Genomic DNA, 72,089 nt, shown 5'->3' on the forward strand with positions numbered 1-72,089 from the left:
CACTAAACTATAAAAACTAATTGGTGACAAGTACAAAAACTTCCTAAAATGAAATTGGTAATTGTCTATGCAATAAGTCTAGCTATCAATCTCCTGGAACCTGAAAGAAACTGAGAGTCATGCAGATATCAAAATGAAGAAGAGGGTAAAATGACATTCTGTTTCTTTTAGAAGGAACAAATATGACAAGAAAAACTCACAACACTATAAAATAGGAAATATTTCACTGACAAATATTATACACAAATGGCTTTGGATTAAATATTATGGTGGCCACTAAGATAGGCAGCAGAGTCAATATATCTGGGTTGGAGTCTCAGCTCTGCCACTTTGTGCTGAGTAATTTAAGCACATTTCTTAATCTCTCTGTGCCACAGTTTTCTCATCTGCAAAATGGAGCTACCTATTCTAAAACACTGTTTTGAGGATTACATGGGCTAACAGTGCAAAAAGTTTAAATAATCTGGCAAACATAAAGTTTATAATCAATGATTAACTGCTCTTATTATTATATTTTAAACTTCATGCATTATAGAGTAAACTTCTATCAGGAAGACAGTTTGACAGTGGCTGAGGCGAGCAGGAATGAACAGATACTCATGGGAAAACCTAAGTAGTGGTGAAGAACTAAGAGAAAAACAGGTTATAAAGGAATTTACTAGGGAGGTACTCCAAAAATTATTTACTGCTTTATCTGGTATATGAAACTATCCCAAAGCAGCAAGAATGAACTGCTGCCTTTAGTTTTTCACTCAACCTGTGCTTCTGTTTCCTCTAACCATTTGTACATTAGTTGTATTCCCTTTGTCTGTATTCATGCTTTTTTATTTTTCCTTAAAATTAAGTATGCTGGGGAGACTATGACTCCAATTGAGGCTACTGAGAAAAGATGCACAGATAAGAATAAAGTAAAGACATCCACTCCACTGGTTTTTTCTATCTTGTGCTCAGCCTCCCTTAGTGATACTCAAGAGAGAAAAGACCCTCTTGTGCGAGATGAGAGAGGAACATTTTTAGTCTTCTCCAGAAAATCACCAAAGTCTAAGATAGAGTTGACTTCAGCTGCGTCTCCCAGTTCAGCCTGATTCCTGGTACCAAGGGTTCAGGTCAGCATTTTCACTAAATAGCTGAGAGCTGCCACCCCCACCCCACATCCCCCACCAATCTCTTTTTTCTGGAAGGCCACATACCCTGTGTGGTTCTTCTCAGAGAAAGCAAAGGGAGAAAGTAAACAAAGAAACAGCGAAAACAAAGACAACATGTTGCTAGGCATGCCAGGGGAATATTTCCAGAGATCTTTTATTCTGGGCCTCTGTCTTTTACTTGTTGCCTAGCCACCAGCCTGTAGAGATTCTTTTATTTTGATATTACATTTTGACCTTTATGTTACAGCCTCTTTAGTTATACAGAAACTTAGTTGTCAGAATCTAGCATTCCTTAGGCCCTACCCTGTGCTTGTTACTTTATGATCAAGGACAAAGGCATTTATGCTGCTGGCTGATATCTCTGCTGTGTGTACCTGTCACCACTGACATTCACCTTTCTAACTGTCAACACTTGAAAAGCAATATGTCAATATTGAGGGTCATCTTCTTTCACAGATTAAGTCTCCAAGGTATGTTGAAAAACACCAATCTTTCTCCACTGTCTTTGTCTATCAGTTCAGCATAGCTCTATAACAGCAAGGTACAAAAGAAATTTGTTAGAACATAACTTATCCTTACATAGGTTCATAAATGCTACAGATCAAATTAAAATTTAAAAAAAAGGGAAGTCACACAAATAAGAGACAGATACAATATAGTTCCCTTAACTGAGTATAATTTTCCCATCCAATACCATTGTATATATATATAATTTCCTATGCCAGTGAAAAATACCAAAGACAGAGCTTTTCCTAGTGATCTTGCACTCTTCGGTGATGCTTAGATAGTCCACTGTCCTAGGGAGTGCCTCTGATCCACTCCATTCCCACATATGAAAGAGTTGTGGTCCTTTTTGTCATCTTCCCTGTAGCACAAATGTAGTTGGGCACCTTGGGTTGTCAATTTCTACATTCTTCTTTGTTGATGCATAATAAATATCACTTGCTTATTTTCCTTTGGAACTAATAAATCACAAACATGCAGAATATCTAAAATATGATGGGTTCTTGGTATGTAAGTATTCTTTTCCAGTGTTGGAAGATCGGTAAGATAGCAAAATTTTTATAACACAAAAATATGGAATGTTTTGATCACTTGGAAAATTTGTCCCTGCCCAACATTCTGGGCACCTACTCTCTAATTATTATTTCTTTATTAACCACTTTCAACTGATTGTCAGAAATACAGTACAAATCAATGGCAGAATGACTGTGTTGTAACATGAACCTGAATATTGTATAAGATGCTAAATTTTGTTAAATCGTTGTGTCCTGAAATTATCTGACATTGACTTCCTCCTTCTAAACCAAGCTCTGATTCTTTTTTTCAGGAACCTACACAACCCTCATGTCCAAAAGGGATTCCTATTAGACTATTCTTATTAAATGCCAAGTGCCTGGCATACTAACTATTGCTAAACTGGGAAAAACTTTGACTGCAGCTATCTGTTCAACTAGGCTTTGAAAGGAATGGAGTTCTCTCTTTCAAGAGTTCTTATTCTTTCTAATGGAATTCAATAAATAATCCTCAAATAACCCTAGAAACCATCATACAACTATGAGGGACCAAGCTTTTGGATGAGGCCTAAGATATGGAAGGTACGCTGAGAGACAAAAAAAATTTTTTAAAAAAGAAAAAACATTAGTTCTTGATGGTCATTGAGCACCTGTCATATGGTACCTGGAGCACATCATCTATGTCCAGGTATGTGTGCTAATAAATTTCCTTGTGGTTCACAGTTTTGACTTGGGAATATCTGGCATTTCAAGCAAAAACCTGTAACTTCATTCATTGAAAGTTACAGGGAAGAATTATTGGAATCAGAAACAAAAACACTGACAAATTGGCATATAGAAGAATGAGACCAGTTACCAATTGCAAATGAGAAAATTTCCTAGGACAAGGATGTTTTATGTTCTGTAAAAGAGAATATTTGGATGTCAGAAAACCAAGAGAGACTTTAAGAAGACCAGATGAATCACTAGAGTATTGTTTTCAAGTATGTATCTCTTTCTGATCAGGCTGTGTCAGAGAAATGAAAAGGTGTCCCATCTGCCTTAAATAATTTTACTGGAAAAATTTGCCTCTTTCCAAAACAAAACACCTTGTTTATTCTAAAATTAGTACATATTGTCAGTGAATGTTATTAGTAACTGAATAGACAAAATTATTTTATAATATTTGTTTTCATCTTTCAATATAAATTTCCAAAATATTATTCCTTATTTGAAATGGATTGAATTTTAGTTGATTTTTTTCTGTAACAATGGTTATCATATGCAAAACACTTTTTGTGTATAATTTATCATGATTATTTCCAGTTTCAGATAGGAAAGAAATTATAAAGGGAATTAATATTTCTCTCTCAAAAGAAGTAACACAGTATTATGCCATAGATTAAATACGTACAATAAGCCAAATCACATATTTTACAATATCATTCTAAAGTCTTAGCAGATATAACATAGCATGGTTACAAAATGATTCAAATTATGGTTAAGAACCAGTGTTTTTAAAAAGACTTCCTTTTTTGAATACAGATTTTCTTCCAAACATTTTTTTCCCTTAACATTATAATCAATCATAAACATTTCTAAGTGACCAACATTTGGTAGGCACTAGAGATTCAAAGAAATATGAGTTATGAACCCTTCCCACAAAAAGATTTTTCTAGTTGTGTAAAAAACACTGGATATAATATTAAAGGAAGACAGCTAAGGGCCAAAGAAGAGCCAGAGAAAGCAAGTACTGTGGATCCTCTGTGGTTCCTGTGGACCAAGCTGGTACTTCCCAGGCATCAGAGAGATTGTAACCTGTCTGCATTCTTGAGCTTGTTGTCCAAAGTGTGACCGTGGATCAGAGGCAACGATATCACCCAGAGTATGTTAGAAATACAGACTCACAGGCCCTGCCGTCTATCTACTAAATCACAGTCTTCATCAACAAAATCCCCAGGTGATTCACATGCACAGTGAAGTTTGAGAAATACGTTAAAGGTATGAAGGAATGAAATATTTTAATCCTATTTTTCCATTTTTTTCCCCTGAATTGGTTATTTCTAAGGCTTTGATGCCAGCCTTACTTTATGCACAGGTTTCTTATTTACTTTGCAAAAAATATTTGAAGCAATATTAATGTTCCATGTGCAGGATGACTCTGCAGGATGGGCCCCCCACAACCGTTATATCAGAGTGGGAGGGCCTCTGCCCAGAACTCCCATTCCAAGGGGCCATCCGTGGATTTCCTCTTCATTATCGCCCATTTGACTGCAAGGATGCATGCGAAAGAAGAGGGATCACTAATGGGAGTCCTGGCTTCTAATCTTGGTTTTGGCACCAAATGGCAGTATGAGCTCAATCACATAATTATTCCAGGTAATATTTTCTTATCTATAAAGGATACTGAATATTCACTGTCTTCGTTCAGCTCTGAAACTTAGCAATTTGATTTCAAATTACCATACATTAGAAGATAAGAGCAATGAGACTAACACTACTTAGACTTCTGTGTAATTTTTCAAAGAAAAGTAAGTTGAAGAATTGGTATTGTGTGTGGAGTATGCATGAAAGCAGATTGTGGTTGGGTTAAAAACAAGAAAATACTGAGATTCCTCAGTACTATGTCGTTACTTACAAGAACATTTGCTTACTTTAAAATGTAAAACAGATTTTTTTACCTTCAACAGCCAACTTTGAAATATTGTACATATTCCTTATATAAGCTAAATATTGTTGGTATGACTCATAAAGAACACTAATTAACTCAACCTTGTCTTATATACTTATTTCCTTATTTCCCTTTATGACCCAGTTTCCTCAAACTTTCTTTTCTTATATTTAAAGTTGTGTTACTTTAAAGACTAGTTGCTTCCTATCAAATGTCTTGCCTTCAAAAATTCATAAAGTAAGTGATTATTGAGTGTCTCTTAGGGGCAGTACAATACTGATCCCCATGGGATAGTCAAAGAAATAAAACAAGTCCATGATGTTAATATTTTCAAGTAACTGAACTGTGTAATTAAGGTTACGAATTCAGACATTGTTTATTGAGGAAAGCCTTGACCACATATTAGGCACTGTACATGGTAGGTATGGCCCCATGCATGACCTCATTTAATCTTCATGACAGTGCTGTGAAGTAGATATTGTTATTTCTGTTCAACAGAGGAAATATCTGAGATTTGGAGAACTAAGTCATTTACTAAAGGCTACTCAGCAACTTTACAATGCCCAGTGCGTCATACTCATGCTGTAGTAGAAGAGCTTTTCTGACCTTGAAAAGTATATTGAAATAAGAAAATACTTGAGTACTCAAAAAAGAAGAGAAAAAAAAGAAAGAACAAGCTACTGTAGTTGTCCAGCAAATAGGTAATAAAAGCTTGAGCCATGGCTTTGAGTTACTGGGTGAATTGTGTGGCCCCTGAAAAGAAACATTGAAGTCCTAACTGCCAATACCTCAAAATATAACTTTATTAGAAACAGAGTTTTGCAGATGCAATTAATGAAAATAAGGTCGTACTGGAGTAGGGTGGGCCCCTAATGCAATTTAAGTAATGTCCTTATAAGAAGATGAGCATGTGAACAGAGACAGGGAGGGCACCATGCAACCTCAAAAGCAGAGACTGGAGTGATGCATCCACACCCAGAGAATGATAAAGATTGTCAGCAAACCACCAGAAGCAAGGAAGACTCAGGGAAGGATTCCTCCACAGGTTTCAGAGAGAGCATGTCCCTGCCAACACCTTGGTTTAGGGCTTCCAGCCTCCAGAACTGCGAGACAATAAATGTCTGGTATTTTAAGTCCTGTAGCTTGTGTTACTGTATTACAGCCACCCTAGGGAACTAATAACAACAATAGAACATGGAAATAAGAATAGCAAAGAAGGCATACAAACGACACTGAAAACAAACTAAACACAACAAAAACTGGAGAAAATGCAGGGAGTCAATAACTGTACAAAGGTGAGCCAAAAAAGATTCAGAAGTTTTAAACTTGGGAGACCCCAGAATATAGTGCTCCTTTAAAATCTGAGAGTTAAGAGATTTTTAGGCTTGAGTAAAGAATAGAAACAAAGTGGAGAGTCTGTGGATAACAACAGTAGGCGACAGATCTTAAGGAAAGTCAATAATTCATAAAACAATTAAGTTGTGCCCCCAAAATGATGGGAATATTTGTTAAATATATATATATATATATATATATATATATATATATATATATATATATATATATATAATCAGAATGATAGCTATAGCATATTGAATGCTTTTGTGTTTAAAGCACTTTATAGGTGCTGTTACTAATCCTCACAGCAGCACCATAACGTGTTAAAGATGAGGAACTCTCCACCAGAACTCTTACCTTCTACATAAGAACTGAAGCCAAGAATTAGATGCTTAGCGGCATTCCCTAGTCCCTCTTGCGGATAGGTATGATCTCATAAGATGTTGACTTGTTCTCACCAGGAGAATGTGAGCAGAATAGTGCATACAACATACAGGCTGAGCACTGAAGTAGCAGATACACTCCTTTGATGCATGTGAGCTCTAAGACTGTAGAGCACGCGTTAGCAGACGATTGCCCATTCACCAAGTCTTCCCTGTTGCCTGTTTTGAAAAGAGTTTTTTGTAACACAACCATGCTTATTCATTTACATATCATCTATAGCTGCTTTGTGTTACAACGGCAGAGTTGAGCTGCAACAGAGATATTATGGCTTGCAAAGCCTAAAATATTTACTAGCTGGCCATTTACAGAGAAAGTTGACCAAGCACTGCCCTAGCAAATAACAAAGTAAAATCTGGAAAGAGCCTGCATCCCCAGAGCACTGAGAAGAGAGTTGCCTCCAGTCTGAACACAAAGTTCCTGAACTATTAGATGAACCCAGAAAAAAAAAACCTATTATATTCAATATATTAAATTTCAGAGTTTATTTGTAACAACAGTTTATCCTCTTCTTACTAATACACCATTTACAGATCGAAAAACAAAATGAAGTCAGAGAAGTTATTTCTTCTAAATTCAGAGTGATAGATCACCTTTGGGTGGTGAGTTTGTAGGTGATTTTTATTTTCCTCTTTGCAGTCTCACATATTTTTTCAGTTTTATAGAGATACAATTCATATTCCAACCAGTTTTTCCTTTAAAGTACACAGTCAATAGTTTTTAGTATTTCCAGAGTTGTGCAACCATCACCATTATCTTATTTTAGAGCATTTCCAGCACTCCAAAACAAATCCTATCAGCAGTGACTATTCCCTACTCCTCCCATCAGCTGGGAACTAATTTTCAGTGCTATTCATAATGGAGCAATGATGAATTTACCTCTGCTGGCCATTTTATATAAATGGAATCATACAATATGGTCTTTTGTGACTGGCTTCCTTCACTTAGCATAACGATTTCAAGGTTCATCCACAGTGCAGCATATATCAATACTTCATTCCTTTTTGTTGATGAAAAGTAATGTTACATTGTATAGTTATCACATTTTGTTCATCCATTAATGGACTGTGTTGTTTCTACTTTTTATTTTAAGAATAATGTTGCTATGAACATTTGTATACAAGTTTCTGTGTAAACATATTTTCATTTCTCTTGGGTTATGCTTAAGAGTGGAATAGCTTGATTACATGATAACTTCATGTTTAATATTTAAACTGCCAAACTGTTTTCCAAAGTAGCTGTGCCATTTTATAATCATACAAGCAATGTCTGAGGATTTTACTGTCTCCACATCCTTTTCAACACTTGTTTTTGTCTGTCATTTTAATTTTAGCTATTCTTGTGGGTGTATTGTGGTATCTCATCATAGTTTTGATTTGCATTTACCTAATGACTAATGATGTCGAATATCTTTTTATTTGTTTATTGGCCATTTATATCTCTTCTTTAGAAAAATGTCTATTCAAATCCATTGCACATTTTAAATTTGAGCTATTTATTTGTCTTTTTATTATTGAGTTGTAAGGGTTCTTTATATATTCTGGACACAAGTCCCCTTATCAGTTATACAATTTGTAAAATATTTTCTGAGATTCTGTAGATTTTTTCACTTTTTGATGGTGTCCTTTGATTTTTAATTTTGATAAAGCTCAATTTATCTATTTTTTCTTTTGTCACTTGTGCTTTTGGTATCATATTCAAGAAACCATTGTCTCATCCATGCCCATGAAGATTTACATACCTATGCTTTCTTATAAAAGCTTTATAGTTTTAGGTCTAACACCTAAGCTTATTTTCAATTTTGACTTAAGTTTTGGTTATGCTGTGATGTCGGGTATAACTTACTCCTATGCATGTGGAGGTCCAGTGTCCCAGCACCATTTGCTGAAAAGACTTGATGCATTTTTCAACTTTCAATTGATATCTTTTAGTCTTATGATTGACAACACTAAATGTCATAAAAACTATACCAAACATTTTTCAAAATTAAATTTAAATATTAGTGGGAAGATAATGGAATATCACAGAGATTGAAGGCAGGAAACTGATTCAAGGAAAATAGGGAAGGCTAAGCTGTTGTAGGCAAAATAGAAGTCAAAGAACTTAAAGAGGCACACCTTAAGGAGAGTATTTTTCAAAGGCTGTATTTGTTTCATTTAAAGAGCAAGTATATGGATAATGTGGAGATAAAAGCAGTGAACATGGACTATGCTTTCAAGACATTTGGTGATGACAGAGATTCAGAGTTTAAAGGAAAAGAAGAGGAAGAAAAAGATTCTTATAGAGCAACATATTTTTTGGAAGAATAGTCTTACAGTATAAAGGAATGTGAATTTTTTTAAAAATTGGAGTTACCAGTTAGGAAAAGATTGAGGCTGCAGGAAAAAGAGGGAATAATTGATGGAAAAAAGGTATAAGGGAAGAGTCAGAAGGGCACAGGCTTTGGAGTAGAGCTGTGGTCTGTATGTGTTGGATGTGAGAAAGCGAAAGAAGGAAGACTGAGTGATGAGGTGAGAAACTGAAAAGGGCAGAAGGGAAGGGAAAGTAAGGGAAGAAGAAATGCAGTAAGAAGGATGGGGCAAAGGCAAAAGGGACAAGCTCTTTGAAGATACACAGAATCCTCTTTCCCTGACAGGGCATTCTGGAGTGATCACTGGATCCAAGTTTATACACTTGATAAGCCGTTGTTTGCTGATTCACCTGTGTATAAGGGATAACAAATTGGAGATGTCCCAGATATGTTATTTTGCTTATATACTCTGAGTGAATCAAAATAAACAAAAAAATATGACTCCTCTGAAAAATCAAGACATACAGCAAATCCTGAGCCTGCACTGAGGAATGGCAACAATCACTAAGGGGTTCAGGTTAGTTGGCCCCTTAAAAGAGAGAATCTGCTCCACATCTGGGATAGTGATCAATAATTCATTAATGAATATGCATAGACTTATAAGAGAGATTATTCTTTGTTTATTCATTTATTAACTGTGTAGCTTCACAGTTGAAAAAGAGGAGTGTCATGTGTTTACTTAGTGAAATCTATAACAGGGAAGGCAGAGTGAAAGGGGGCCCTGCTAATAAACAACTAGATCTGGCTTTATTATGCTTAGGAATTCAAGAGCACTTTACCCAGCAACTGTAAACCATGAATGGAAGTGAGGGCAGTTCTAAAGTTAGAACTGTTCCACCTCTTCTCACCTCTTCTCTATGATAAAGAGCAAAAAGAATAAAATGTATAAAATCCAAGATCCTCTAATTCCCAGCAGGCTAACTGGTACAAATGACTATTGCAATTTCACATTTCTGAGGATCTGATAAAATAAGTACATAATATTCATATAATATTGCTTTTGAGTATTTGTTCCAAAGTAAGTCTGTTACAAGGTTATAGATAATATCTTCTTAAACAATGCAGATAACAATAACCCTGATTTGTGTAAATTTACAGCTATTATTGTAAGACTTGAATAATTCTTTAAAACTGTTCATCTGTGAACTTGAATAAATCATTAATGCTTTCTCACTATGTTCCAAAACTTTTACTTCTGAAGTACTGCAAAGTCTACCCCATCCAATCGCATGCCAGCTTTCTAGCCACTAGAAAGAATGAACTGAGACTCTCCTGCCTTTATTTACATAATGCTTACAAAATTTAAAAAGTGTTTGATACATTCACACATTTAAATCTGCTCAGACACAATGGATGCTGCCTACATAGTTTTCTTTAGAAAAGTGCACACACATGAGAAATGTGTCCTACTCCCCCTTCTCCTAAACCGTAGAAATAGTCTCCTAAGCAAAATGGAATACTTGGGTGGGGGGTGGGAGGTGGTTAGAAAGTTGCCAAATTTCTGTGTTTTTGCTTCAGCATCACATTCTAGCTTTTCTGGTATTTTGTGGTCTAGCTCTCCTGTTTCACTCTACTCTGTGGGACCACCCACAAGTTGTCTAGTTTTGTCTTCTGATCAGAATGTGTCCCTTTTTATAATCTTCCATCGTCAGTTTGGGGAAAGTGGAAGAGAAAGGCATTGGTTGCCAGCCAACCTCCTTTTCTGAGTATATCTAATTTAGAAGCTATCAATCTGGACACATGAGGACAGGTACTCTGTGTTTTCACATTGCTTTTAGTCAGTTATCCTCAGCAAGAATGGCTAGACAGAGATTTTCCAACTAAGCTCTTCAAAAACACAAAACTACCAAGCCGTTCCTTTCATGAATCTTTACAAAATCATATCAATAAGAACAAAGGAAAAAAGATAACCACTGTGTAGTATTAAAGGATTTGTTTTTTTTACAGTTTTTACTCTAGTCGATTACAAAGATCAGTGTTAAGAAGAGAGATTTAAATACACATAGACACATACCCAAGCAAAACTTTGTTTACCGCCTTCCTCCCACCCACCCCTTCCCACAATGGGGAGGGAGGAGGAAGACGAAACCACAGACTGAATAATGTTCGGGGCCAGCGGCAGCTGTTACTGTGGGGCTGTTAGCATTTCTGCTAATACTTTCGGTTGTAGTGGTGTTTATTTTTATGTTCATCCCAGAATAATTGGATACTCGAACCTATTCGTCTTGTTATTGAGGTTGTTTTGGGAAATCAGGATATAATGTCATTTAATTGCTAGATTTAAAAAATAAGGTTAGAGTTGTCTCTCAACTTCAGATCAGTAGATATTGCTAAGATTTCAATCAGCTAGGATGATGATTATGATAAATAAGGAGGAATGGTTAAGAATTTCTGAGAGGCCAGGTATGAAATTATAGCAAAATTTCACGTCAGAGCGTGTTGAAAGATTTAAGCATGAAAATGTCCTTAGAACAATAGGCTTCTTTCTAAAATAATTTACTTTGTCACAGTCGTATTCCGATACTATAGAAATGAAAAATTCAGTTCTCCAAATTGCCCTCTTACTCCCTCTTTTCCTCGAATACCATTTCCTCCCCTCCTTTCTTACTAACTTGGGTTGGTATCTACCTAGCTTAGGTTGATAGAATCACTACTTAATAGATATTAGTAAATTAATGCAGAGTCTTTACCAGTATTTTTCAAATTACAGTTCAGATGTTTCTGGAATGTTGAAAGAAATTAAAGAGATTATAACATTCCTCTTATTTTTAGAAAGAAGTTGAAATCTGAAATCTGGAAGCATCTGTCATCTTCAAAAAAAGGTAAGAAAAACTTTTCTTTCCATTCTAATGGAATCTCAATATGTCTTAATGTAGAAACTGCATTTGTATGACTATATGCTAAATACTTCAAATGTTTTAACCACTGACTTTTGACTTGGAGAAGTGAAATCACTATGCTGCTAGATCAATAAAAGGCATTTTGTGTCATTTAAATTATAGAATTAGTTGCTGCTAAAACCGTAGGCATATTTACCTTCAGCAGCTTAGCACCATAGAAAGGTCCTGCATTATTGGCTTCCTTAGGCAACAAGAAGATAATCAAAGGCATAATTCTAAATTGACTTTCACAGTGCAAGAAATACACTGATCTAAAAATTTGCCAAGAGGGAGACCAGCACATCTGCCCCTATAGGAAATGATTTTTGCATAGTAAGTGTTAATCTGCATAACCATATGATCATCTCAAGGGCTGATTACCAAATCTGAATCATTACTTAGCAAACTTCTATAAATACACATGGCACTATGTAATATATTCAGCTGTGCTAAATTAATGACAAAAGTCCTTACCCCAAGGAGCTTAGGGGTCTAAAAACAAAGAATGCCACAAAAGACAGAAATGTAGAACACACACTGAGTTGGGGGAAATTTTCAGTGAAATAAATACAGTGAAGATTTTTATGGTTGTGGCAAAGGAGGAATTCAGGATCTGTGTAGTTTGCCTTTCAGATGGCTCTTGCTGCAAGATAAGTGCCGGCCTGAGAAAAAGTCCTCCAACATTTTAATCTCTTGATTTCTCAGGAATTTCGGACATACATTTCTAACTTTTTTTTTAATGTCTTCCCATGAGTATACTTAAACACCATAAAATTAACATATCCAAAACTGAACTCATTATCTTTTCTTCACTGTTTTCTTGTTCCTTAAATTAGCTCCTGTCTTGGTTAAAGGCACTCTCTTCTAGTGATTCTGAGACATTTCAGAGGTACCTCCTCACCGCTCTTCTCCTTCACCTGCCCCCTAAATCTGTGGATTACCATATCAATGTTACATTCTCCATTTACACCTCCTTAGTCCTAATTTAGATCTTTGCATTTTACTTGAGATGACTATTGTGATCTCCAAGGGGTCTCTTCTTTAATTTACCCCTGAAGTCACTCTTCTAGAACAAATCTCAGCCACTCTTGGTTCAAATCTTGATGGCTGTCACTGTAAGGGCAGCACTGCTTCCAGTGGCATTCCTGGCCCTTTACACCCCAACCCACACCTCCTTCCATCCTTATTTCCTCCTAAGCTCTACTCACCATTCCTTAAAGTTATAACCTTATTTAGGCACCTCTGCATTGATTTATGATAGTCCAGCCATTTTACATAGCTATGTATATTCTTTCTACCTTCTTTGTCATTTCAGACCTCAGAAAAAATGTTCTTCTTTATGGAACTTTCTCAGGTTGCCCCTGAGGAATAAATGTCCTTCTGCATGTGTGAACATACATGATTTGATAGCATTTGTTTTTATCTCGTATAAATTGGCTACCTTCCCAACAATAACATCTCTTTTACAATGTCAGGAGAACCCAGACTTTTCTTTCAAGTTCCACCTCTTTCCTCTCTCAATTTAGGGTCATTAACTCCTCCTTGTGCTCTTGGGGTGGGTTTTCCATTGCTCCAAATCACAGTGAATATTTAAAATTGAGTATGTAACCCAAGCAAATTCCACTACTCATTCATTCATATATTTTGCCAAGACACCGATGGTTTTGTTCTCATTTGGTTGGTGCTATAATGCCTCATGTATGTTACTTTCTCTATGTTTCCTACCAGGAAGGGATCAAGCCTATGGTTAGAGCCAACCTCAAAGAGAGATGAGAGGTTCATTTTGGCGACACATTTTGAATTCTTTATCAAGCTGCTTCTAAAACTGACCCCATCCATGGACTATTCTGTTATGTGAATTATTTGCTTAAGCCAGTCAAAGTTGGATTTTCTGACACATGCATCCCCCCAAATCCTATTCCCATCTATCTGGCTAGCTTAGTAAAGTATTTGCTTATAATTATTTTCTCCAGTATAAATTACAAATTCTACAAGGACAGAGACTAGTTTACATTTCCTCTATTTCCTATCATGTTTGTCCTGGAATATTTGGTTATCAGCAATTTAAGCAGATGCCATCTGATCATCTGTCAGGAATGCTTCCAAAAGAAATACTTCAGGTAGGAAAGATTGGATTACATAACCTGAAGTGCCCTTTCTACCTCTTGGTATTTTTTTTTATGACTATTACTTGTAAAAATTCTAAAAGTATACCATGCTGCAAAGTTGACTGTAATGACAAACACATTTTTTAAAAAAAGATAATTTAGTTTCCTAGAGCAGTTGTAACAAAATGCCACAAACTGAGTGGGTTAAATGAACAGAAATTTGTTATCTCGCAGTGCTGGAGGATGCAAGTATGAAATTAATCCATGTCCACAGGGCTGTGCTTCCTCCGAAGGATCTAGGGAAGGATCTGTTCCATACCTTTCTCAGCTCCCGGTGGTTGGCTAGTGATCTTTGACATTCCTTGGATTGCAGCAGCCTAATTCTACATGCCTTCTCACATGGTGTGCCTGTGTCTTCGCATGGCTGTCTTCCTGTAAGGATACTAGTTATATTGGATTAGAAGTCCACCCAACTCAGTATGACCACATTTTAATTTAATGATTTATATCTGCAACAATCTTGTTTCCAAATAAGGTTACATTTTGAGGTAATGGGGTTAGCACTTCAGCATTTTACTTTAAGGGAGACAATTTAACCCATAACAAACGCCTCTAGGAGGAAGCTTTATGGGCTCCTTGCTCTACAGAGGAGAAGAGCACAATAAAGACTCCAAAGGAGACATCTAGATGATTTAAGGGAAGCAAAGAAAGCCCTGGTATTTCCATAAATAGAACTGACACCTGGTGGCCAATGACTATTTTATTTTTTCACTTTTTAAAAAAAATTTTGGTATCATTAATCTACAATTACATGAAGAACATTATGTTTTCTAGGTTCCCCCCTTCACCAAGTCCCCCCCACATACCCCTTCACAGTCACTGTCCATCCGCGTAGTAAGATGCTGTAAGATAACTACTTGTCTTCTCTGTGTTGCACAGTCCTCCCTGTGCCCCCCACGCACTATACATGCTAATCGTAAGGCCCCCTTTCTTTTTCCCTGCCCTTCTCCCTCCCTTCCCACCTATCCTCCCCAGTCCCTTTCCCTTTGGTAACTGTTAGTCCATTCTTGGGTTCTGTGATTCTGCTGCTGTTTTGTTCCTTCAGTTTTCCTTTTTTCTTATACTCCACATATGAGTGAAATCATTTTTCCTCCGTGATTGGCACTTGCATATGAAAGAAAACATAATCCCAGTGGACACTATCTAGCTCCATCAGGCAAAAGCAATTCATGTTAACAACACAACCTTACTGGTAAGGAGATGCTTTTATTCATTTTTTGCTCATGAATAAATTAGCTTTTTAAAAAATTCATAGGAGAAAAATACCGTGTGAAGTTGTTTTCACTTTTATGGAGGTTATCTGTTTATCAAGATGAGGGCATTATGTAATTTTAATGAATGAGATGTAGCAATATAGTCTTTGGTTTCATAACAAGATTAAAATTGATTCTTAACACAATACAGGTCTTCTCCATTGAAAGGTAAACCCCAAAGTTTTTTCATTTCCATGGAGGTGTCGCAGAACAAATTCACTTGTAACACATGTTTGGAGTCAGGCCTATCTTGGTTCAATCCCAGCTCCCTCCAATATAATTGGGCAAATCACTCTACCTCTCCAAACCTCAGTTTCCTAACTACAATCTCAAAAGCTCGTTGTGATGATCTGAATTAAGTAACTGCGTGTAGTATTGTCTGGCACATAGCGCTAATACAATTTGGTTGTCATCATTTTTTATTATAATAGGCTCAAAGAATTTCTATTTAGAAATGTTTGAAGCAGAAATGGAAGAGAAAACCCTAAAATATGATATTAGAGGAATTACTACTTCCTAAATATTTTTTTGCAATTATTCAATAGGGAACCACTTGCCTCCTCGATATTTCTACCTAGTTTTAGAAATCACTAGAATGTGAGTTACAGGGATTTATTTATATTGTTTTCCACTGTACCAGTGTTTATCACAATGCCAAGCACAGATTAGGGTTTTGGTAAAGATTGTTTGAATAAATAATATGAAAGAATATTCTACACATACCAATGACCATTTTTCATTCAACCTACTCCCTGCTTTTATTTAATGGCACCAAGATTTACAAGTTGCCTAATCTGGAAAGCTGGGAACCTATTTAGTTTTTTCTCTCCTTCACTTTCCACATCCAATTCCTGGTCCTGTCAACACTATCTTTTCAAAACATGTCATAACGGTCCACTTCATGATTTTGTTCAGGCCACTGTGATCTTACACCTCCACTAGTTCACCGGCCCCTATCTGGTCTTCCTGTTAGATCCATTTTTGCATAGTACATCCTGAGTGAACCGAGTTGAAATCCAAACTCACCCTCATTGTGTGCACATTCCCTTGAGAACTATTCCAGGTTCATCTCTCAACACTCCCTCTTTCCACGTGTCTTCCCAATCTTGCTAAGCAGCTCCCAGTGCTGCACTTACTTTGACCTTGAGTACACTGAGCATATTTAGCCCTTGTCTCAGAAGGCTTCCCTTGTCAACTCCTTGTTTAACAAGCTCTTTCTTGGCCCTAGATCTAAGCTTGGAAATCATCTCCTCTGGGAAACTTACCTTGAATCCCTCAGCCAAGATGAGCACAGATGTTTCTCCCTTCTCCAGAACCCAAAGACTGCAGTTCTGATTCTTGCAGCACTAAACACCCTGCACTGCCCTTGTTTCTCTCCCCAGGAGATGCTATAGGCATGCTGCATGCTGGGACAGTGTTTTATTCATTGATAAATTCCCAGCAAGGGACTGTATTTGCCAAATAATCAACACTTAATAAATATTTGTTGAATGAGTGTTATATAGACACAGTGCAAAGCAACCTTTGGCCAAAGCAATGATTGCAGTATTAGCAAATCTGTGCTGTTTCTTTTTTCCTTCAGAACAGTTCACTTTGATTTATCTTGAACTGTTATGCAAGCTGTAACTAAAAACGACTCTGCTTGACACTGACTATAAAAATACCACTGTGCAGACTGTGTTTTTAAAAACCAATACTGAAGCTCAAATCATTTATAGTGGTGTCCATATTAAATGCTCTCTACCTACATTCACTAAGTGTTGAAAGATTTTTTTACATCTTTCCTACAGATTTCTCCTCCAGCTGCTACCATAATAGCTTCCCTTACTTGGTCCACACTGTTGCTAAGTGCAAACAAATCAGACTGTATCACAGAATCCACCTGACTGAAGGAGTAAGCCCTAGTCCTGTGAATCATCCATTGACTCATTCAGCAGAAACAGCTCTCAGTCTAACCTGGCATTTGTAGGTACATGTGAGGTTGGTTTGACCCACAGAGTACTGCTTACACTTTCTACACTTCATGAAGTTTCAAATTTGGAGGTGTTAGGATAAGATAGTGCATGCCCCATCCCCATCTCTTCCTTGTACATGTATAGAATGGATTTTTAATTCTTGATATTTCTTGACATTTGAAGTTAGATATTATATCAGCTATGATCAGACTTTCCTCTCAGATTCATAGTTTTTCTCTTAACCCAAGATCCTGTTACAGTATTACAGTGGACCAAATCCCAAGTGTCTATGTGAAGTTGTTAAATTTTGAAAATTCTTATACTTACTCAAAGATCTGTTATGATCTTTATAAATGGATCCATTATCATATTTGACATATTTCTTTCTCCATTAAAAAATAACAACAGAATCATTGTTTAAAATACTTTCATTTAATCATTTAAAATACCTTATCTGTACAATATGGATAGGGCCAGAAATGACAAAGCCTGTGTTAATGGGCTGAATTGTGTCCTCCCTTCTATGCTGAAGCCCTAACCCACACTGTGACTGGATTTGGATTATGATCTTTAAAGTAATAAAGATTAAATCAGGTCGTAAGGGTGAGGCCTAACCCAGTATGATTGGTGTCTTTATAAGAGAAGGAAGAGACACCAGAAATGCACACCCACAGAGAAAAGCAAAGGCCACGTGACGATACAGCTACGTGGCAGCCAACTGCAAGCCAGGGACACAGGCCTTGGAAGAAACCAAAAAGCTGTCACCTTGACCTTGGACTTTCAGCCTCCAAAACTGAGAAAGAACTCTCAGTCTGTGGTATTTTATTCTGGCAGCCCCAGCACACCTGGGTCTTAAAACCCACCTGGGTTTTAGTCCTGACTTTAACACTAACATCTGCATGCTGATAAGAGAGACACCTCGTTCCTGAATTTCACTGCCTTATTTGTGAAAAGAGGGTAGCTAGGAATGTCACATTTACAGCACCTTTGGGAGATAGGTCATAAAACATAGTGATAGTGCTTTATACTTATTATTTAGTTATCTTTATCAGACTGATATTCACTAAATAGCAAACTTATATTATTATTTTTTTTAATTCTAGTACTTTTTGAGTCTTTATTGAGTGATAACAAATTTTTATTTTGGGATAGTCGTTAGAATAAGAGCCTGTGTGTTGGAGTCCCACAAAACAACCAGCTTTACCAGCTACTATCTTATAGCAAGTTACTTCACTTATGAGAGTCTCAGGGTTTTTTCCTTGATAGATCGGGCCTGAAAACAACTGGAATGCTTGGGATTGTAGGGCTAAATGAGAACAGGTAGTCCCTGGCCCATAATCACATCTAATAAAATCTGTGTTGACAAATGAGTGTATCTCCCACAATATCTAGGTCCCTCTTTGCCCAGCACATAGGAAACTAGCCAAAGATAGTTTCATGTTGCTTTCTTTTACTTCCTGAAGAACAAGGTAATAGCAACACAGCAGCTAAGAATTGGTGAGGAGGCGTCATGTATCAGGAACCATAATAAATGCTTGCACTGGATTAATTCATTTAACCTTCACAACTCTTTGTACACTTTAGAAAACTGAAGCCCAGAGTAGAATTGCCAGACTGAGGATATAGAATATACTTACACTAAAAAATGCATTCTCTATTTGAAATTCATGTTTAACTGGACATACTGTATTTTACCTAACAATGCAGCCCAGAGAGGCTAAGTAACTTGCCTAAAGTTACAGAGGAACCAGGCTTCAAGCCCTTGCACGTGACACACAGAGCCTCAAATCTTATCTTACATGATTTACTGATTGCATATGATTTTGAAGAGAAAATACTTGCCTAAGGAGAGAAGAACTTAAGCTGAGAATTATTCTAGCTGATAATTGAAATATCTTTATAGATTGGGCTGATTATAAACAAGGTCAAGGCAAGACAAAGACTTCTGGAAATCTTAGGGCTCTGAATTGAGAATTTAGGGCCTTAATTAGTTGGGCAATCTGCTTTGACATCAGGAACAGAACAAAGTTTAAAAGAAAGGTTTCTTTTTGCAGAGCTGTTAAATATATCCCTTTTTTCTCTCTCTTGCATTGGAAAACATTTCCTGAATTGGAAATAATGTTACAACTGAAATAGCTGCAAGCAAGTTAGAAAATGGCTATTAAGCGTACTTCCTTCTAGAAGATGGTATGCTGTGCTTTCCTCCTGAGTTGTAGTGAAGTGTAGTGAGTTGGAGCTCTGCCCACATGTAGATAGGTCGTTAAGTATATAATCTGATTCCTTCAGCTCTTACCATGAAACAGGAGACCTTGTGCTGCAGAATAATCTATAGATCTGTTAATTACACTGTATCATTCACACCTCTCTGCTCCCCTTCTAGGCAGCAAAGAATGTAGCCAAAAAATAGGCAGAAAATCTGAAAAAAGGACATTTTGAAGGAGGAGGAATTGGATTTAATTAATTCATACAATTCATTTTTCCATCACGTAAGAGCTATTTACTTATATATTTTTATAAGACCAATAATTTTTTTAGAGACAAATAAAAAATTATTTATCTATATTGACAAATATACCACCTGCCTGCTGAGCATATTCATATTTAAACAGGTGAAAGAGAACCAGGGAAGAGATAAATAAAGCCTAAAATCAAATATAAATAAAAACAAGGTGCATTTGAGATGTCTGAGCCAAAAGTGGGATTGAAAACCATCAGTAATTGGTTCTCTGGATGATAGAAGATCATAGGTTTAAGAAATACTTAGAGAAATGTTTAACTTTTAACTTCAGAGGTAAAAGTATTGATATTGAGTAACTCAATTTTAAATATGCTTAGAACTGCTGAAATGGTCCCACTTTATGGATTGTCTTTCTGAAGATTTTTTCCTTAATTGTTTAGATTTGGGAATGTGTTTTACTATGAAACAAAATCAGAAATTATGATGACTTCTCCAGGTTAGCCAGCCAGGAAAGGCCTCCTTGATTCTTAATATGCCCAAACTGATGTACTGATCCAATAAAACAAAACAGTGATTTTTGTGTTCTGCCTCCAGATTCCAATAGGGCCATCCATAACTGCCCTTGCCTTCTTCATGTCTGTTCTCTTAAAGATTTAGCTGTTGCCCATGGAATAAAATCCAACCTGTTTACACTGATTTAGGAGATCCTCATAATCTGGCCTCTCCAAGTGATCCAGCCTCACTTCCTCTCATCTCGCTCTCCTGCTGTGCTTCTTACTGGCACTGACCATGGAGGAGTTCAGCATGAGCATCAGGTGTTTTCCTCCGTCAGGGTGTCCGCTCCCCTTTTCCTCTGTCTCCTTGCTGTTCATAGCTCATCCCTTCTTTCTGAGGCCCTTCCTCATTGCTTCTCTGTAAAGATCCAGCATTAATCTTCATGCTCCAGATGCTTTGTTCACCTCAGAATACTTATCCGTGTATCACTAGCTCACTTATCATTGGTTGAGTGAAACAACCAATAGCAGTAAAGCAGAACTCTGAATTCCTGTAGGTACAGGCCAGAGAATCCTGAAAAACTTGTGCCAGTGTTTGGAGGAGATTCCAAACTTGGGAGAGCTTTAGGCTGTCTTCAAGAGTAGGTGACAGCATTTCTGAGTGGATCTTCACATATGCCAGGTGACAGAGGATGGATCAGGGAATTAATTAAAATGGAAGTAGCTGAGACAATCTCTGTGAAAAATAAGATGCTTTGGAGGGAGTGTTCGTGTTTGGGGAGATCAGTTAGGAGACTACTATAGAGTCCTGGCTAATGGTGGTATTTTACTAAGTAGATGGCAACTGGAGACTGAGAAAACTTAACACATTCCATGTTGGGAATAAAGGAGAGAGCAGTAAAAATAATGACTTCTAGAATTCTGGCTGGATTCGTGGTTATGTCATTTACTAGGATGAGAGAACTGAATTTTTTGAGGAGGCATTCGTGAGTCCTTGATTATCTGATGAGTTGAAGATTTGTTTAAGACCTGCAAGAGAAAATGTTGATAGAGTGATGGATATATGTGTCTGGAATTCAGAAGAGTGCTCCAACATCAAGATATTAGTTTTGGAGTCCTCAGAATATTGACAGTAATTAACACTGTGGATGGGGCTGAGTTTGCTCAATGGGAGCAGAGGGACTTAGGACCCAGTCTAAGGAACTACAACTCCAGCATTAAGTGACTGCCTGCAAGTGAATCAGTCCACACAGAAACTGGAAAAATATTGAAAAAGTATAAGGAAAACAAAAATAGTGAGGAGTTCCAGAATCCAAGGTGCAGTAGAAATACCCATTTCCTTGTGTCTGTATGTGGTCTCTGACTTCCAAGTGATAGGGTTACACCTATTAGCCACTACTTAAATTTTTATTTCATTTCACTTTCATTCTCCTTTTGCTACATACCTATCCCCCTACACACACACACACACACACACACACACACACACACACACACACACACACTCTCTCTCTCTCTCTCTCTCTCTCTCTCTCTCTCTCTCAATTTTGTTCCAAATTATACTTGGCAAACACCTTCATGAGCTCTTTTTCTGTAAGCTCAATTTCAAAACAATAACTATTCCCTTTTTATGTGGGTCTGGGAAAAATTATCCTAATATCTGACATGGAAAACCTATTTTTCTGATCATTTCTGGTTTATCTTTGCCTTCAGGGGATAATGGACTCTAGGATCTCAAATACCATGAGCTTACCCCTATCTCTGTCTCTGTGTCTGTGTCTGTCTCTCTTTCTCTCTATATATCTATATTTATATATATATAATATGTATCTTATATATACATAAATATCTATATGTATTTTTATATAAAAATACATATATATATATATATTTATATTATATATATTTCTGTTTCTGTCTGTCCATGTCTCTCTGCAAGTTCACATGAAGGATAATAAGACCACTGGAAGCTTTGGGCTGACATCTTTACTGCATCATGACCAAAGAGGAAAGAAGAAAGAGAATTTTCCTTCCCCACTATAAATAAATATTGAGGAAGGCTTGTGATTGGTTAGAGTTGAGTCACAGAATATTCCTGCACCTATCACTTTAACTGGAAACATGGACTTTTCCAGCTAACCAAACTAGTGTCCTCTTTCCAACCACATGGGTAGAGGAAGGGTGGTCTTCCAAGTCGTACCAGAAATCCAAGTTCAGAGTGGGGTGACATAGCTCCCCAAAGAAAGAGAATCGCTGTTACCAGAAGTGAAAAAAGAATTCAGGGAAAATAAAGCAGATGTCCATCTTAAACTTGTTAGCTTTTATTCCTCACTGCATCCTGTGGTAAGTTATAACACTCACTACAGTTTATAGTTTTATATGTGTTTCAGAGTTGATTAAATATGTGAATTCTATACAAGGTTCTAGGAGGATAAGAATTACACCTTCTTTGTTCTTGTTTGTATCCCCAGGGCCTGGCAGAGTGACTAACACATAGTTGGCTCTTGATACATATATGTCTAATGAATGAATTAATAAAATCCCACTAACACTTTTCCTGTAGATGAGTTCCCTGTGTTGCTGTGGTATCTTTCCTCTCCATCCAGTTTTGGGGCACCTTTTATTTACCTTTATTTATTCAGGCTTATTATTTGAGGATTAACTAAGGGTCTCAAAGTCACTTCATAGGATTTCAGAAGATCTAGGGCAGACATCAACAAAATTTTTCTGCAAGGGCCAGGCATTAAATATTTTAGGCTTTGCAGGCCATATGGTCTCGGGCACAATTACTCAACAACTTCGTGGTGTGAAAACAGCCATAGACAATATGTAAATGAATGGGCATGGCTGTGTTCCAATAGTATTTTTAAAACAGGTGGTAGGTTGGATTTAGCCTGAGGTCTTTTGTTTGCTGACCCCTCAAACTTTTTTCTGTTAGTTATCACAAGTTTTCTGCCAGTAACCCCTGGAACAATATATATATATATATACAGCCTAGGCATCTAATATGAATCTTGTTTTAGTGATATCATTATTTTCTTTGTCTCATAATCCTTAACAAATAGGTTTCTGATCCTTTCATTAAGTTTAGTAAAATGGGAAGTGCTGCCATGTGAGGCAGTATGTTTTCTTGGAGTGAAAAAGGCCTAAGTGTAATTCAGTGTTTTTGAATGACCAGTAAATGAAAAAGGCAGAGTCTCTGGTCTTGAGTTACATTTTCACTATACAATTACCTGGGTACTAAATACAAATTGATTAGCATACTTATTTTAGAGAGTACACAGAATTGAGACATAAAATTCACCATTACTCAATTTATTTAGAAAATCAAGTTTTAAATTTTTGACTCTCCAGCCCTGGTTTAATTGCTTCCAAGTGTGTCTTAAATCCTTTAGGTACAGTTTGAATTTGATGGAGGGAAAGGGAAAGAAAATAGGAGTAAGGCTTAGAAAGAAAGAAACCGAATGAATTAAACTTGTCTTTTCAGGCACTGTGATCTAACATACCGTGAAAACAGTTCAAATGCTAGTGGTGCTAGAGGGAACTCATGCTACAAGGCTAGTGGTCAACTTTATTATGGAAATCTGAGTCATACGATAATATGGGGAGTTTCCACCTCTGAATATTTCACACCCTGGGGTTGTTCTTCCCAGCCCAATGAAGAAAAACAGATGCCTGTGGTACATGATCCTAGCTGTGGAGAGCTTCTAATCATAGGTATGAAAACAGAATGATGTATGAGTAAATACCTGGAGCCATCAGAGTGTCTCCTTCTAACTTCAATGGGAACTGATGAATAAGGATGACACACCAGCATCACAAACAGTCCAGAGAAAAAGAAAATCCTCAAATTATTCTCAGATATGTTTTTTTATTCAAGAGCTTATTTAGCCACTTGAGTCACTGATTCTAATTTGAGGAAAAGAAAACAAACTACTTAAAACTTAATTTTTCTTTGCACTGAATCTTTTAAAGCCTTCAGATTTACAAAATTTTAAAAGGTAGCAGGGGTATTACGGGACAATCCCCGTGCATTCCTTTCAAAGACGGGAATCTCTCTGCATTCCTGACAAATGCTATCTGTGTTCTGCTTGAAAAATACCAGGCAAGGAACTCATTCTGTAACAATGCCCATTTGGGGCTTTTCTCATTTAGGAATTTCCTTTTTGTTCTTACCCTAAATCTATGTGCCTACAGGGTCCACCTGTTGCTTTTACCACACCCACCACCCAAGCTGCTTACAGTGTCTTGTCTCCCTTCTTCAAGAGAGCTCATAAATTAATTGACGAGAGATACCTGCTTCCAGGTAGAATGGTTTCATTTTACTTCCCTGCACATTATTTGATTTGCATGCCTCTCACCCATCAAGTTCTTTACACAAGGCATGCTTCCTTTTCTTTAGGGCTCTGCTTAAGGTGAGAGCCTCAATTCTGGACGAAGTACTTCCGTTAGAGTCTGATCTGTGAGAAATGTAAGTGACTTTTTCTGACCAGACATTCTTTTTATAAAGAACTATCTGGCTCACTAAAATGCCATGTCTTCAGGGAACGGAGGTCTCTACTGATATCATAGTTTCCAATATGAGTTGTCAAATTACTTCATTATGTCTCAATCAGTTGCATAGGGCCAAATGACTTAGAGCTTAGAGTTCATAGCCCCCTATCTTCATTGGTCTGTGCAAGTGTGTATTGTCATTTTGTCTGCATGCACTTTTAATGTATAAGTGTGGTATATTGTATATTCTTTTTTCTTCCTTTTCTTTTCTTACTCAGTGCTATTTTTTAAAAGAGCCATGTGAGTAGGTAGATATTTAGTGTGTTGCTCCTAACTGCTGCATAGAACTTAGGGGTGTGCGTTTATCCAAATTAACCGGTCTGCTCAACCAGGAATAAATATGCTGATTGACTCCAGTGCCCTGACACACCACCACAAATAATGCCATGGTGAAATTATTCAACCCTGTGTTAAGAATTTGGGATTGCTGGACCAGGGGTGTAAATACACTAAATTTTACTAAATAATGCCAGATTGCTCCTCAGAATGACTGCAACAGACCACCTTCACCTTCACGGGGTAAGAACAAAAGGGAAATTCCTAAATAAGAAAAGTCCAAAATGGGCATTGTTGCAGAATCAGGTGGTCTCTATAACTCCACATCCTCATCAACACAGGTTTTCTAGGTTTCTAATGGTTTCCAGCTTAAAGAGAGAGCTTGTTGACATCCTATTGTCGTTTTAATTTTAATTTTCGAGTTACTAAGGAATTTGAGCATCTTTCCATGTTGGTCATGGTTTTTAAAAATTCCTATCTGTAAACTTATTTGTTTCCTTTGTATTTATTTTCCCATTGAAGTTCCTTTTTCCTGTTAGCTTAAATTAATTTTTAAAGCAATTTGAATAGTTATCACTTTTAAACATTGCAAATCTTTTCCCTCAATCTGTCACATGCCTTTTTTTTGGTCATTCATAATTATTTGGCTTATGATATGTGTTTAAAATGCTCCTCTTTCTCATTCACAATGTCGTTTTCCTACATTTCTTTTTCCGTTAACATGGTAGGTTTTTAATCCATTTAGAGTCCAACTTTGCATGGAACTTTGTACGTACATTGTGAACCAGTTTTATTTTGCTTCACAAAATGAGCCACTATCCCCAACAATATTTAAGAACAAATCTTCTTTTCCAATTTGGATTAACTCATATATTAACTTCATAGATATGCATTTGCTTTTTTCTGCATACTTTCTTTTGATCCATTGGTCAATTTGTCTGTTCTTGTGATAATATTGGCTTTTATTACAATGACCTTATAATTTACCTTCATATCTGGTCGGAAAAGTCTCCCCTGATTATTCTTTTTTATGTATTTGTCTAAGACATATTTGTGGTCTTTATTTTCTATGTAAACCTTAAGTATATTTATTAAAACATTTAACTAAAAATAAGAGTAGGATTGCTTTGAATTTATACATTAATTAGGGAGAATTGGCATTTTTATAAGAGTAAGTTGTCCTATTCAAGAAAATAAAATTCCTCTCCATTTTTTCAGATCACATTTATATCCTTGTTTTTAAAGTTTCCTTCAAATAGTTATTAAATATTAGTTTTACTCTAATTTACATATATTCTGTTCAAAGTTACACTTTTTAATCAATATTTTTTTTTCTTTTGGTTGTGTTTAACAAATGTTGGCATGTACTCTTTTTATTATCACTTCATTATAAATAACACTGTGCCTCACACCTAAATAAAACTTATTTCTACAAGGTAGATCACAGGCTTCCTACACTTAGAAGCATTAAACAGCACTTGAGCACTGCACTCGGGGGCCATTTTAAACAGCAAAATCACCAGCAAAAAGCACAAAAATATTTAAACTGTGGCACTAAATAGAACACAAAAGAGTTGTTTACAGTATGAGAGCTGAAACAAGAAGGTAGAGTGTCTTCTTATTGGACCTCAGCGCATTCAGAGACTGATTTTTTTACCACTGTACACATGATCACAAGTCTGTGAATATGCTGTGAGTATTGAATTGGGGGATTCAAATAAATTTTAGCAAGTAGGGATATTTGCAAATTTGCAATCTATAGATAATGAGGATTGACTAAATGTACAAATTGTCCACAGAAACATATACATTTTTTTTCTCTCTTTCTGCTTCCCCCTCTTGCTCAGTAATTGTTTCCCCCCCATACCTACAATTTCCCCAAGTTCTTTCTTTTTTTCAGGGGTTTGTTAAGGGTTGTACAGGGGAAGCCAACAGACCATGTTAGTTGTCTAGCTAGCACATTAAGTCAGTAAGAAAAGTCATCAAAACAGATTATCCTATTTAATTGTAGATTTTCCTAGGTTAAGAGCTTGCAGCTAGTCTATGAACAGAAATCAGAAAACTGCATAAAGGGAGAATCATAAATGGCCCCCCCATGATCCGAAACATTAACTGGGGTTGATCTTGGCTGTGTGGGTGAGCGAGAGCTGCGTTCTATCAGTGCTTACTTCAAACCCTCTGAAATATTTTTGCTTGTAGCTTTCCCTACTTTTTTTATTCCTTTTTTTTTTTTTTTACTTCTTCAATGCCTCAAAGTGGTTGGTGGTATTATTATTTATGAATTGTTTTTATCTGGTGTCAATGACACTGCTTTTTCCTCTAGTCCTAGTCTAATTCTAATTCTCCCATGATCATATGTTTTGAATTATTAGGCTCTCCTAAGTGTGCTGTGACCTATGTCAGAGAATACTAGTGCCTGATCTGGACTAAATAATCTCTACCTATGCTCTTCTCATTTACCAGAATGCTTTTACCCACTACATTATCAATGTACTTTCACTTTCATTGAAATATGCATCCCCTTATAATGCTATATTTTAGCCTTTTTTTTCTTTAAGGTAGCTATTGGCAAAATTATTTTTGAAGACTAGGACCAAGCATACATTTCTCTAAGTTATTATAATATCGACCCATGGATAGCACAGTATTTTTCTTTGGTTTGCTACTTTTTCTTTTAAAAATGTAGCCTTCACTTAGCATAATTGAAATTTATGTGTGGAATAGGAACTTCTGACTGTTTTTAGCGGGGTTTTTTTTTTTTTTAATTAGAGTTGTCCCTGCAAAAAGTATTGCCAGTCAAAATACTACTGTCTTGAAAAGCTTTTTGTTTCTACAATGAAACAGATTTTGGAGAATTAATTTAAGGATTTCAGAATCAGCAATAGTAACTGCCTTTCAAAATCTAGATTAAATTCCATTTAGGTTCAATTTTAATTATCTCTGCTACTCTGAAAAGTCTGTATCACAAATCATCACACTTTGTAAAATTTACTGAAACATACATCCTCTGAGGGTGGAATGGTCAGACTCTCTCAACATGGTTATCTTTCCAAATGCACCTTTAACTGCTAGGTGGAAGAACACTGTGATCTGAATATTGTCTTTAGATACAGGTAAATTTTTTGTAACTACAAACTTAAGTGGCAGTGGAATGACTTCAGCTACCGTAAAAGATGAGGGGAAACTGAACACAGGGCAGTTTCTTCTGTGAAATATTTTAGATAGAATCATTTGAATGAAGGACATTGCCTATGAAATGGATGCACTGTTTCAAATTTCTGCAGGTTACTGTTTTCTCCACTATTTCTTGCTCCATTTCTGAGTCATTTTTAATGCCTGTGTGAAAAAAAAAGTTAACTTTGCTTTTGTAGCCAAAATACTGCTTTTCATCTCTGCAACAAGTTGAGCTTTTGTATTTATTTTTCAGTGCAAGAAATCATGATAATTTGAATTCTGAATTCATGGAATTGGGCTTAAGAAAACAATTGAGTTTTGGAGCTTCTAGCAGTAGAATCAACTGGGAGGACCCAATTTCATCCAATTTGTAGCTTGATTTCATCCAGCAAGACATACTTAAGCATAAAGACCTAAAAGTGGTAGGTGTTGTATTGAAATAGCATCGCACTTAGGATGCAATGAGGCATAAAGTAATGCTGAATGCTTTACATTCACTAACACGACATTATTTCAGCAGGACACACAATCCAAAGCTTTTTCAATTACAGCTCTGACCCCAAATTAGATTTTAAAACATGTCTGTATGTATATGCATTTTTAAAATTTTCCCTTCATTTTATCTCTTAATAGTTTAGAAATGCAAATGCTTGTGGCTTCTTAAAATAACTGTTCACCCAGAATACCATCTTTCCCCTCAACTGACTTTTCTTTGGACAAAGTCTGGTCTTTTTGGAGATGGGCAAGACCGAATCTTGTATTTTAGGGCATGGAGTTAGGGTATAAGGAACCCCCCGCCTCTGTTACAGTGAAGCTCTACAATTTACCTGAAATCATTACATTTCTTTCTCGTTGAGTTGGGTGTGTGTTTTTTCCCATATATACTAAAAGCAAGATTCAAATAAGGTTTTTAAAGCCACAGTGACAGCGGTAGCTGGGCTGATAAAAAGTCCCCATTACTTTCCTGTGTCAGGAGGCTCTTCACTGTCTCCAGGCTGTAATTCTGAGTGACAGGAGCTCGGAGTGGCATCTTAACATTTTCTCTGGGCTTGTGGAAGCATTTCCTTTCCCTCAGAAGGCACTTTACATCACTGGGGGCCTCAGTCAGGGAGGGGCTCCCCACCTCCATTTGCTGCACCCCCTCAGTACTGGGACACAAAAGGCTTGGATTGACATGCATATTGTCTAAATATTCCCGATGTGTGAGCATTTCATTTGTGCCTTATGTCCCACAGCTTCCTGCCTCCCTTAGAAGATTATATAATCACTTATCTTTTCTATTTTTAAAGCAGATTAATTTGATTTAGTAGAGAGGAGACAAGGGAGAAAAGAAAGGAGTAATGGGAGAAAGCCAATGTTATTTCTTTCAAAGCAGTTTTGTTCAGAGTCATTTTAATAGGCCTGGAAAATTAGAATTGGAAAATGAAAATCAATTGTGATGCTATATTCTAGGGTGGAAGGGAACATAAATCCACACTGGCACAGACTTCCTAGTGCTAGATCATTAGGACTGCTTTGTTCTCACGTGGGAGACAGGGCATTCATCTGTTTCTTAAATCTATTATTATTAACAATCTCATAAATACCAAGAATTCTCTGATGAATACAAGACATTCACAGGACGCATCTCTAATGGGAGAAAAGCATAAGCAGCATGTTTACCCCTTGTTGCAAGACAGCCTCTGCCTTAGAAATGGGCATCCACACAGGCCTTCACTATCCCTCTCCCACTTGTTGAACATCAGATTAATTCTCTTCATCTCCTTTCTCCGTGGATATTTCAGAAGATTTTAATCCTCAAAATTTATTCTGAACTAGTAAAATAAATTCACTCCATACCTTGGATTTTTATGCAATCTAAAACTTTAGGAAAATTTTGGTTCCAAACAGTTTCTTCTTTATTCCTTTTGTCTATTTCACTTTCATACTTGCATAACAGTAACTAAGTTCATGCAGCTGAGAATATGAAAAATATAGTTATGGAAGGTGGGGAATGTTTGAGTGGTTATGGTGGAAAGAAAATCATAGGAGGTAGAAAGAGAAACAAAGACTAAGAACAGTATATTGGGCGAAGTTATGTTCTGTGAGGTTGGTCAAAGTGATTTTGAAAATAAAGTGAGAAAAAGAGTGCTGGGGTTACAGGAGTAAGGGTGGTTAGAACTGCCCTCTGGAATGGATGGAAAGGAAACTGGTGAGAAACATGTGATCTCTAGAAGGATATACCTATCAGAAGGGCAAATACTTGGTTATCAGATCAAAGAGGAAAAGAGACGTTGTGTAAAATGCTTGTGGGAAACTGAAGATGAGTTTAGCTCTATAGAGCTAAATAGGAAAGGAAGATTTTATCCAATACTACTGCAGTAAGATTCCACACTATTTCAATAAGGGAAAGAGATTGGATTCAACTTTGCTGACATAAAAGGTGGGCGAGTTTTTAGTTTTTAGGAGTGAGTTAGTGGAAAAAGTACTGGAGGATGTTAGGGAGAGGTTGGCCAATGTGATTAGGCCATCTGTGTTTGCTAATAGTTGCTTATGAAGTGTCTTGATTGAGGGTTTCAGCCCTGGGCAAGTTCATATGGATTTGGTAAGACTGAGAAATAACAGAATGTTCTTGGGGTAAAAGGGTTTGTACCCAGCTTTATTCTCATGGTGGTAGGTCAAGCACGAGAATCACATCTGCATCCAGCAGTCTGCAGGTCTGTAATTCACCTCCATCTCTGTCTCCACCCAGAGCACCGGGCAAAGCTCTTTATATAGTAACTCAATCAATAATAGCTTATTGCCAACTGGTATGGAAGCATAAGCCTAGCAGTAAGCCAAGTATGCCATCAAGTAGTTTAGAGCCAGGTGAGGATCTTGGCCGTAAGAACTTCTATTTTCCCCACATGAAGGTAGGTTCCTATCCTCTTATAGTGATAGAGAGATGGAGTGCTATCTCTCTTGATTATATTTCAAAAGGTAGCTCCCACGTCCTTGAGAAAAACACTCCTGGGTTAAGAAACTGGCAAGAAGCTGGAAAAGATTTACATCTTGGGGAGTGGTTAGAGAAAGAATTTATAATTTTAAGTTTTCTAAGAAAAGGGAGGTCAGGGACCTATAGTCAGGAAGATAAGGTTTAGTTGAGCTGAAGGGAAATTTAAGGTCACTATTATTGGTAAAAAAATTATACCAAAACTGTGAATGTGGAGGGATCCCCCAAACCTAACTTATTATATAAAGGGAAATATATTAATCTACTCCATAGGACTATTGTATGACTTAAAGAAATTTATATGAATAAAACACTTAAAACACTGGGGTATAACAAGTCTGAACAAATATTAGGTATTATTATTTTTGTTATTTCTATAAATTATGTGGAAGGAAAAAATTAAGGATACAAAGATGTAGTGGTCCAACTCAATGAATAAAATGTATCATCTGTGAATAATCTTTTAAGAACAAGGTAGAAAAAAAGGTCAATAATAGCTTTATTAGGGTGGTTTAAACCATTATTTAGGAGATATTTTGCATTACAGGCAGAATAATGCACTGGGGCCAATGTCTGCTTTCTACCTTCAGTTTTTCAATTGATGAATTTTGTTGTGTGCATACAGATACAAAAGTATAAATAGCAAAGTTCCTGTTTTCCAGAAGGCCAAAGAGGAATAACAGATAGAGGACAGTTGTAGTATGACATTGCAAAATCAGTATGCACATAGTATTATTCTAATAGTCAATGGTAAATGAATTGACTTAGCATTTTCCTGGATGAAGGGCTCCACTCCACTTGGTATACAGTTATCTAATGAGAGGATCATAAATTTCCTAAATAATCTGCCGATGCTTGAAGGCTGGCTTCAGTCTTGGATCCCCTGGGTCCAACCTGGAATGCTATTTTGTATACCAACATTTGGTTAATGGTCTCTCTCCATCCCCACAGGGAACATGGTCAAGTTTTACCAGGGGACCTATTAGGAGAATAGAAATAGTAAACCCTTTAGTTCAGTGCAGTGTTCCTCAATATTCCAATGAAATGGAAAAAAAGACGATACTTTTATTACTACATTGGAAACAGACCCACATATCTGAACATAAAAATGGTAGAAAGTCAAAGGCAATGAAAGAGAGCGGGGAAGAGAGTCCACAGAGGACACTCCCTGTCTCAGTGGTAACACTCATAAATATTCCCTCCGACCAAGCCAATTTTCTAGGTGTGGCACTGAAAATATTTTCTGGATAAGAGCCACAACTTTTTATTTTGGTTTCATGGTAATAAGAACAAGAAAAGCCACTGACTGTTCACCTTTTTTTGCTGTATTTCTGAGTGAATCAAGTGTAGTCATCCTCACAACTGCATCTGGAATAGGCTCTTAACTTCTCTCATGAGTGACAGAAGGAAGAATGGTCTTCCCTAGGGAAATACGTGTCCCCGGCTAGTCATCTGATACAATTCAATGGTAAAGGGGCATACGGACCTCCCTGACTCCCAGTGTCCCTGAGCCTTTGGAAGGGAGATACCTGAAGAGAGAAGCTTATCCAAAGAGGTAAAAAGGCTACATTGGTCAGAGACCATACACAGGCATCTAAAGGTCCATGTCCTATACTCCTGACTCCATACTGAATCTACACAAGCTTGGAGCCATCCAACACTTAGCCCAACTTATCTAATCAATAATGGCCTTACCAACTCATTTATTCCTATCAATGCCACCATCAGTCCTGAATCTCTCTGCCACATTGACTAATGAGTAATCTATCAATAACCCTACTGTGACCAAGCGGATGGATTAGTCTTACTTAATTATGAGCATACAGTAATAATGTTCTTTTTGTACTCTTTTGGTCTAAATCTGCTTTAACCACAGAACTTGGCCTTGAGTCTCTATTCTTTACTGTAAACAGTTTAGACTCTTTCCCAGATAAGAGAACTCCACAGATTAAATATCAAATGGTTTTATTTATCTACCCTTTGTATGATTTTGGCTCATGCATTTAACAAAGCCATCCAAAGGAAAAAAAAAACAAAAAAAACTTGGAGAACAGAAAAGCAAAGGGATCTAGGTAAAGGATGTATTTTCCTGAAATCTGTAAGTCGCTGAAGTCTGTGCTTCTGCTTAACTCTTGGCTAACAAATATTCCCTCTTCATCCAAACTAGCACTGCCAAAGCATTAACTGTAAACTGCTGAACAAATCTTCAGCCATTAAAGGCAGCTCTAAAGAATATCTTTAAAGAGAAAGGAATGGAGAGGTTTGCTTTATTCTTGCCATAATATTCAACCCTTGAATTTTATTTATTTCAAAAGCCAAACCTGCAAGCTTACTCTGATGTACTAACATTTGATACACTATGAAGGGGTGCTTATGTGTGGAAAATTCCAATTTCAAGGGCATATATACTATTACTTTAGTTTCACAAACCCATAAGCCTCCTAGATGCTGTACATATCAAGAATATAGTTATCTTCCCCCACTTCTCCTTTCTTTAGTGTATACTAGTATACATGATGTGTGAACAGGCATACACACACACACACACACACACACACACACACACACACACACACACACACACACACACACACACACACACACACACTGCAGGGCTAATGCATCCTCTGGAATGTAGAAGAAACAGTGCCAGACATGGCCAAGTAGGACCATAGAGCACTTTATCCCAGTTCTCTCCAAGGTGTCATCTTGATTATCTTTTGCTTTTCATTAGAGCTGCCACTAAATCCTAGAGATCCATCCTAAATTTAAGCAGGATGGAACCCAGGTAAACAAGCAAAACAGAAGTGGGGTTCAAAGCAGATATTCTTCTTAAGGTCTTCAGAATGTTACTTCCTGGTGTTTTGATTAATTATGTATCCTTTGAAAAAGAGAAGTTTTGCTTCATTCAAATAGGTTCTACTGACCACGTTTTTTCTTTCCTTGGACGTAGATGGTTGCTGCTTATTCTTGTCAGTGTGCAAAATATGTTCCAGGAAGGTATCTCTAAATCAGTATATAATAGATGGCATGATATAGTTGGTCTTCCACATTTGGAACAAATATTAGTATCTAAAATTATTTTTATAGCTCTTTTTGGAAAGGTAGTATTGTGTTAGTATACAAAGACAAATAACACCTGATGTACTTGTTTAAAAGGAAAAGCAGTTTTATGCAATGGGATTATCAGTTTGGACTAGTTGCTGTGGTTCATTTAGTATTGAATCATTCACTAAAAGATGAATCTACTAATCCATCTTTATATACAGTTTATAATTCAAATCATTTTGTTTGATCACTAATGTAAGCTGTTATTTCTTTTTTTTTTTACTACAAGTGGAGATTTAGCCTGCTATTTTAAACAGTAAGAAGATGAAAATAAAAGAATAATTTTTTTAATGATAGGAGGTTGTAAATAAGGATTTATCTCTGATAGGCTAAATAGAAATTTTATGGAGCAGAGCCCGCTGCATGAGCCAAAATTACACATAACAACTCATATAATATTAGCCCCATAACTCTTCCTATGGAGTAATGAAGGGAGATTTTTTTACCTTTGAAAAATTGGAAATTCAGTCCATCTCTTTGTGCATTTCAGTCGTTTGCAATAACAGCCTCTAATTATTATTTCACACAAAAGGTTGAGCCACATCCTGCAGGATTGTACTATGAGTTGGAATAATGTTAGCAACTCTTTCTAAAGTAACAAGCTGTGGTAGCGAATGTCCACCAAATTAATTATCTTGGGAAAAAATAATAATAATGCAAGAAATATATACATTAATACATTAAGCCTCCTTTAAAAAATGAACAGGCATCAAAATCCAATGCACAATTATTTTGACCACCCCCCAATACAAAAAGCATTAGTTGTCATAGAAAGAGCTAATATTGGTGATAAGATTGTATTTATCATTGTTGCCTTTCAACACTGGCACTTAGATAGGATGCGTGCATGAGAACAATGCCAATGTAATAGAGATCATGCCTTGTTGATTATGCTATCAGGATGACTTAGACTTATTGTAATCCACCTAACTGCTCCTTTTCAACTTAGTTGATGTTACAAATGTGAGATTTGCTGGCATCAATACTCCTTACATTTCCATCTGCCTTGCAAACTATGGCAAAATGTTTTTTCCCCAAGTAGGTTCTCTCCTTCTTGTATGAATAATCTGAGCAAATAAGGTTTGGAACAAAGAACATGCTTATTAACAAAAGGAAAAAAGAGCAACTATTTCCATTGAATATTGTTTATCTTTGCTGTATCCTCACAATGGTATAACAAGGATGCTAGCAATTGCTGCTTAAACTCATGGGATGATTGTCTGTCTATAAGAATAAATAGTCAGCATTTATGAAAGGTCAATTGAAAATCTCAGTTATTTGTTCTGGATCAAATGTTGTTTTATGACAAGATGCATATTGTCATATGATTCATCAGAATCATTGTAATACATCGACATTTTTGGTTATTCTTTGATGAGAGACTACATAAAATATCTTAATCATTAAGCTATTAGTCAGACTGCTAACCAGCTAATTGGTTAAATGTTACAGTGAAGTAAAATAACTGGTTCACTCTAAATCTAAAGTATGGTTATTTGGATTTGGTTCCAGATTGAAAGGATTTGATGCTAATTAGTGGCTGTGTTAGTTTGGAAGGGCTGCCATAGCAAAATACCCCAGATGGAGTGGTTTAAACAACAGAAATTTATTTTCTCTCAGTTCTGGAGGATAGAAGTCCAAGATCAAGGTGTCAGCAAGTTTGGTTTCTTCTAAAGCCTCTCTCCCTGGCTTGCCACTCTGTGTGTCCTTACATTTTTTTTTTGGTACTATTAATGTACAATTACATGAGCAACATTATGGTTACTAGACTCCCCTCATTATCACATCCCCACCACATACACCATTACAGTCACTGACAATCAGTGTAGTAAGATGCTATAGAATCATTACTTCTCTTCTCTGTGTTATACTGCCTTCTCCGTGTCCCCCCCAGTACATTATGTGTGCTAATCGTAATACCTCTTTTTCCCCTTTATCCCTCCCTTCCCACCCATCTTCCCCAGTACCTTTACCTTTGGTAACTGTTAGTCCATTCTTGGGTTCTATGAGTCTGGTGCTGTTTTGTTCCTTTAGTTTTTTCTTTGTTCTTATACTCCACAGATGAGTGAAATCATCTGATACTTGTCTTTCTCTGCCTGGCTTATTTCACTGAGCATAATATCCTCTAGCTCCATCCATGATGTTGCAAATGGTGGGATTTGTTTACTTCGTATGGCTGAATAATTTTCCATTGTGTATATGTACCACATCTTCTTTATCCATTCATCTACTGATGGACACTTAGGTTGCTTCCATTTCTTGGCTATTGTAAATAGTGCTGTGATAAACATAGGGGTGCATATGTCTTTTTCAAACTAGGATCTTGCATTCTTAGGGTAAATTCCTAGGAGTGGAATTCCTGGGTCATATGGTATTTCTATTTTGAGCATTCTGAGGAACCTCCATACTGCTTTCCACAATGGTTGAACTAGTTTACATTCCCACCAGCAGTGTAGGAGGGTTCCCCTTTCTCCACAACCTCGCCAACATTTGTTGTTGTTTGTCTTTTCGATGATAGCAATCCTTACTGGTGTGAAGTGATATCTCATTGTGGTTTTAATTTGCATTTCTCTGATGATTAGCAAAGTGGAGCATCTTTTCTTGTGCCTGTTAGCCATCTGAATTTCTTATTTGGAGAAATGTCTGTTCAGCTCCTCTGCCCATTTTTGAATTGGCTAATTTGCTTTTTTGTTTGTTGAGGTGCATGAGCTCTTCATATAATTTGGATGTTAACCCTTTATTAGATATGTCATTTATGAATATATTCTCCCATACTATAGGGTATCTTTTTGTTCTATTGATGGTGTCCTTTGCTGTACAGAAACTTTTCAGCTTGATATAGTCCCACTTGTTCATTTTTGCTTTTGTTTCCCTTGCCCAGGGAGATATGTTCATGAAGAAGTTGCTCATGTTTATGTCCAAGAGATTTTTGCCTCTATTTTCTTGTAAGAGTTTTATGGTTTCATGACTTACATTCAGGTCTTTGACCCATTTTGAGTTTACTTTTGTGTATGGAGTTAGGCAATAATCCAGTTTCATTCTCTTACATGTAGCTGTCCAATTTTGCCAATGCCAGCTTTTGAAGAGGCTGTCATTTATCCATTGTATATCCATGGTTCCTTTATTGTTTATTAATTGACCAAATATGCTTGGGTTTATATCTGGGCTCTCTAGTCTGTTCCATCAGTCTGTGGGTCTGTTCTTGTGCCAGTACCAAACTGTCTTAATTACTGTGGCTTTGTAGTCAGGGAGATTGAAGTCAGGGAGCATAATTCCCCCTGCTTTATTCTTCCTTCTCAGATTACTTTGGTTATTCGGAGTCTTTTGTGGTTCCATATGTATTTTAGAATGATTTTCTCTAGTTCATTGAAGAATGCTGTTGGTATTTTGATAGGGATTGCATTGAATCTATAGATTGCTTTAGGCAGGATGGCCATTTTGACAGTATTCATTCTTCCTGTCAATGAGCACGGGATGTATTTTCAATTACTGGTTTCTTCTTTAATTTCTCTCATGAGTATCTTGTAGTTTTCAGAGTATAAGTCTTTCACTTCCTTGGTTAGGTTTATTCCTACGTATTTTATTCTTTTTGATGCAATTTTGAATAGAATCGCTTTCCTGATTTCTCTTTCTGCTAGTTCATCATTAGTGTATAGGAATGCCACAGATTTCTGTGTATTAATTTTGTATCCTGCAACTTTGCTGAATTCAGATATTAGATCTAGTAGTTTTGGAGTGGATTTTTTAGGGTTTTTTTTATGTACAATATCATGTCATCTGCAAACAGGGACAGTTTGACTTCTTCCTTACCAATCTGGATGCCTTTTATTTCTTTATGTTGTCTGATTGCTGTGGCTAGGACCTCTAGAACTATGTTGAATAGAAGTGGGGAGAGTGGGCATCCTTGTCTTGTTCCTGATCTTAAAGGAAAAGCTTTCAGCTTCTCACAGTTTATTATAATGTTGGCTGTGGGTTTGTCATATATGGCCTTTATTATGTTGAGGTACTTGCCGTCTATACTCATTTTGTTGAGAGTTCTTATCATGAATGGATTTTGGATTTTGTCGAATACTTTTTCAGCATCTATGGAAATGATCATGTGGTTTTTGTCCTTCTTTTTGTTGATGTCATGGATGATGTTGATGGATTTTCAAATGTTGTACCGTCCTTGCATCCCTGGGATGAATCCCACTTGATCATGATGGATGATCTTTTTGATGTATTTTTGAATTTGGTTTGCTAATATTTTGTTGAGTATTTTTGCTTCTATGTTCATCAAGGATATTGGTCTGTAGTTTTCTTTTTTTGTGGTGTCTTTGCCTGGTTTTGGTATTAAAGTGATGTTGGCCTCATAGAATGAGTTTGGAGAATTCCCTACTCTTCTACTTTTTGGAAAACTTTAAGGAGGATGGGTATTAGGTCTTCACTAAATATTTGATAAAATTCAGCAGTGAAGCCATCTGGTATCGGAGTTTTGTTCTTAGGTAGTTTTTTGATTACCAATTCAATTTCTTTCCTGGTAATTGGTCTATTCATATTTCTGTTTCTTCACAAGTCAGCCTTGGAAGGTTGTATTTTTCTAGACCATTGTCCATTTCTTCTAGGTTATCCAATTTGTTACTATGGAATTTTTCATAGTATTCTCTCATAATTCTTTGTATTTCTGTGGTGTTCGTAGTGATTTATCCTTTCTCATTTCTGATTCTATTTATTATGTAGACTCTTTTTCTCTTGATAACTCTGGCTAGGGGGTTATCTGTTTTGTTTATTTTCTCAAAGAACCAGCTCCTGCTTTCATTGATTCTTTCTATTGTTTTATTCTTCTCAATTTTATTTATTTCTGCTTAAACCTTTATTATGCCCCTCCTTCTACAGACTTTGGGGTTCATTTGTTCTTCCTTTTCTAGTTTCATTAATTGTGAGTTTAGACATTTCATTTGGGATTGTTCTTCTTTCCTGAGGTAGGCCTGTACTGCAATGTAATTCCCTCTTATCACAGCCTTCGCTGTGTCCCATTGTTGTCATTTGTCTTCATATATTGTTTGATCTCTGTTTTTATTTGGTCACTGATCTGTTGATTATTTGGGAGCATGTTATTAAGCCTCCATGTGTTTGTGGGCTTTTTCATTTTCTTTGTGTTATTTATTTCTAGTTTCATACCTTTGTGATCTGAGAAGCTGGTTGGTACAATTTCGATCTTTTTGAATTTACTGAGGCTCTTCTTGTGGCCTAGTATATGATCTATTTGAAAATGTTCCTTGTGTACTTAAGAAGAATGTGTATCCTGTTGCTTTTGGATGGAGTGTTCTGTAGATGTCCGTTAGGTCCATCTGTTCTAATACGTTGTTCAGTGCCTCTGTCTTTTTACTTATTTTCTGTCTGGTTGATCTGTCCTTTGGAGTGAGTGTGTGTTGAAGTCTCCTAGAATGAGTGCATTGCATTCTATTTCCCCCTTTAATTCTGTTAGTATTTGTTTCACATATGTAGGTGCTCCTGTGTTGGGTGCATATATATTTATAATAGTTATATCCTCTTGTTGGCCTGACCCCTTTATCATTATGTAATGTCCTTATCTCTTGTTACTTTCTTTGGTTTGAAGTCTATTTTGTTTGATACAAGTACTGTAACTCCTGCTTTTTTCTCCCTGTTAGTTGCATGAAATATCTTTTTCCATTCCTTGACTTTCAGTCTGTGTATGTCTTTGGGTTTGAAGTCAGTCTCTTGTAGGCAGCATAAAGAATGGGTCTTGTTTTTTTATCCATTCAGTGACTCTACGTCATTTGATTTGTGCATTCAGACGATTTACATTTAGGGTGATTATTGATAGGTATGTACTTATTGCCATTGCAGGCTTTAGATTCATGGTTACCAAAGGTTCAAGGGTAATTCCCTTACTATCTAACAGTCTAATTTAACTCACTTCATGTGCTATTACAAGCACAACCTAAATATTCTTTTATTTCCCCTCCTTTTTCTTCCTCCTCCATTCCTTGTATGCTATGAATCATATTCTGTACTCTTTGTCTATCCCTTGGGTGACATCTATTTAGCCTTTGGAATACTCCCACCTATAGCAGTCCCTCTAAAATGCACTGTAGAGGTGGTTTGTGGGAGGTGAATTATTTCAGCTTTTGCTTATCTGAAAATTGTTTAATCCCTCCTTCTAATTGAAATGATAATCTTGCCAGGTAGAGTATTCTTGGTTCAAGGCCCTTCTGCTTCATTGCATTAAATATACCATGCCTTCTGACCTGTAATGTTTCTGTTGAGAAGTCTGATGATATCCTGTTGGGTTTTGCTTTGTATGTGATGTTTTTCTCTCTCTAGCTGCTTTTAAAAGTCTGTCTTTATCCTTTATCTTTGCATTTTAATTATTATATTTCTTGATGTTGTCTTCCTTGAGTCCTTTGTGTTGTGAGATCTGTGTATCTCCATGGCTTGAGAGAGTATCTCCTTCCCTAGATTGGGGAAGTTTTCAGCAATTACCTCCTCAATGATACTTTCTATCCCTTTTTCTCCTTCTTCTACTTCTGGTACTCCTATAATATGAATATTGTTGCATTTGGATAGGTCACACAGTTCTCTCAATATTCTTTCATTCTTAGAGATCCTTTTTTCTCACTGTGTCTCAGCTTCTTTGTATTCCTCTTCTCTAATTTCTATTCCATTTACCCTCTCTTCTACTACATTTAATCTGCTTTTAAATCCCTCCATTGTATGTTTCATTTCAGATATGGAATATCTTAATGATTGAATCTCCATCTTAAATTCGTTCCTGAGTTCTTGAATATTTTTCTGTACCTCCATAAGCATGTTTATGATTTTTATTTTGAACTCTTAGGAAGATTGGTGAATTCAGTTTTATTTTGCCCTTTTTCTGGGGTTTGTGAGATTTTGGTCTGAACCATGTTCTTTCAACATTTCAGTTTCTGTGTGGTGCCCTCTAGTGCCCAGAAACTCCAGTCTCTGGAGCTGTTCAGCCGCTAGAGTGAGGTTGGGGGTCATATGGGAGCGGAGCTGGTGCCTGGGGGAAGGAAGATCGTTTCCTGATTCCCATCTGCAATGCCTGTCTCCAGTATCAGAGCCCATGGTTCGAGTGCACAGGTGTAAGCCTCTGTGCTTGGCGTCTCTAGCTGTTTTGGGTGGGGCCTCCCTCTGACTGGCCCAATGCAAGCACAGTGACTGCCAGTTTGCAAACTGGTGCCATCAGGCCAGGAGGAAGGCTGGCAGGCTGTGTATCACAGTGGGGTCCTCGGAGCTGAGCAGCCAGCCAGGGGGATGGAGCACCTGAAGCTCCTCAAAGTTCCCAATCTGCTGGGCAGAGTGCACCCAGACAACCAGTCCCCCTATCCCTTCTCCCACACAGCAAGCTCTGTGCAAACCCCACCCCTTCAGCATCCCTCTCACTGCAAGGAAGCCTCTCAGACCGCCTACCTTTCCCTTGTCCCAGAGCAACCGGGTGTTGATCCCGTCCTCCACAAATGGCCAGAATCTGTCTCTCAAGCACTCCACCTGTCCCAACTCCCCATTCTCCAGAGCACCACACAATATATATTTCTGATCACAAAGCAGACCTCCAGGGCTTGGTGTTCAGCAGTCTTAGGCTTCCACCCCCTCCCCAGTCCATTTCTCTTCCTCCTGCCAGTGAGCTGAGGTGGGGGAAGGGCTTGGGTCCTGCTGGATCAAGGCTTTGGTACATTACCCTGTTTCGTGAGGTCTGTATGCAGTCTGGTTCAGCCTTCTTTTCTGTTGCTGTTTTAGGGTTAGTTGTATTAACTATATTTTCACACTATCTGTTGTTTTGGGAAGAGTTCTCTGTCTCACCTCTCATGCCACCATCTTGAATCTCCCTTATATCCTTTCTTGTGTGTGTGTGTGTGTGTGTGCATGTGTGTGTGTGTGTCTGTGTGTGTCTGTGTGTGTGGTGGGATGGGATGGTTGGAGTGGGTAATGTCCTTTTCTTAGAAGAACCCCAATCAGGTTGGATTAGATCCTCCTTTAGTGACCACAATTTAACTTGATTACTTGAAAGGCCCTATCTCTAAGCACAGTCACATTCTGAGGTACTGGAGTTATGGCTTTGAGGATGAATTTTGGAGGATTACAGTTCAGCCCATAACAGTGGTTTGTGATTAATTCTTCTTGTTAGTATAACTTCAGGTTTTATTTCAGTTGTTGATAATATGGACTTCATTTCCATATGTATTCATTAATATCAACATTTTAATAAAGAATGCAGAACAAACAGTAGGAAGATATAAGAGAACATTTACTTAACATCCAGTAAATTAGATTTTGAAATGTTTACCCAATATCATGAAATTGCCATCACCAACTGTTTTATTGCTTAATTCCTTATACAAATATTTATTGTAAAATTAAGTCATTTTAAATTGATTTTGTTTTCTTTTGAGATTCTATTCTACATTTCATAATAGTACCTAAGCAGTTAAGGACCTCTGTAAAATCTAAAAAAAAAAATTGTAAATGACAATTTGATACATTAATTATAGTTTGAGATCAAACTTTTTCTTCCTTCTTTAAAACAAAAATGTATATTTTAAGTATCATCAGTAGAATGATGTATCTGGAAAATTCTTGAACATACATATATCAATCCATACTATTTATGAAGCTTGTAAAAAGTAACCAGTAGCGATCTTTGTGAAATTGTAATATGTTTATTAATACAATTCTATTCATATTAACAGTTGCCAAGGCCTTCTCCAGCTTCCTAAGCTTTCATCCAGTACTGAAGCACATCAAGTCAAGGGAAAGATCTGGTATCTACTTAATAAGTAAAACACACAGTAAGTTAGCATGCCTATCCCAGTTAGAAAGTGTTAAAATACAAACACATACATTATGTCACGTGAAATTTCATCTAGTCCTAAGAGTATCTTATAGCTGAAGTTGACATAGTGTTCAATCCAGACTGAATGCTATTTAAAAACTAAAGACAAACTATCCATTCAGGCAAAACATTGAGCTAAATAATAGTGTAGAGATTGAACACTGAAAGATTATTTTATGACTTTTGAAGAAGACTTTCTATATTTCCTTATGTCCTAGAAATAACAGAAATTTACTTTAACAGCTGCACACTGTCCTCCCAGTTAAGAGACCAAAATGTTATTCATAATTTAAATAGTCTATTACAGCCTTTTTCTGGAGTTCTACCTTTTTCAATTTACCAAAACACGTTTCTGGTGTGGTTATTACTTTGGGGTGGGTGGTAAGGGTAAGGATTCATGGCTTTGGGATAAGAGTCTAACTTTAATCAGGATAGGAGTCTTTGAGAGTCATCAAAATTGTGCATTTGCCTGCTTTCTTTTTATCTCAGGAGAAATTCTTTGATGTTTAGGTATTCAAAGTTAAGAAGATATGAGACAGATGAAAGTCAGGAAAGATTTATAGGAGAAAGAAGAAATATAGTTTCCTAGAACCAAAAATATATACACACAACACTTCCTGCAGGAAGACAGAGGAAAAGAGCCCATCTCTTTCTCTCTCCCAGCTGCTCTTTTACACAATTCCATTGGTGGCACAGGCCCATCTTGGGGTTTCAACAGGCAGAAACTTACCTCTCAGGAGACAAATACACTTGACTACATAATGGATTTCAGAAGATGTCAAATGACTCCTGAGGTGTGATCCCTCCTGCCTCTCCCTTTTGACCAAGCTCAACACAGAGCATAAATGCGTAGGATGAAAGCAATTGGATTATCAAAACTCATTTCTCAAAGCTGTAGAGGAAGAATCTATGTTAGTAATGCCATGAAAATTAGTTATTTAGTGATTTCTATTCATTGCCACCCAAATTTTCCACATCACAAGAATGAGGACAAATACATTTATTTAAAATTATATTTAAGACAAATATTTCATGGTAATTAAAATTGCTAAATTCAGTGTGCAAAAATGGCAAAATGTGGTAGTTTTGACCAATTATAAAGTCTGTCAATGTTGATAATTTATTTGGATGATTAAATACAGTAGGTGTTTGATAAAGTGTGTTGAGTTGAATGAACAATTCACAACAAAATATTACTTTTTCTTCTGCAGAGGTTTCCTACTTCTTAAACCTGAATTTTATAGATGCTTAACTAAATCTGTTTTTTCATTTGTTTTGTGTAAATAAGCCTCCTATGTAAATAAGCCATAAAGTGAGGGGCTGCTCTTTAAATGAGAGAGTAGAAAAGTATGGGTTTTGTGATCATAGTGTCTGATTTGAGATTTAGTTCTACCACTTACTAGTTCACCAATATTTTGGTGCTTCAGCTTTTTCACAGGTAGATGACATAAACAATAACAATATTTGCTTAAAAAATATAGAAGGATTAAAGGCATAAATGTGTACAAAGCCCTTAGAACATTGCCTGAATACACCGAGGATGTTAGCTCTTATTAGACCCCATACCCTAAAGCTGAGCCCTCCCCTTGCATCTCTAACTGCCATCCTTACTCTTGACTAGATGATTTTTTGATTGCATATGAGAGAAATTTAGAGATGGAACTGAGAAAGGAAAAAACATGATTTTAATTTAAATAATCTAAGGGCAAATTAATCTTACACACTGCTGAGATACACCTAATGATTAGTCCCCAGGCTGATCCATCATCAGTAGTTTGTAGCTAGTTTGTTCCTTACCCTAGAGTAAAGCTGAAGGCACTTCTTTAACAAACTCGACATTAATTACGGTAAGCAGGGGACTAGAGTGTATAATTGCTATTGTAAAGTACAAAGAATGTTACAAAAAGAAGTGAGTTTACTAATGAAGAAAAAATACAGTTCTTCCTAAAAGATAAAATAGAAGAATATCTCTTTTTGAAGAAATGTACTTAAAGTTGTAGTAGAAAAATTAATGAAACCCTATTCTCTCTTTCCACATATTTGGCACATAGAATAGAGAACACTTCCAGGCAACTCTTGAATATATTCTTAGAAATTAGTCAGTGTACCAGTCAGATCTGTTGAAGCCAATACCTTGATTTCTCTCCCTATTGTATAGCATTCCCACCGTATTTTTATGTCATTTCCTGAGTGTTCCATTAATACTACCCTCTTCTTAATTTTCCTGTTTTTTCAACATCATTTTATTTGCATGTGCTCAAATTTTGAGTATTATTCTAGATTTCTTCCTTTACTCTTATACTCAGTGAGTTACTAGTCATCTTTCTTTGACTCCAAAATATCTCTAAATGAGCTGTACATTCCTGTCTCTTATGGTATTATAGTTAAAAGCTTAGCCTCTAGAATTAAGTGATATGTGTATAAACCCCAATTCTGTTATATGATGTGAGTTCAGCTCCTCATTTTTAAAAGGAGGATGAAAATACTACATATCTTGATAAGCTGTTATAAACATCGCTATAGCACACATAAGGATCTTCACATGGCCCCCCACTCTGCAAGGCCTCAGGACATGAGAGCTAGTTCTACTTTTGTTTTACTATTGTTATGTCCATTGTCACCACTCTCGTCAGGTCTCTACTGCTCGTTTCCTGGATCACAGCCATGGTCTTCCCACCTTTAGTTGCTCTGGTCATCAGCTATCCTGCACAGTATTTTTTCTTGGTACAGAATACTCTCCATTCTGCCTCACTCTCTTGAGGCTGTTCTTACTCTGCTCCTCTACGCTTACCTGATACCCTAACTGGCCTGCACACCATTTCCTGAATACTCCGGATGCCTTGCTGCTTTTGAACTTTGCTCATACTATGCTTTCGGCTCGGATGCCTTTGAACCATTGGCAATTGATAATATTAATTAATTCTTTAAATGCTACATCAAACAGTACATCTTCCATTAAATCCAGGTCAGAAATGATCCTTTATTGCTTGCCTTCACTTGATTTTCCACAGCATTCTGTACTTCCCTCAGATTGCTTATCTTTTTCATGGTGTATCATATGCTGTAGCTGTGGCCGTGCTGATCAGCCCTCTAGGACTCCCCTGTTAAACTTCAGATGGATAGATCTACATCCTAAACATTTCTTGATCACCTGGATCAGTGATTCCTAGAATGTAGACAGGGTGCCATGGTCACAGGAAAGATGGTGGTGGTTTTAGGTGATGCACAGTTAGGCCTTTAAATAATATTGAATCACATAGCAAGAAATATATTACTTTAAAAAAGTCCTTATGCTTACTTCAAGAAAGACCCCCCCCCACTTGGTGCTGCCTCTAAAACCTCCCTAATAATTATTAAATATTTTTTAAATGAAATTATATAGTATTCAGACTCAGAACCTTCTGAAATCAGCCATCTCTAATCAACACTTTAATACTTTTGTTTTCTGTTCATTGTAAATTTTTCTAGTTAAGACACCATACTGATTTAAAAAACAGTACAACTGATATGGTGATTTGGCTGAAGTAACTGAAGACAGTCTAGCAATGACAAAAGGTTGCTGTAGCTCTATCAGCGTGCTTTGCTCATGGTAGATACTGACCAGGAGGGTGATTCTCCCATTCCATATGCTTCAGAGAGTTATGGCAACGGGGGCTACTATTCTTATCTTTCAGTACTGGCAGAAATAATCCAATAGTTCCGCCATTACCTTTTTCATTTGAAGTTTCCAGACTGGTCTCCAAGCCACCATTTATAACCAGAACACTTCCCTTTAGACTCTTCTACATAAAAAATGCTATTATAGCAGTGTGTGCATGATAGGAGAGCAGCAGCAATTCATGTTGAAATGCTCAAACTCTTCTTCATGCTACTTGCACAAGCCCTGAGAAAGACCAAATGAATCTTACTCTCCTTTGCAAGCAGTTGACTGTAATGAGGTCACTTAACACCTAAAAGAAGATTGTTATGGCTATAGACTGCTTGTGCCCTGCCTCCAATTCAGACATTGAAGCCCTAACTCTCAATGTGTTGGTGTTTGGAGATGGGGCCTTTGGAAGAAAATTAGTTTCAGATGAGGTCATGAGGGTGGGGCCCTCATTATGGTATTAGCAACTTTATAAGAGACACCAGAAAGTTTTCTCTCCCTATGCCATGTGAGGACCAGAGCGAAGACAGCCACCAGCAAGCCAGGAACAGCATCCTCACCAGAACCCACATACTCACAATTTGATCTTGGACTTCCAGACTCCACAACTTTGAAAAAATAATTAAATTTCTGTGTTTAAGCCACCCAGTCTATGGCATTTTGTTATGACAGCCTGACAGGCTAATACAGTTTTATAACTTGGAACAATTTATCAAAAGAGAACCAGGGGACACTCACAGAGGTGTCTAGGATCAGGTGACAGTCCAAAGCCTTTATAGCACATACTGCTATTATGCCTACTCTACCACCACTTCTGGCAGAAGTGTACCCAGCCAGAATGGTGCTGAGTACCTCTAAAAGCCTGCATTAATCAATGACCTGGGGACAGGAAGCTACAAAGAATATTTTCCTGTTCCCAAATGAAAAGTTTGTAACCTCTGAAAAAAACCTATGCAAGCATCTACAAGTATATGTAGTACTTAAACTGGGAAAACATTTCTACACTTAAATACTGACAATACTATCAAAGACCTGAGTACAAAGGGACCAATGCAAATCCATCTTCTATTTCAGGACATAAACTGATAAATCTAAGTGTGTAATACAGCTTATCATGGGTCATTTGAACTTAATTTTTGGTGTTTTCCTGAATATTAAAAATCTTCTTACATAAGATGAAAAACTGTCTGTTTTCATTTGTGCTGTCTCCTGAATGAGTCAGACATTTTTCATCATGAAAATACCATGAGTCATATTGCATCACAGTAGATCATGAACCTGATGACCAATGATGTTAAAGGAAGTCTGGGTTCTTTGCTGACATGTTTTTTTCCTGCATCTTCTGTAGTGTCCTTGAGCCACCTACCACCCAAAACCTTGATTCTCTGTTAATTTTATTCTACCATTATGTTTCATTTAAAAAACATATTGAAATCAACAAGAACAAAAAATATTTTAATGCTGTTGTCAGTCAATAAATTTAAAATATTTAGCCAAATGATTCTACTTCTTCATTAATGTCAAATACTCAAAAATCCTACTTTTAATAAAGTATTTGAGTAAATGGAGAGAACATAAGTAACACAAGTTACTTTATGTGTACTAATAAAAATCACATTTTTTCCACATTGGTATTAGCATTGAAAGAAAAAACCTTTTAAAAAAGTTTTGGCTATCATATTACTACTTCTTCAGTTAAAATAAGGTTTTGATAATATATTTGGGAAACACAAAGTTAGTCCAAATTCATGTATTAGTTCTAGACATTATAACATGGCTGCATGTATGTGTAATAAGTATTGACTTGATGATAATGTGATTAAGAATAATCATTTACATCCCAAGAAAAAAATTAGAAAGATAATGAGGAGAAGAATGACATCAGTGAAAAGGCTGAATAAGACATCCTTTGCATGTAATCCTCTGCAAGAACAATAATTTGTCATCCATCTGTGGACAAAAGTGCCTTCGTGGGAGATTTGGGATCCAGGTAAGAGATTGTGACATGACATTGTATATGGAAAACCCTAAAAAATTCCACCAAAAAGCTGTTAGACCTAATAAATGAATTCAATACAATTGCAAGATTAAAAAAAATCAACTTACAAAAATCCATTGCACTATACACTAACAACAACATATCTGAAAGAGAAATAAACTTCCCATTTCCAACAGCATAAAAACAATAACATAGTCAGGAATAAATTTAACTAAGATGATGAAAGATCTGTACCCTGAAAACTATGAAACACTGATGAAAGAAACTGAGGAAGACACAAATAAATGGAAAGATATCCCATATTCACAGATTGGAAGAATTAATACTGTCAATATGTTTATGCCACTCAAATCCATCTATAGATCCAATGGTCAAAGAATCCAAACTTCAGTTATAAGACAAATAAATTCTGGGAATCTGATATTCAGCATGGTGAATATAGTTAACAATTCTGTATTATATACTTGACAATTGTTAAGAGAGTACATCTTAAGTGTTCACACCACCAACATAAATTGTAACTGTGTGAGATGATGGGTGTGTTAATTAATTGTGGTGATTGTTTAACAATACATATGTGTATCAGATTATCATGTTGTATACCTTAAATTTGCAGTGTTATATGCCACTAATATATCAATAAAGCTGGAAAAAAATAATGGGAATAATTTTTCAAGGTATAGATCAGATGCCAGATCTGTGAATTTATTCATGTTTGGAACACATTGAAGTCCCATTCTGTTTTGCTTTTTCTCCCCACTAAGGAATTTGTTGGAATCTTTTCTCCCAACATTTTGAGATCATATAATGTGACACAAAGAACTAAAATAAGAAAACCAAATTGAATTGTTTATTTTTTTCCTTATTTATGGAGATTAAGGAGAATGAATACATACAAAAAAAGCAGACCAAAACTAGTAAACTCAGACTCCAAATATGAGCAGAAAATAATACTGATGTTCAAAGAAATTACAAATATATTTATAACTCAAAAAATCGTCTGATAGCAAAATAATTTGGTTGTATGAACGCATCATGTGGAAGCTGCCATTCTGAACCTAATCTTTGGAGTCTCACAGTTTTGGAAGCATTTCTTTGATAAGTGTGATGTAGTGAAGTCAATCTAAATGGAAACACTGTTTAAAGGCAATCATCTCTCCTAAGACCATAAACACAGCCTAAAATGGTATATTAGACCAGTCCAGTAGCAAAGGAATGCAGAATCTAAATTATTTATATCTTTGGTCTGCAAGCAATATTTAAGAACTGATGATTAGTATATTGAAACCTTATTAGTTTTTTTTTCTTTTTTGTATTGGTGGATTATGACCATTGAGATTATATTTTTATTTTACCCAGAAAATTGGTTTGGCTTAAGATTGGAGGAAATAACCTGTTTTCTTCTATTTTTGCAATGCCTAAGGTGTCACATATACCAACAAGGAGGTTGCATGTATTTTTCAGCTGACAGTACTATTCAACCAGAGATGTGGCAGAAGCATTTCACAAGAGAAAACTCCCCAAGAAGAGGCTGAATTATGAGGAATCTGCCACTACAATTACAATTAGTGTTCTCAAACTACAGGAAACTTGCTAATAGTTATGTTCATTAATCCTATCTCCCTTGGTTCATTAATTTTACGTTGTTGCCTGCAAAAATGACACTGTGCTTCCAGCCTGAAGATTATAAGACTTCCTTTGCAAGTTTTTCATTATCACAACTGGTCCAAATCACATTAAACTACATTCATGGCATATGAACAAAAACTGAGTAAATGAAGTTTGTCTTTTATGAATGAACCAAAAAGATTACCGATTAAAAAGAGCAAGGCAGTGAAAATTCTTCTGTGGGGAAATATTTGGCCCTCTTCTTAATGAGGCTGAGACCAGGGGCAAAAAACTACGTTTGATAACAATCTCGTTCACATCAAATGAGATTGCGGGAATATGAAAACATAATAATATCATATTTTATAGACCAAGAGATAGGATTAGGGCAAGTTAGACACATCGTTAGTTAAGAGCATATTTTGCTAAAGATTGAGATCTTCTAGGCCCACAATATCATTTTCTTCTTGTCCTTTTCAAGCCTGGATCTGTCTGTGAAGGAAAACTGGATATCTTCCCCCTAAGACAATGACAGAAATAGGCTGTGGATATGTGTCTACATCCAATCAGTGGCAATATGCATAGTAATATGTGGCACAGCTTGTGTAATGAAGTTCCCAGCATGCAGTCTGGAAAGGTATCCTCCAGTGTGTAGGGTGATTTATTTCCTCTGTCAAGAGGCAGGACAGCCAGGACTTGTCCTTCCCTGTTCTACCTGCAAGAATACTCTGTCTTCTTGGGAAGTGGTAATGGGTGCTGCTAGTGCTGTACAGGGGCTTTGTTTTGAATCCTTCATTTAGCTGGGCTATTTCCCATTCCTTTTAATTCTGTGACTGGAACATTAAAGGGGATTTCTTTAAAAACAAAGCAATCTCTAGTGAGAAGGACTACAAAATCCTACCACTGCCTCAAAGCAGTATTTAGAATGATGCATAAAAACACTTTTGCTATGGCAAAAGTGTACAGAAAATGAGAAAGAACAGCTCTGTATATAATTGAACAACTTTCTCTGTAGTAAAGATGAAAGGAGAATGAAGTTTTGTTTGCTCCTTAAAATTACTGGTCTGTACATTTACAGCAGCTATGATTTCAAGTGCTAAAATATAGCTATTACCTATACAGTTTTACTTAGCCACCTATATTAGACTTGTTGAATTTAATTTCCCTTTAATCTTTTTTAAAATATAGAATTTTTTCCAGCAATAGCTATTTTCCTCCCAAACTAGAATTTTGTTTTCTATTTATTAAGTAAATAAAAGTAAATAACTAAACTGAAATTAACTTTAAACCAAATAATTCTTCATTTTTAAATTTTCATATCTAATTGTTGTAATCGTTAAATGATAACATTTTTCAAACAATTAGAAATTCTAGAAAATTAAATTGACCAAGAAATCTACCAATATTGGTACATTCTTTCTGTTACCAAGATTTTTGATATCAGCTCTGCTTATGAATCTTTACATTAGATGTTTCCTCACAGAATTTACTTTTAGAAAGCCATCATTATTTATTTTTTGAAAATACATCTTACATTCTGTATCTGTAGCATTTCAAAAACCTGCATTTTAACATGTTAGTATGATTCTCTTTTAAGGACCTTAAAAGTAGAAACAATTTCTGATTTATCAATAGATGAAACACTTATCACTGCTGAAACATTCATATGATGGAAAACAATTATTTTTCCAAAGAAGAGGGGACTACAGAAATTGCCTTTATGTTCAAATCAAATATTTCTGATGAAAATTTTATCTGAGACTTCTAATAAGTTGATCTTAGAGAAGTAGGGCACTTAGTTGGCCAACTCCACCGAAGAAGCATAATAGCACAGGTAAGATCTTAAATGGCATGCGTTTGGGTTCAGACTCAGTGGGATCAAGAGCTCCACCACTTACTAGCTGTGTGCCTATAGACAAGTTCCTTATATAAGTATCTGACTCCTGATCTTTAACACAGGAATAACAATTTCTTGTTTATTCTAATCCATAAGGTTTTACAAGGTTAAATGAATTAATTTTGTACAGTTTTTGGCACAGCAACTAGCACCTTGTGAATATTATGATATTCATGCTACATTCAATAAGCACATCTATGCCACTTTTAATTCTGTGTAATTTATACAATTCTATACTTTTCAACCTTGACCACTAGAATGTCTGCTTTCTGTGAGCTCATATTTTAGGCCCTAAATTCTACAGAACTACTATGGGGATCATTCTGATGTTTCTCTTAATATTCTTTCAGGTATTTCAGACTAGAAGTATCTTATTTTGTTTTCAACAACAACTTATTACTTACCATGCAGGGCTTGGTAGGAAACAGTTTCCAGGGTTAATTCAGCTCCTTCCATTTGGACAGCTCTAGTCATTCTTTGAATTACAGAGAACTTTTTTTGTTTCTCAGTGGTCTCCTATATCTATACTTGTTTAAAGGTTTTAAACTTAAATCTAAGGGGAGGATGAATAGCTGGGAAGAACAGTAAACCAGACAGACTCACTGGAATTTCCAGTGATGAGAACAAGTGTTGCTATAAAAATATATAAAATGAAAAACCTGAAGCATAAAATCAAGAGTAGTTTACTTTAGAAACTGCTTTTCCTCCTCTATACCCTTACCTTTATTGGACTCTTACTTTGGCCAATAGCTCTTCACACATAAGATCATTTAATCCTCAGCAACCATGTGAATATATGTCACTTACCCTGTTTAAAGGGAAACTGAGTGTTTGACAGATGAGGTAAATTTCACAAGGTCACACCACAATTCTGGAAGAACCAGGACTCAAACCCTGTCTTGCCTCAGTCCCGCCCATGTTCTTTACCATGCTATGGAAGCCCTCCCGCTTCTCCTTCCTCTTCCCCTCCCTCCCCCTCCCCCTCCCCCTTCCCCTCCCCTCCCCCACCCCCTTTTTCTCTCCCCCCTCCCTTCTCCTCCTCCTCTTCCTCATCTTCCTCTTCTTTTCTCCCTTCTCCTCCCCTTTCCCTCTATCTATTTTGCTGTTCCATTTTCTCCTTTAGATAATCTTGATATGGATTGAAAAATACTTCCTTTCTTGTTTATATTTATTTTCTAATTGTGTTTTAACTGAAAACAATGTTGAATAATCTCTGTTTCAGGCTTTCTAAAAAAATCATCACTACTGGAGGTTGAATATTACATTCATGTCTTTTCTCTATATTAGTGACCTTCAGGAGAAATCAATTTCTTTGACTAAGTAGATTCAGTCTGGGGTCAAATTATTACATTATGGTGAACAGATAGGTTTAGGCTTTTCATAAATAGCAAAGACAACACTGACATCAGGATCCAGAAGATCAGAATCAGGTTGTGTGCGCCAAACTGAGAGACAAACTATCAATCAAGTTGTCATGTAAAAATCAGAGACCTGAGAGGACAGAATTAGGCTGGTACCTCAACCAGGAAAATCAGGAGTTAGAATCAAGAAGACAAGGGAAAATATTATGGATCAAGGTCTCACCTGAAGGTATAGCAAGGGAGAGAGTTCCCTTGGAAAAGTTGTAGAACTCCCCGACCCTTAACTTTCTCACCTTCAAGTATGGATATAACTCCTTGAGTTGTGAGGATTAAAGTACTACATGGAAAGAACCCAACAGTTCCTGATATATGACTATAAATAAATGGCTACTACACAGACAGAACACCCTAGAGTTTTGAATATCTAGTTATGACCTTGACTCATAGTTTAAAATTTTCTATAAAACAGTGTTCCTCAAACACCAATGTGTTCTGTTCAACATACGCTAGCAGGTTAACATTCATGTATCATTGCCTGCCATGTCCCCATAGGTATCCAGACACCGAATATCAATGTTTGCTTACATGAATGAATGAAAAGTTTAAAAATGGGATATTCATACACACATACATAATATGTACATATAATGAACATATGCATTGTATCTTTTTCTATTTGTAAAGTTAGGTCTATGAATTTAGGATTCCTAAGAAATTAGTTTCTTAGGCTGTAAGTTCCAGGAAGTAAGATTTTAGGAAACTCTGGAATTGTGTATATTCCTTAATATTATATATGTTGAACATAACTACTCTTTGAGATGGGGGAAGGGGTGAGCTGTGATAAGTTTGAAAACAAATAAAATTATAGAGAACAGTATTGTCTGGACATCTCAGAAAATATCAGCAATAATATTCCTACTGGTCATTTAACACCCATATAAGTTTAAATTTCCATTGTTCTCAAATTCATTCAAACCTCTTTTTTTTTCTCTTAACAACCACACACCTAGATGGAATGCTGTCACCATCCTACAGTTTTACTCATCTCTCATCAGTGTTGGTGATGGGAGGATCGGAGGCAAGGAGGACATAGGAAGAGTCCTGGCTGTCAAATATCATTTTCTAAACACATCGGTCTTTTTATTGCAGTTCTGAAATTCCTTCAATATCTCCCCATTATCTAGATATAAAATCCAAATTCTTTGCCTGCTAAACCATGTCTTTCATGACACTTTCAAACTTTTACTTTTATTATTACACATGAACTTGAACTGCAAGCTTACTCTGAAATGGTTCTGTTCTGCTTTTCATGTGCTATTCTCTGCTCTGCAATGTCTTTTCCCATCTAATGCTGCCCAATGAACTTCTGCTCATACTTTAAGTAAAATTCAAGAGTAATTTCTTTTGTGGGAATTTTCTTATTTTTGCCCCACACAATTTACCATTTCTTTGTACCTTTTGCTTCCATCTCCTTTATCCAATAGTTTATACTTTTGTTAGAGCACTTAGCAGAACTGCATTACTCTCATTTGTTTATGTTTTGATGCCCTACATAACTACCAAGTTACTTGAAAACTAGAAGTCTGTCTTTTTCATCTCCTTATCTTCAAATCCTAGCACATTACCTGGCTTAATACATAGTGGAACTCAAGAGGTATATGTTGAATAGATGGATTAGAGAGTGCTTCTGTGTGACAATTCCCTGGTTCACCTAGTCTTATATTCTATCTGAAATGTGACCCTGTGTATGATAAAACATGGTAGTCTCTATCATCTCTTACAAACTTAGAAATCTCAGGGATTTTCAGGAATGTCAGAGAAATATAAATATGAGTCACACTTATAATATGATAATGATATCTGTTTTCACATAAAGTTTTAACTTGATAAAATTAGTTTAAATAACTCTCTCTTTGAAACGAAGTAGTCCGAGCAGACACTAGAGTGTATTAGAGTGGAGAGTGGTGTCATGACACAGTCATTCAGTTTAACTGAAAACCTCTAGGGCCTATGATAGGTGATCAGCATACAAGTCCAAATTTTTATTTTTAGTCACATGCTATTTCTTTTTCTTAAACCTATAATGTAATGTTGATAAAAAAAAAACATAACAAACATGATGAAACAAAGATGAGTAAGGAGAATATAAGCCTACAAGATTGTCTAAAAATGGTCTTCAATCATTTTCATATGATCAGAATCCTAAATTGCTTTAATCTTTGTCAGAATCAAGACATCTCTGGTACTGCAAGAGCCAATGTTAAAAGAAGAAAAAAGGACTATATCTGATTTGTATTTCTATCTACTGAGATGAAGACTCTCTATATCCATTATGTGTCATTTGTGGGCATGTGCTTGCAAACAGCTGAAGCTCTTTTTAAATCATCCATTAGAGGGCAAAGAACACAAAAATTGTATTTTAAAAAGGTTCTAATGAAAAATATGAAAATTCAAAATACTATTTTGGCTAAGAATTTTTGTCTATTTTGACTTTAAAATGTTATATTTCAATTACTTGCTAAATAGATGTTAACCTCCCAATTCAAATGTGATATGTCATTTTATAAATTTGTTCAAAATCAAAATTTTATTCATGACAATTAAGTTAAAATAAATACTATGAGTGACTCTTCAGTGGGAAAGATTACATGCTATAAAATTTATCAGAATATGAAAAAATGATTTCATAATACAATTCTTTCTAAATGCTAATACAAAATTTTTTAAAAAATCTTTAACATTTCGCCACATCTTCATACACATAAAATTATAGAGGGATTTTTTAAAGTATAAGAGGGCTCCTCAAACTTATGTGCTTCTTTGAAAAGAATTCATGAGTTAAAAACCTAGAAAACTCTCATGTAGTCAAGTATAGAATTTGAGAATATATCTGAATTCCACACAAAAGTATTCCATTGACTTCTGGTCCAAAGGTCACAATGTGTTTGTGGTCTTCTAATTATAGAGGCTTTTCAATTAGATTATAAAAGAGAAGTCATGATAGGATATTCTAAAAATTTCTATTAAAATTGTGAATAGTACACAATGAAGCCATATTGCAGAGCAGATGCAGTCAAATTTGCTAATGGTTCACTCAGGAGACCTCAATGAGATCTGAATATCTATCTATAGCTATCTATCTATCATCTATCTATCTATCTATCCACATACATACCTATATGTTCTAATAAGCCAGCCAAACTGGCCATTAACAGTTGCTCACTGCATCTGAGCTGCTCATAATTTTGGTAAGGCTTAGATGCAAGGATGTAATAAGGATACAGCTCTTTGGTATAGAATATTTATGCCAAGCCACTGGAAGGCCACTGTTTTGTGACTTTCAGTGTTATTTTAACTACGATTTCTGGAAAGAGCTATTTTGAAAAATGCCTCATCATTTCTCTTTGCATTGTATTTCCTACATATTCTCTAACTCAGGCCCACTGCCCTACTGTCTCATACTTCTCCAGAAAACACATCCTTGGGGACTTTGTGCCTTGTTAGCCTCAGTCTCTATGAAATCTAATAGTCCTTTATCCCTGCTGTGACCAACTTTTTAAGAAAAGGACTTCATTTTTGTTTATTCCTTAAGGAAACCATAGTGTCTGCAAATCAAAGGAGGTTTGCTTAGTCTTTTACCAAACCTGGAAACAGCAGAATAAAATTTCAGGCAGAAGGAGGGTCTCTGGAACATTTATATAAGATGACAATTTATCACTCAATTGGTTGAATATGATAATAAAGCAAGGAATGAATACTAGCTACATTACTTGCAAACATATTCTGACCTTCTGTCCTTGACAGTATTTACTGGGCAGTCAAGTATGTGGGTAGATTACAATAGTTTCAGTCTGAGACTCACATGGCTACATTACACTTACATATTTACTTATTTCCGCCCACTAATGAGTGCAGTCCTTACAGAAAGTAAACCAAACCAAACTGCAACCATATCGGGCTTACCTGGTATTTCAGAGGATTTCTGTAAGTAGGTGGCTGTTTAGCAGACACAAAATAAAACAAACAAAAACTGAATCTCAATCTAAATTATGTTTGATTCAAATCTTTGCTTGGGTGGTTCCTGTTTTTCAAAGTTAGGTTTCTTGTGCTGAAATGGCAGCCCAGCTCTTTCACTAACAGCATGTGTTTCGATGGGAGAATTTCTGCTTTCTTACAGCCTGAATCCAATGCAGGCTGATCACCAAAGCAAGGTAATAACAGCCCAGCACGCATGTGATTTAAATACACGAGACTTGCATTTAAAGAACATTTAATATGCTCCTAGTTGCCTTTTGGTAAAAGAGAGTCCCTAAATTCATTCTTTTGTGCTTCTGCAGGAAAAGAATAATAGAAAATTAAGATGATCCCTCTGATGGTGGACTTAAATTCTGGAGAGCTACATTAGGAGTGCATTACATTGACCCCTTTCCCTCTCTTTTTTTTTTGCTCCTGTACAAGGAGAGCCCAAAAGCAAAATCTGTGGAAAATAGCTAAGAGTTCATCCGTTAGCATTTTACCACTCAGGTACTACTAATACAAATTCAAAAAATGCTAATAAAGTCTGAAATTTCCCAGTAGGGGAGTAATGGAATACTTTTAAAAAAGGCACTTTCAGTTAATGACTAAGGCATTTTTTGCTAACAGCAATTTTGGCTTCTTATCCCAGGTGGAGAAAAAGTGCATTAAACAGGAGATTAAAATGTCCTTCCAACTGCTTGGTAATGCCAGCTGCTGCTGCCGGCTAAGGCATCCATGAAGTGGCATTTAGTTGGTGGTGGTTCTGTTCCAGGGATGGAATAAGTATGAAAATCTCACTGGATGAGGGTCTCTTTAAAGATGCTGTATGCACACAAATAGCAAGTGTAGGAGCCGGGCTAGGATGGTAAACTGTACAATCTGTTCATTGCATTTTGGTTGCTAATTAAGAGGTGACATACAATATGAATGCACAGAACCTGTTGAAATTCTGTCAGGCTCTGTCTTTGCTTTCACATGTTTGAATGCTACTTAATAAGGTGTCTTAATTGAAAGCAAAGAAATATACAAAAGTAGAGGACAGATATGTTGGATTAGGATCTTGCAACAACGTGTGTGTGTGTGTGTGTGTGTGTGTGTGTGTGTGTGTGTGTGTGTGTGTGTCTGTGTGTAGTCATGATTTCTAACCCCTGGGTGCAGACAGCTACTGTACTTTGTAGGCACAATATGCAAATGCCATGGTTTTCTTCTTGCTGTGGGGGATAGAACTGGAGTGGAAAGTTGGAAACAGAACTTGCAAACACAAATGTGAACTTAACAGTGACTCTGACATAAAGGAAAAATGGTTTCTCTTGCCAAGAAATACCATTTTTTATGAGGAGTGTTTAAGTAAAGAAGATGGAAAAAAAGGGAGGGCACACTTTTAACAATGTATTGTGTGTGTATATTTTTATAGCTAGATGCTTATTTTTCTCTCAGCCTTTCCTCAGTATATGAAGCTAGATTAATACCAAACTTCATTTTCTGCAAATTGGCTTCATAGAGTAAACATAATGAAAAAAGGGAAGATACAGCAAGAGCCAAACCTATTGGTCTCGGTGAAGCTGGTAATGCTAGAAACCGAAACAGGCTGTAGTTTTAAGTAAGGATAAAATCCCCAGAATTGTGAATTCTGCCGTGATACTTTAGTTTCCTCATTTGTGTACAGCAGTTCATGAGTTAAAAAGTCCAAAGCACTCTGAATTTGCCTGGCACATTGCAAACTCTGAAAAGTGTTTCTTTCATCTCTTGTGGTTGGTCTTAGTCTATGAAGTCCCAATAGACTTAGGAAACCAGATCACGGTAGGTTTGCTCCTTAGAATTCTCAGTGTCCACGCTTCCATCTTGAGCTAGAGTTATTTGAGTTTGTTTTGCTTATGTTAATTAAAGACTCTTCTTCTACCTAAGTGACAGGTGAAAGTTGTCATTATTTAAGAAACTCTATAGACATTGAACAATCATTTAGCAATAGCTTAAGAAGGTATATTTTGAGTTCGAAGGTGCCTTTTCATTTCCTATGTGCTGTTCTTTTCCTCCTGGTCCCCTGGCTTATTCTACTCATTGAATAGGACTTCCCCATTGGATGTCCAAATGCATTGATACTCCCCCTCGAGTTTAATCCATATCTAAGCCAAAAAGACATTCAAACTACTATGCCTGAGCAGGGACTTCATCTGGAATGTTGGTCTTCATTTAAAATACATAAACCATCTGTGTGGTGGACCTGTAGTGCCCTGAATTCACAGGCCCTGAAGCTCTGAGTTAACAATAGGACACTGGAAACAGCCATCCATTATTACATAAATCACTGAGGAGTAACTTGAGTAAATCATTTCAGCAAATGTGTTATTTATAAAAATTTTTAATCATCATATCCACAGCAGTAGCTTCTAAGGGGTACCTTATTCAGCATAAGAATTTCAGAATTTAGAGACTAGGAAAACTGAATAGTGAGTTGTAACTATTTAGATGAATCTGGAGACAGGAAGGAAAAGGAGGAAGAAAGTGTCTCTCTTCTGTGGTCTGATCCTATCTCTGGAGCCAAAATCATCCAGCACCTTTATATTATGGACAATATTTAAAGCACACACACACACAGATATATCAAACCTTCAAAGTGTTAGAAATTCCGTGCAATGATTCCCCACAATTTTATCACTGTTTTTTTGCCAATATTGGATATAGAATTCTCAAGAAATACTATTTTAGGGCACTTAAAAGTATAAAGAACTACTGTCCTTGGGGCAAAAATCAAGGTGAGCTGAGATGATCCCCAGGCAGCTTTGAAATGCCCTAGCTTCCTAACAATAGAGTGGAGTAGTTGTGCAAAAAGTTCTTTGTGAGATGCTTTGAGATTTTTTCACATATTAGTAAGGATGTAAATATTATTAGGGATTCCAGACTCCTAATCATTAAGAAAATAAAAATATATTAATGCCTCAATTACAAGTCACTTCACAATATTACTTACTATAAGAATTTAGTTTTCCTTGGTAGATGTGAGTTAAAAACATACAATTACATGTTTTTGCAGATTACTTGGCAACTCTATTTCTGAAGTTTGTATGACTTGCCCTCTGATTTTATAACTGAAATAATCTTTTCACCCTATAATTACTTGCTATGTAAATATCTGTCAATGGATGATTGACTCTAGCCATTTCATTTAATTAAAAGGTCATTGCCGACACACAAATACTTTTTTATTCAATGATAATATTTGTGCCTATAACCACACAGGTAGCCTTGTATCCAAGACAAACTTATTTTTGCTGTGCACACTGCTATATACAATATGAATTTGATCAATTCCCCACATGACAATTCTAAACGGTAGGACATTTGTAGATAATAATACATAATAAATGCACATAGAAATGTGTAAACTTTATTAATCATGTATGAATTTATTGAATTGTTGCATAGATTGGATACAAATGAGTAGGATGAAAGCATTCCAAAGATTTTTCTATTCAGTTACCAAAATGTACATAACTATTTGTTCTCATAATTCCCTTCCTTGGAGCATAGCAGAGAAAATAGAAAGCAGAGATGGATAGGACTTAAAAATGTATTCCTCTGTTCATAGCAGAGTCTGTGGGGATAGAAGGGTGAAATGGAGCAGAAAGACAGAGGAGGTCAGATGGGTTATGTGACAGGAGTAAAGAGCAGGCTAATTGAATTTGCAAATGATATGAAATTGGGAGTTGTCAGGAACAGAGGGGAAGACAGGCTCTGTGAGTGTTAGTAGATGACTTAAGTTTGAGAAAGTTAATATTCTGAACTTTGAACATTTATACTTTGCACACATTGGCTTGGCTTTGTTCTTTGCTCTAGGATTTATTAGTTGCTGTCCTTGAAAGTGGCCAATAATTATTTCATTGTCCATTCAATAACTATGTACCCAAAATGTTCTGGTCCTTTTTCACCCCAAGGAAAGGACACAGATATTAAAATAAATATAACCATTATTTTTATAGCTTTCCTGGCTTAAGGAGACACTTGCTCCAGAATGCTTTAGTTAAATGTAGGACACATGGCAGGTTGAGTTATTTGGATGTTGCCTGGCCCTTAATTTGAAATTTTTACAAAAATAAATTCATAATTTAATCTGAATACCATGGAATGATTTTGCAGAGCAAAGCACACTTCAAACAGATTGTATAAAAGAGATGTAAAATAATGCAGTTTTTGGTGAGTTGGTAGCTAGAAACTGCCTCATCCCTGGTGCCATTACCTAGGATGGAGAAATACATTGTACACCTCAAAGAGTTGGTCTCCTTTGCCATATATGAAATGTCTCATTCTTGCTTTAATCTAATGTGGCTTCATTTTTGAGTGATGCAAGGTGCTGACTGTCAGTCCCAGAAGGGGAAGGCCTTTCCTGAAGTGGGTTGTGAATGAAAGGTGGCAGGGGCATGGCCCTTCGCTCTCGCCCTCATTTCCCTTCTCCTGCTTCACCGCTTGCCACACAGCTCTCGCAGCTCTCAAAAAGAAGTGCTCTGGGAATGAATATAGACCTCATAATATGATATGAAGAAATGTAGGTCATGAAAATTTCAAGCCTGATAGAAATAGTTAATGCTCATTTATGCAATGACCTATGTTGTTTAATTTATTTATAACTTCTAAATGTTATAACATTCTTTTAAAACTTATCTCCTGTCAGTTTTCTTGCAGTGCCCCAGGGAAAATTTTAAACTTGAAAGTTCCAACATTTCAGATTTATTAAAGTGAAAGAATTACTCAGATTCTCTCTTCACTGGGTTTCAGGGATTTTTACATCGGAGAGTTAGTATAACTCCAAAAAAAAAAAATCTTTACTTAAAAAAAAGTCACCTCTAGGCTGAGACCATATTTGGAGAGCTTCTGCTCCAAAGCAATTTTGAGGCTATTTACATAAGAGGAGGAAACTGGAATTTATAACTGAAATTATTTAAATGACAAAATTCACTAAACTTGAAGCTATGATAATGTCTGATGAATATACACATTTTCTAAAGAATTATCATCTGGTTAAAACTATCAAGTATACTGAAAAAAGTCTGGTTTTTAGGTATTATTTTTTAAGTATTCTGCAGACTGTGAACTCCCAACCATTTTTTAAAAGAAAGATGTTTATTCTTAATAACAGTAACTGATAAAATTGGTTAGGAAGGGAAAACCATTTCATAGCTACTTGCCACTTTTGTAGCATTCAGAGCTCAAACAGAAAATATTGTGGAGATATCATGTCCCATTTCTTAGAAAAAGTACTCTTTCCATACTTTATCACCTGTATGGATATGGGTTTAATGTGTGCCTTGAATAAATCCCTACATGCCTTATAGCTATAAATTATTTCAAGTTCAACAGTAGGCCTAACTAACTGGCTTGTAACTTAGAAATTTAACCATTGCCTTAAATGTGATTAACACTCAGTGTTTCGCAAATCATGCTGTCATACTCTCCCATACATCTATATGTACGGGGGACTAAATTACCACTCATTGATTACTATTTAATTAAACAAGAAAAGTTCAGGTAAATTGCTCCTGTCTTTATAAAGGCTGTGGACACATTCAGTGACTGTCATTCAACTAAACCAGTCTCAGAGTGATTAGGTAGCTGCAGGCTATACAGAATATATCATTTCTTTCAAAAACAAAGCAAGACTATTTTTTCGGAGGGGGTGGAGAGAGTATTTTATTTGTTGTACATCTCTCTCACTGTGTAATTATGTGATTTGGTTATTCAGAGATAATAGCTTGGTGTGAAAATTGCACTATGCAGCAATTTTAGCCCACCTACATTCCATGGCATTTGCTATTATCATTATTATTATTTTTATTTTGCATTGTTCATATTCATTTCTAAGACATTTAAAAATATAAACAAGTAATGTGAAGTATAGGCCTCCTAATGATCAAGAACATGTTTGTCACTGAAATGATGACCATGCCATTCCCTCTTCACCTGCTCCCACCTACCTACTCTGCACTGCTGTCTCACTCACAGGCTTTGCTTTCAGAGTTCACGTAAGTGTTTTTACGTTCTGCCCTTGGACTGGGTCAAATGTGAGTCCTGCCCTGTGCTTTGGAGGCCCCCACCAAGACCCTCCCTCCACTGTGCCCTTCCCAAGGTCTACAAAGTCCACTGGGCTGCCTCACAGGACAGGCCCAGTTGGAGCCTGTAAGCCCCCCAATTAGATGACATCTTAGGTGATCAGGACCCCAGAATTTCCTGCCCAAGTATGCCTTAGATGACTCTGAGGGCCTGTGCTGAGGATCCTCCAGGTTTCTTCTGAGAGTACAAGTGTGCTTCCCAGACAGGGAGAAGGAGGTGGAGGTTGCACCAGCTGAGCACCAAGACCTGGTCTGGGGATGGAAACAGAAGTGGTGGGTGGCTGCTCAGGGGTCTCAAAGGAACTTAGGTCTGGCTCATAAAAGGTGTGGCCTCATATCATTTATTCAGGAAAGTCTTTCCTGACCTCCCTGATAAGGTCAAATGCCTCTCTTATTTTTATAGGCCCTCAGATAATTATGTGACAAACATTGCACCATTGTGATTATACACGTATTTGTGTGATTGCCTACTTGATGTCCACTTTGCTATAAGTCTGTGGTCCCAAGTAAGCTAGAAAGTGGGTTCAATTATGTTCATTATTATATCATCTTACCAAACACACTGGCAGGTTCATAGTAGAAGCCTAATCAATATTTGTAATAAATGAATGAGAAATTTATAACTATAACATTCCTCTGAAAACTGGGGAACAAGTGACCTTATGATGCATGAGTACATGAGGCTTGGTATATGCTTGACAGATACTGAGGAAAAGTGTGCTAATTAAGATTTGTCCAGCCAAGTTGATAATCAGTTTGAGTGAACATTACTTGATTGGCATATGTGTGCTATTATTTATTAGTCATAAATAATAGTCATAACTAATCTGGCTTGCAAAAACAATTTCACTCTTCCTTACAGATGTATCAGTACATTTTAACTAATAAGTTCAGGGGAATTAATTGGCGTTAGGCACATATGGATCTAGGAGCCTCAATGATAACATAAATAATCTGTCTCTTTTCATCTGTAGACACTATGTTGGCTTTGTTCTCTGGCAGGCTCTTTCCTCAATAATTGTACTAAAAATTCCAGGCCTGAGTTTCATGGCTTTGTCTGAGTCCCACTATACAGGTTAGGCCATCACAACATAGGAATTGAAAAATGAGGGTCAGTATGTTCCCCCAAAGAAAATTAATGTATTATTACTGTAATAAAGATACTGAGCAGTATCTTTGTTCTTACAACACAGATACTCATCCACCATAACTATCAATGAAACTCTATAGAATAGAGATTTCAATTTGAGGTGACTTGATTGAATGACTTGCAGTCAACTGTGGCTGAGTTATCAATTCATCACACACAGAAAGAGAAGGAGCAGTATGCAACCTTGCCTTCTAAGCTTGCTGCCTGAAGGGTTCTATTCAAGCATCCCAGGCTTTGCTTTGACTCTTCAACTTATCCTGTGGCGGGGTGAGGACAGAGGGAAATTACTGGTCCCAAGTTACAACCCAGTCACACTCTCAGACCATCTTGGCTGAAAAACAAAATTAAGGAAAGGGGCAGAACTAAACTGAGTGAGAGGAGAGTGAGTGTATGGCAGAGTTTGCAGATAATAATAATACTTACGAGATCAACAAACCGCTTCTGCAGATGATCCCTAAAGAAGAATCTACTTAATGTTATGGGAAAACAGAATCATTTGAACAAGTGTTACCTTTCTAGAGTTACATCTGAAAACTAAAACTAACTTTTAGTGTGCTTGTTTAGAATAGAGAAGTGATTATAGGCTTTGGAGTCCAGTTCTCTGAGTTCAAATTGAGGCTCTGCAATGTGCTAGCCTGTGACCTTTGTCAAGTTACTTAATTTCTCTGTCCTTTATACTCCTTATCTATTAAAAGGCAGTATCAAGAGAGTCTACCTAATAGAGTTATTATGAGAACTAAATGAGTGGATATAAGTAAAGATTTAAACTACAGACTGGTCCATAGTAATCATTTAAAAGTTGGCATAGCTATTAGAATGCATTTGTAAACAGAATAGTTTATACATATTAAGTACTAAATTATTAAAATGGATCTCAGTATTTTTAGGTATATGCCATAAACAACCCATAAAACCTTTTTAAAAAACTAATAAAAGCAGCAGAAAGAGGGGAAAAAAAGCAAGTGGTGCTGACTGCACTCATTATTATGGAATGTCATAATACGGCACTGCAATGGGGAACTAGATCTGGACCTTTAGGACACAGACAAGCTCTGTATGTATAAAGGTTCTACAACCATTTAGCCCAAGCTCTGAAACTCCTGGACACTGAAATAGCAAAGTGGTGAAGGATCAAAGGACGCAAATGTCAGTGCCAATAAGATTTGGTTCACGGATTTTAAGGCTTGTATCACTTGTGTAACAATTAGTGTGCAGGAGACAGCCATAAGTACTGATGAGATGGGAGCTGAAAAAAAAGTAGAGTGCACATCTAATTGGAAAGCAGCAAGAAAAAAGAATATCCACTCATTTTACTATTTATTAGCTTCACCATTTATGTATTCATTAATTCATTCTTTTATTTAACACATAGTCATCTAATATTTAAAATAACAATCCTGGGAATATAGGTTTACATGTAGATTTTATATCTGTTCAACTTCTCACTACGAGGAATCAAAAAAGTCTTTACAGAGATTGTCGCCACACAGAAAGGAGTATTTCCATGGGCTAGCAGCCTGAGACAGGGCGCAGAACTATAACACACCTCTGAGCATTTTGGGTGAGCAAGTGTTTCAGTGTGACTGGAGCCCAGTGCGTGAGTAAGGCTGGCCAAGTGGAGAAACAATCTTTTATTGCCCTCAATGCACAGTAATGTTTGCTTTATTGCATATGTGTTAAAGGAGCTCTTAATCTGAGGCAAGATCAACAGCTTTGCATTTGAGAAGGACGATTTTTGTCATAATATGGAAGGTAGGTGTGCTCTCATAAGACTGGAAGAAAGGCAACTGGTTAGGACATGACTTCAAGTAAGCTGTATTAAGGACCTGACCAGAAGTAATGGTGTGGCTAGGGAGATACAGATAGCAGATAATTTGTGTAGGTGGATTTGGTAATTGATTGGAAGTCTGAGATTGGTAGTATTATCATTCATCCGACTGAGATAGTGAAGGATGTACACTGGAATTGTTCAATTGAAGACCCAGGAAAAGCTCAGGAGAGAGTTATGGGTCAGAGAGAGAGAAGCGTGTGTCATTAATGGATAGAGAAATGTAAAGTGAGTAGAAAGGAAAGAGCAATCCAAGGAGAGACCTGAGGACCATTAATTGCCAAAAAAAGTATGAAGAGAGAGAAGTCTTATATACAAAACTGGAAAGGAAAAGGAGGATCAGAAAGTCTAGTAGCATGGACACCAGAGGAATGGCCTTTGTGTGTGTGTGAAAAGCTAAATGGCTAAGCAAAATATTTCTTTAATCTACTGATGCATGTACATATAATGAGAATATTTGCAGTAAAAATAAGAAACATGGGCTGCAAAAAAGTATCCCTTGATCAATGTTATGAAATATTCACCTGGTGATCTTAGTTTTTCTCCAAAATCTATTTCAGAGTGTTGTCTGCAAAAACCTCCCCTAATTTACTCTGTGTTCTTCTAATAAATTATATGATCCTAATTAAGATAACCCTTTATTTTTTATTTTGAAACTGAGAGGTATTACTAGGGAATTTATAAATATGCTGCATTACTGAATAATATTAAATATTTGAGAAACTTACCATAAGTCATACACACATTAAAGAGCTTCATAAAATAGCTATTTCTTTGTAATGAGTACTAATCATGAGAATCACCTTTTATGAAAATGCCTTTAATTCCAATGTTGGTGCATGTCACCATGTTCCAGTTAAAATCAGCCTGTCCTATCACACAGCCATGGAAAATCCAATGTGTTTCCAAGAAATTTGTGAATTCCTAGGGGATTTACATCATCTGACTCCAAGCTTCTGCTCTCTCAGTTCAGTTTATGGACCATTTCACTATCCTACACTGCTGACATCCATGCTATTTCCATATCCACAAACTCCACCTCGCATCTTCGTGTGTGTTGCAGCATTTTCTGAAGTTTTGGAGAGATGTTGAAAGATTCATAACGTTTTGTCTTTTAATTTTGAAAAGAGGAGCCCTTCCTAGATGACTTTCTGAAACTCAGGTTCAGAAAAGGGCTCCCCTGGCCAGAAGAAACTAAGACAATAGAAAATAGGCAAAGCCTTCTAAAACAAGGTTAAGAGATCAATGTTCTTTGTCCTTCATGTAATATTTATTGAGCACCTGAATGCTTTCATACTGCACTAGATATTGAGGTTGTAAGGATAAGTGATCATACAATCCTTTCCTGTTAGAGCATATAGTCTAGTGGGAGATGTAGAAAAGGAAATAGGCAATTATATCACAGTGTGGTATCTGTATCCTCAGTTTGCCTGGAGCATATTGTTTGTCTCTGTTTCAACATTATTTCCTAGGAATTTGAATCTATTCCTTCCCCATCCCACCCCCACTCTTTTTTTTCAGGTTTGTTTTCTGGAATGTACCAGAATGCATTTCATTTATGCTGCTTTCTCATAGTCACCAGTTTATGTTTACTGTGTATTTTAAAATTTTCCCTTTGTGAAAGACTGCTTCTAAAATAGCTTCCGATGATTCCCACCTCTGGGCATTCACATTCTTGTGTAGTCCCCTCTCCTCATGTGTGGGCTGGACCTAGTGGCTTGCTTATAAGAAATAGAATATGGAAAAAGTAATGGAATATCACTTCTAAGATTGGGTTACTAAGGACCGTAATTTCCACCTTACACATTCTCTCTATGGTTTGCCTCGTGTGTTTGCCCTGGTGAAGTAAACTGCTATGTTGAGAGCTGCTCCCTGGAGCTGCGCATGTGGCAAGGATCTGAGAGTATCTTTCAGTCAACAGTCGTCCAGAAACTGAACGACTGTTCTGCCAGCATGAAAGCGAGTGAACCCTGCCAACAAGCGGATTCTTGACCCGCAGAAACTGTGAGATGATAAATGCTGTTTTGAGCCATTATCTTTTGGGATAATTTGTCAAACAGCAATAGATAACTAACAGAGCTTGGGACAGACTGGATTTGTCATGTTACTTCATGGACTTAATATCTAATCTCCTGCTCTTGTTTTTCTCAGAGATCTTTCTAACTTTTCGCTGACACATACTTCTCTTTAGCTTCATCTCCTTTCACTTTGGACTTTCTAAATTGCCAACACTGCTTAGTGAAGATTCCTAATTCTTAACAGGAAGCTAACTTTGAATATCACCGTGACATAATTAAGAGTAGGTTACAAATAAGACTGTGAAAACTTCCTTCTCTGTGGTATACAGTCTCAAATCTTACAAAACAATTTGTTTAGTCCCTGAAGACATGGCGCTGGAATCTCTCGTACCTAGCCTGCAATCGCTTCCCACTAGTGCTTCCTATTGGTCTTCCTGACCCAAGAGAGTAGTCTGTGCTTCCTCCTACAAGTCAGAAAGATCTTTCTGAAATACGAACCTTCTCATTGCAATGCTTCCCTCCCCGCTCAAAGCACACACATTTAAAACACCTTGGTTTCAGATAAATGAGAAGACCGCTTCAGAAGTTGCCAGGCTTTGCAAGGTCCAGCAGTGCACACCTCTCCAGCATGATGTTTCATATTTTTCTCATTGTCTCTGGCCATTTCAGCTCCTCATCTGTGTCCCTTTTGTGTAGATAACCTATTTCTAAACCCCATTTCCTTTTCTAAGAATGCTGTAAGTAATTAAAGCAGGCTTATCTTTCAGATCATGAAGGATCGCTCAGATCTTCTTCACTCAAGTTTTCCATGATCTCCTCTGTTAGGTTCACATATCACCATAAAGCTCTGCTTCATAATATGTATCCCAATCACAATATCAAGCTCTTTTGGTGAGAGTATTAGAATTTATATTTCCAGCACCAAGTTATAAGCTCTCTCCCTCCAGGTACCACATAACTTTTTTCTTCTCACTGATGTGTCATAATGCAGGGCAATAGTAGTACAAGATAAATATATTTGTGAACAAATGAATGAGCTAGAGAGCACTCAACTGTTATTTTTAATAAATTATGCTATTATTAAGCTAGCACTTCAATAGCATATTAATTTTGTATTTCATACATGACCATAGCATAAAGAGATTAAAACCAAAGGGAGATAGTAAATTTTGAAAGCTTGTCATATGTATGTATCAAATATATTTTCCTGAACCTATACAGTATATCTAAGTCCCAATTTTCTGCTGCATGACATTTTAGACATGCCAAAGTAAGAATTTAGTATTAATATACAACATGTTAAATTTCTGGATTCTTTTGACTAAATTTGATGAAGTATTAGATTAATCTATTCAAACAGCAAATCAGTCATTTGGTTAATAATTGATTAGAAGCTAATCTACTCTTTAAAGCCAGGTTTATCATGCAGCATAAAATTTAAGAAGCCCTGACATCCCTAGGAATGCAAAGGGCCCACTCGACACCATCTACCTGACAGCGCTGCGTTGTTTTCTTCCTCCTTGCTCGGCCACATCTTTCCTTGACACTATTATTTGTCATTAGAATCAGGCTGATAGCTTTCTTTAATCTTTGTTCCACTGATTAGTCTCTCCTCAAAACCAATTTTTTAAAATGGTGCTCAAAGCTTTTGAAATATTGAGTTCTTCAAATTCAATTTTATTCCATTTCTTATTTATATCTGTAAATAAATATATATATTTCAAATTGAGACAGACCTTGAAACATAACGTGTCTTTATATAGCTGTGATCCACCCACTCAGAAGAAAACAATTCATGAACATGGAGTTTAAAATATATCATAAAATTCACACTTCATGCTGTGCCAATTTAACACAAACATGCCACATCCCTTGCATTAATAACCATAGCTGATGACTGATAGAAGTTCATAAGATCGCAACTTAAAATCACTTTTTAGATCAGAAATAATTTGAGTAGTGAAATTTACATGTGTAGAACCAAATCTTTACTTATACACAGATGACCAGAATCCATAATGCCACATATGATTTATTACATATATGAGCTAATAGGCAATTACACCATTTTACTTTTCCTCATCCTTCAAAGAGGATAAAATATCCTTTCTAAATATACGTTTTCCTCTATAATTTGTTTAAAACAGTAGTTGGGTGATATTCGTGGTATGAGAAAACAATTTTGTTGAATTCTGACTATCTACGGTCTCTCATTCATCACCTGTGATTTGTGGGATTATTCAAACCAAGTAAAAAAAACATGGCATTTAGGAAACAGCTTTTAAATTAAATGAATCTAAAACAGGATTGCTTTGTAGATTATGGACTCTGATAATGCTACTCACTAGCCAACCCAAAAATAAAAATTTACATATAGAAAAATAGATACTAATCAGCATTTTGTGTAGGTGTTATTATATGCTCTATCATCTAGCGACCAAATGAGCTAGATTATATCTAATTTTCATTCCCAACTTCTCTGAATGATTTTACAGTCTAAGTCACTAAATACCATTTTAAAGAATACACCAATTTTCAAACTTTTCTGAAAGTTGAATCCAGGGACAAATCATTTTATTTTACCTTTATGTATCTTATATCAGGGAAGTATAATTTCATTAGAATGGTATTTTATTAGAATACTAATGCTAGACAAACAGCCTGACACCTCATTTAAAGGTTATCTGTATTAAACAACAAGGATTTGTGGAGCTTTTCCCCAGGAGATCATGTTTATTCCAGTGCATGCCTGTCTGATTTGACTTTGGAAAGGCAAGGTGATAGAGAGGACAAATATCTAGACTTCAATTCAGGAGGTAGGTCACAGGTTGGAAGAATTCTGAAAGATGATACTTTAGGTGAAAATTTTTTGCAAGAGTATTCTTACTGATTCATTTTTAGGTGATACATTATTCTAGTAGAGATTCTCTGCAAGAATTTAATCTTCTAGAAAAAGTAACAGCCATCCCTGTTATTACTGGTGTTACCTTGTTCTGTTTTTTATTTTTGCTTTTTCTCTGATTGTCAGAGCCCCAGACTCTGTTATATGTGGGAAATAGTTTATACTTTTGTACTTGCTATAAGATAATAGACTAATTATCTGTTTCCTGTACTTCCTATATAATCCACTTACCTAAACTTGACTATTCCCTGCAGGAGCTGTGATTCTGGATTCAGTGCTGGGCAATGGATGTGTGAAAAAATGATGCATACCACTTCCAGGCTTGGTCCTCTCAGGCATACCTTTCTTTTTGGCTAACTTGAGGAAGACAAGCTTGTCCTACATATGTATCAAATACAATATATATATATATATATATATATAAAACTTGGGACCCATACACTGAAGAATACACAGACAGAAGATTGAGGGAACACTA

The 72,089-nt window shown here is 36.4% G+C and overlaps 1 long non-coding RNA gene across 1 annotated transcript; it reads left to right on the forward strand.

Annotated features, from left to right (window-relative positions):
- The first annotated feature begins 4,462 nt into the window (after nucleotides 1–4,462).
- Nucleotides 4,463–48,721, forward strand: LOC140848428 (uncharacterized). The gene is made up of 3 exons (XR_012129269.1): nucleotides 4,463–4,519; nucleotides 11,713–11,762; nucleotides 48,576–48,721. It is a non-coding gene; the product is annotated as an uncharacterized lncRNA (long non-coding RNA).
- The last annotated feature ends 23,368 nt before the right edge of the window (nucleotides 48,722–72,089 follow it).

This window comes from Manis javanica, chromosome 1 (assembly GCF_040802235.1).
Source record: "Manis javanica isolate MJ-LG chromosome 1, MJ_LKY, whole genome shotgun sequence".
Classification (NCBI taxonomy): Eukaryota; Metazoa; Chordata; class Mammalia; order Pholidota; family Manidae; genus Manis; species Manis javanica.